This window comes from Phodopus roborovskii, unplaced genomic scaffold, assembly GCF_943737965.1.
Source record: "Phodopus roborovskii unplaced genomic scaffold, PHOROB, whole genome shotgun sequence".
Lineage (NCBI taxonomy): Eukaryota > Metazoa > Chordata > Mammalia > Rodentia > Cricetidae > Phodopus > Phodopus roborovskii.
In genome coordinates this window covers 79,132,135-79,203,762 of record NW_026126418.1, presented here as the reverse complement: position 1 = coordinate 79,203,762, position 71,628 = coordinate 79,132,135, and the positions used below count along the sequence as shown (strand labels likewise).

Sequence of the window (71,628 nt, the reverse complement as noted above, 5' to 3'; positions counted from 1 at the left end):
ATACCCACTGAAGGTAAACTTAGGACCAAAAGCCCTCTTTAACAGTTGCAAGACGTTTGTTAGTATAGAGGCAAAGCAAGGCTTTAGAGTCAGTCACACAGTAATTCATTCCTGAGACCAGGGCTGTGGTCTCCAGAAGGGAATTGTTCTGAAGGGAGCCTCATCATTTTAAGATAGTCTCCCTTAATTGGAGCCCTCTGGTGGAGCCAGTTAATTGCCTCTGCAAATTTCACCAATTAGTTTTGAGTTTAGACACATTGGAAAGCTCTCATGGTGTGGGGATTTTGGTGTGGACAGGTCTGAAGTGTTCCTCAGTTTCTGAGAGTCTAGGGACAAATGTGTGAAACTTGGTGCTTTTCCTGTGACTGCTAGCACATGTGGCTTTTGTGACTTTTTGGCATGTTAACGTATTTTGTGAGTAAAGAGGTAGGCTTTTTTTTATTTAGGTGGTGCTTGGTGATTTAAACCATGAGGTTTTTCGGTAGTGGTGCATACCTTTTTTGGTTTTTCGAGACTGGGTTTTTCTGTTGCTTTGGGAGCTGGCCAGGAAATAGCTCTTGTAGACTAGGCTGGCCTCGAACTCAGAGATCTGCCTGCCTCTGAAGTGCTGGGATTAAAGGCATGTCACCACAGCCCCAACTTTATTTACTTCAGCACTCAGGGGGCTGAGGCGAGGGGGTCTCTGAATTCGAGGCCAGCCTGCTGTACAGAGGTAGTTCCAGGATAGCAAGGGTCGTTACACAGAGAAACCCTGTCTAGAAAAACAAGTACAAACAAAAAAACACAAGGTTTCGAATGTCAGGCTAGTAAGTAAAACAGCACTGAGCTACTTGTAGGCCACAGAAAGTAAGTTTGGGAGTTCTGTTTTCTGTTTTTGTTTTGTCACGATTTGTAGATCAGGGTAGTCTAGAGTTCACAGAGGCCCTCTGCCACAACTGAGATTACAGGCATCATGCTGTGTGGGCATTGGCATCTAGCCTCCCTATTTTTAGAAAGAATAGACAGGTGTGTTTCCTGGGTGCTCTGGGGGCACAGCTCTAAGTGGTTAAGTGAACTTAACGTGGATGAGGGCCTACCTGAAATAGCTTTGGGCCCCCACGCTGTCCTTCACAGCTTTCTGGGGTCCTCCACCCACCTGCAGACACTTGGTGCAAGAAAATGTGGCCTCTTAATGTCTGTCCCTTTGATGGTAGAGTTGCCATTCATAGAGAGCCTGATTAAACATTCTTTTTGGGACAGGGTTTCTCTGTAGATCATTACCACTAGATCACATTTTTTTAAGGCTTAATTTTATATGTATGAGTGGTCTATTTACATGATAGAAGAAGGCATCAGATCCCACTATAAATGGTCCATGAGGTTGCTAGGAATTGAGCTCCAGTCCTCTGGAAAAGCAGGCAATGCTCTTAATTGCATGATTAATGCTTTGCTGAGTGCATGGTCCAAGACAATTTCTCTGTCACCCTGGCTGTCCTGGAACTCACTTTGTAGATCAGGCTGGCCTCAAACTCACAGAGATCTGCCTGCCTCTGTCTCCCATGTGCACCATTCTTAAAGGCTTTTGTGCATGCCCTGCTTTTCAGCTGGCTGTTGGGGAGCCTGCTTTGAAGGCTAGTGTCTTGAAGTTTTTGGTGGGGCTTCTGCTCTGTTCCATGTAGGGGCCTAACCCATGGGACCTGGTTGTGGGGGTGGCACTAATGGACTTGAACACTTGAGAAAGATTAAGAGATAGATGAAGACAACCGTTTGCTTAATGGCTTGGGTCTTACCTCTTGTTTGAGGGTTACCTTGGCCAAACCTCCAAGGAGCATTAGTAAGTAGTGCATGGTGGACCCTCCAGGTAACTGTAGCCAACACAGAACCCCAGTGTGTATCTTGTGCTCTTTAGGTTGTGTTGTGGTTTTTATTTCGTTACTGTTGATTGAAGGGTGAAGTTTGGCCCCCTCTTAGCCCTTCTACTCTTGAAATTGGGGTCTCTGATCAATTTAGGCTTGCCAACCTTCTAGAACCTTATTGGCAGTCCCCAGCAGAAAGGCTCTGGGTGTCCATTGTGTTCTCCTACCCTAGAATCTTCTCAGTAACTCCTAGTACTCAGATTCACCCTGTCCTGTGATCTCTATCCCAGGGTAAGAAATACAAGCCTCTGGACCTTCGACCCAAGAAGACTAGAGCCATGCGCCGGCGGCTCACCAAGCATGAGGAGAAGCTGAAGACCAAGAAGCAGCAGAGGAAAGAGAGGCTGTACCCGCTTCGCAAATATGCGGTCAAGGCCTAATGCGAAGGCTTATAATAAAGCGCAAGGCTGGCTGACTTTCTGCTTCTTGTTTTGCACTGGCAATGGAGTGACGGGGGATAGGTGACCACTTAGTTACTTTAGGCCTGTGGTAAGTTCCGAGGAAGATGTTCTTGAGACTTTGAACAGCATACTTGTCATCTTGTCACATCAGCAGCCCCTGACACTAAGAGTTTGCCATCAGGGGTGAAAACACAAGCATGGGCCACATCCAGCAGGCCCTGTCAGTAGCACAGTATCAGAGTCAGGGTTGGCAGGTCCTGCCAGTCCAGGGTCTCTACAGGGTTCTTTGCAATGATCCTGATCAGCACTGTAATACAACCTTACCTTTAATGTCTCTAGGCATTGTCCTGTGTTGCAGTCCCAGACTTTGACCTGGATATAAAAGCAGGCAGTAGAGTTGGGAGTTGTCCTATGCTGTGGCCCCAGGCTCTATGCATTTGGGCCCATGAGCATATCTAGTGTGGTAAGGCTGAGGTTTGGCTGGAGGAGGGCTGCCTTGGATCTGGGTAGACTTACTGTTGGGGAGTAACCAGCACTGGCCAGTCTCAGTTCATCAGGAGAAAATGCTAGGCTTTTAACCCAGGTGGCATGACCCTTGAGCTGAAAAAGTAGGCTGTTTGTTGTGGGTTTCCAGATACGGATGGTCTTGTCCCAGGAGCCAGATGCCTAAACAGACATCCCTGAGAGCTCAGTGGACCCAACAATGGCCTGCACCCTTGAGGGTCTCAGGACAAATAGGTACTGGCCTGGAGCCCTGGTCAGCTTGTCTTACCAAGAGGCCAGATGCTGAGTAGCACAAGCAGCTGATGTTGCCAGTATGGCCCTCCAATTCCTGGTAGGAGACAGCTGGGGTTGCCACCCGCAGGTCCCAAATATGCACAGTTGAATCCCAGGAACCAGTGGCCTATGAGCAGTGGTCATGAGTGTAAAATGGCCCTCAACACTCCTGTGGCAACTGACAGGGAGGGGGGTGGGCTCAGGCTCACCAGACAGTCCGAAGTGGGAGAGAAGTCACTGCTCTGGACAGAATCACGATGCCCGATCAATAGCCGTACATTGTGGCCAGACTGTAGAGATAGAGTCTGAGCTACAGAGGTGGAGCTGGGCAGGCCAAAAGCCTGCCTGACTGTTAGCCTAAGGGCATTTTCTGGGCCTTGTCACAACCAAATGGAAAGTCTTGGTACCTGGTTAGTGCTGGGAGTGGGGGGGGAGCCACTGAGGGTTGTTGAAGAGAGCAAGTGTCACCTCTGACCCAGGCTCCTTCCTCATACCTGCACCTCCCAGAGAATGACCCTTCTGTCCCAGCCACCTGATGCCAGCTGCTTTGAGTCAGGGCTGAAGCTGACTGTCTCCACGCTCCGCTGATGACCTGCAGACACCAGCCCAAAGGTGGAAAAGTACAGGGCAGTCTGGAAAGGAGCCAGTACAAACTGACTGCTTACCTTTCAGCACATGAAGACACTTGAATCTTGCCACATCCCACAGACGAATGGTGCAGTCACAGGAAGAGCTGGCAATGAGGCGGCCATCAGGGGAGAAGCGACAGAACTTCACTGGTCCTAAGGCAGGGAACCCATGGCATTGCCCTCTGTCCACATTTGTCAGTTTTAGCTGCAAAGCTTGAGCTGAGCCCCACTCACCTGGAACACATCCTGCTTTGCCCATCTGGGAAAACATCAAATCAAGATCCCTTCTGGTGACATACTTTCACTGTCCACCTGGCTCTGGTCTGGTCTAAATTGACTTGTATTAGTCACCCTGTTCCATTATTCCCTTGTTTGTTTCAACAGGTTAGATACCTTGCTTGCACAGGTTTATCCTGGGGATAAGTCTATGACTAAGAACACAGTCTGAACTTAGAAAGACGAGACTAAGTGAAATAGGCCAGTTAAAGAAGGAAGAAAAGGGCTCTGGAGAATCAGTGTGGTGTATGTACTGCTGGACTACAAATCTAGGGTTGAAGCTGGGTGGTACACGCCTTTAATCCCAGCAGTATCAGGTGGGGGCTGGCCTGGTCTACAGAGCTATTTCCGGGACAGGTAGGGCTACACAGAAACCTTTTCTTGAAAAACTAAAAATGGATTTGAGGCACACGCCTTTAATCCCAGTATGGGTAGGTAGATCTCTTGAGTTTGAGGTCAACCTGATCTACAGAGTTGCAGGACAATTAGACTATACAAAGAAGTCCTGTCTCTGAAAAAGCAAAACAAAGAGACCAGATCTCTTAGGTGAGAAGCCCGGTCACCCTAACCAACAGGCCCTGCCAGACTTGCTCCAACCCTCTCCCCCACACTGCCCCAAAGTCATAAGTCACTAAGATAGGCTCCAGGTGCCCAACTCCTACCTCTGTGGCCTGCCATTCTCCACAGCAGTCTCCTACTCTTGGTGTCCCATACATAGACATAACCGTCATCTGAGGCTGTGAGCAGGGTCTGGCCATCAGGGGAGAAGGCAGAGCAGTTGACCTGAAAGTACAGACCAAAAGTTCCTGTCAGAAGTCATTTGTCCCTCACCTCTAACCTGCCTAGGAACCCAGGGTAAGCAAGTTCTACTCCACAGCCAGGACCCAGAGAACCTAAAAGCAAGTTCTGAATCGATTGACAAGTTCAGCCTGCAGTGCTGGTGCAGGCCTTGAGAGGAAAAGACAGGTGAATCTCTGAGTTCCAAGCCAAACTGGTCTACAAAGCAAGTTCTAGGGCTGTTACACCCAGTCTTGAAAAAGTAAATAAGAAAGTTGACAAGTCCATAAAATTGACTATAGTAAGCATTGAGTTCAAGTTGGCCATCATGGTGCACAACTTTGATCCCAACACCAGAGAAGGCAGAGGGCAGGAAGACTGCCTGAATTTTGAGCATCCTGAAGCTGCCTCAAAAGACAAAACAGATCCGTGTGACTTTGAGGCCTGAGTAACATGAGTTCTTGGCTAAACAACTACATAGTGAGACCCTATCTACAAATAGGAAGAAGAGATGGCACTAACGCCTGAATCTCAGCACTCAGGAGGCAGAGACGGATCTATCTAGTGATTTCCAGAACAGATAGAGCCACATAATGAAACCCTGTCTCAAAAACCAAAAAGATAAACCTATTCTTGAGCTAGGACCTGGAAAGACCCGGCCTAGCCAGGGAGAGCCACGGGAGCTAACCTCCCCGCGGTGTTGGCCGAAGAACCTCACTCTGCCCACAGCCAGCTTTGTTGGGGCCTTGATGTTCATGGGCGCCCGCTGAAGGGCAGGGCAGGGCAGGGCAGGACGAACTCCTAAACGGGCACCAGTCCCGTCGGAAGGGCCTCAGGACAGGGGGACAGGGTCGAAGGGAAAAGGAAGCTGTGTACAAGCAGTCTCCATGGTAATGGGGCGTGGCGCGCAGCCGCAGTCAGGGAGGTTTCTGAGCGGCCTACTTGGAAGGCTCAATTGAGACATTTTAGGTAACAAGAGTGGAACTGTTACATGCAGGTAGCGTGAGTGTATCAGGACTTTGAGACCGTCGTGCCTGCAGCAGAGCAAGAATCTGAACAGAGTAGCCTGTAGAGAGTGCGTCAGCTATGCAGCAGAAAACCAAAGCTCCACCCCCACACTCCCCCCAGACTCCTTCCACATACAGAACCAGTTTACCACTGTGCAATGCATAGTTGAGTCAAACAAGGGCGGGGAGGGGGAAGAGAGGATCTAGCACATGGCAGAAGTGGCTGGCTAGCCCTGGGCCTGGTGATTACAGCCACCTCCACCCTCCAGGGTGCAAGGAGCAGGAAGCAGAGTGTGTCAGGTGAAGGACTTGAAAAAGTGGGTTGTTCTGGACTAAGTTATCTACTTTGCCAGTTGAGGGCCTAGGGTTGGAGGTGCAGGCAGGAGGTCCCAGGAACTCTCAGGATCGCACATGGATTGCTTGACCTGAAAAATGCAAAGAACAGACCTTTACAGATAAGGAAACTGAAGTCTAAAGAAACAGAGATGGATAGTGTTGCTGGTCCTGGGGTTGATCCATTCTCTCATCACCAGGGCTCTCACAGCAGGTGTCCGAGGTCCCTTATTTTTGGTACCTTCGAGAAACAGTTCCCCAGGGATGAGGAATGGGCAAGTCACTCAGTTCCTCCATGACAGTGCTGAGACCAGAGTCAAGCCTTCGAGCTCCCCAACTAGACCAAAGTGGGCAGGGATGAATGGGTGTGGGGCGCCTTCCTAATGGATTTCAGACTCCTAGCATTGGGCAGAAGCTTTGGGAGTGTCAAATTCAAGGGTTCCCAGCAATGACTCACTGCCTTTCCCCCCATAGCCCTTTGCCAGAATCTTCTCACGGGACCACTCTATTCCAGCTCTATTTTAGGCTTCAGACAGGCATATAAAGAAGCAATAATGGTGGCTTTGAAGCCAGTCATCCTCATCCACACTCCCAAAGGTCCCAAGTCACACAGTTGGCTCATCAGAGACCTGGCTGTGCTGACTAGAAAGCAACTTCCCATCGCCAGACATTACTCACACACAAAGGGCTCAGAAGCAAAAGTCTCAAGTCTTCTTTTTTCCTATGCTCAAGCACCAACACCCTGCACACATGTTCCCTAGCCACCCAACTGCTCCTTCATACTTGGTCCTGTTCACTGGAGTGCCTGCCCCCAGCAAACCCCATCAACTGTCCTGTTTAGGGTTAGTGTTGCTGGAACCAAAACCAAACTAGGAAGGAAAGGGTTTGGTTGCTTGGGTATTTCTTTGTTTTTTGTTTTTATTTTTGGTTTTTTGTTTTGTTTTGTTTTTGTTTTTTGTTTGTTAGTTTGTTATTATGCTGGTATTCATTATTTTAATATTTTATTTTAAAGTGTGTGTGTGTGTGCATATGTGGGCAGGTGTATACACATGTATGTGGGTGGGTATGTGCACATGGGTATGGGTGTACACATGGTGGTGTGTGCCCTTGGAGGCCAGAAGAGGACATAAATTTTCTGGAGCTGGAGTTACAGGTGATTGTGGGCTGTGTTATGTGCATGCTAATAATTGAACTCTGGTCGTCTCAGAGAGCCACAAGTGCTCTTAACCACTGACCTTTCTATCCACCCACTCACCCATTCCCACATCCCCCTTTGACTCTCAGTTGGCAGAAGACTTCTCCAAGACTCCAAGGAAATAGGCTTCTTTTTTCTTACCACCTTAATCTTTCTTGTCTTGCTATCCTGGCCCACCACCAAGCCTTTACAAGCTATGCATGAGCCTCAATGGGTGCCTCCCAAGTAGTGTGTGTTCAGGAGGGGCTTCTCTTTTTTTTCCTTTATCTTCCCTCCCCTTTCCCACAATCACTTGCATACAGTCTTGGTTTCTCAGGGAGCTGCAATGAATGCTTGCAGGTGCTGTGGTTTTCCCTTATCATAGGGCATCTTACATGCACTAATTTTTCATTGTCCCTCTTGATTCTGTGTTGATTGACAGGGCCAAGTCCAAGGCACTCTCCCCTTTAATCTTCCAAAAATTCTATCTCTAGTAATTTAACCTTCATTCAGGAGTCATTTGAGGTTGCAACAGCATTATTCTCTTGAAAATGTCATGTGCACTTTTTCCTTGAACACCTGTCCAGCCAGGGATCCCTCCCACAGCTGCTACTTGCATAATGATTCTTCAAACTCATTTTAGACTTTGCATTATGCTGGCTAAATGTCATTCACTTGGCTCCCTTCCAGCCAGCTAGCCTTGGAAACGGGGTAGGAGTCCCACAAAGCATTCATTCTGATGCCTAGCAGCTCCAAATTATATGTAAATCATGATAGGAAGCAATGATCTAGAAAACAGCTCTGAAACCATCTCCAGTGGGTCCAGTGTCACTCTGTCTTTGTGCCAGTTGGAGTCTGGACCAGCTGCTGGGGTGGGATAGAAGAAGGACACACTCCCTGACAAGAGATGGGGTGCCTAGGTCTCTGAGTGCACTGAGCTGAGCCTTGTATGTGTGTGTTTGTGTGTGGGTGGGTGGGGGGGGGTGATGCATCGCAAATGAGAAGCATCAGGGACTCAGGGCTGCAGCTTTGAAGAGTTTGTGATTGGTCCAATCTGAGTCATGTGGCAACTTGGCTTGGGGCAGGCACACCTTGAAGGGCTTACCTAGAATCTCAGACTTGGGCTGGCCCCCACCTGTCCTTCAGGACCTACATTCAAACCTGATCTACACAGTTAGTTCTCTGTGAAGCCAGGGCTTCACATAGAAACCCTTTCTCAAAAAACAAAAACCCAGAGAGAGAGAGAGAGAGAGAGAGAGAGAGAGAGAGAGAGAGAGAGAGAGAGAGATGCTAGGTGTGATTGAGATGGCACACACCTTTAATACTAACACTCAAGAGACAGAGGCAGGTGGATCTCTGTGTGTTCATGACAAAATTGGTCTATATAGTGAGTGAATTCCATGACAGTCAAGGCTATAGAATGAGACCCAATCTCCAAAAAAAAAAAAAAAAAAAAAAAAGAGGTGTTACCTGAAGTCCCTGGCCTATACTAAAACAGTTGCTACCTGTCCCTCAGTGGTAACAGTGACATGCTTAGCTTAGTCAAGCCATCCATCTCCCCAGTTTGCAGCCTGGAGCTTCATCCACAGCCCTCCACTACAACCAGAATAAATGAGTCAGATACCCAAACACTGAAATCTGGTGTTTGTTTTTTTTTTTTTTTTTTTTGCTTGTTTGTTTGTTTTTTGGTCTTGTTTGTTTTTGGTTTTTCCAGACAGGGTTTCTTTGTAGCTGTGGAGCCTGTCCTGGAACTTGCTCTGTAGGCAAGGCTGCCCTTAGACTCAGAGATCTACCTGCCTCTGCCTCCCAAATGCTGGAATTAAAGGCTCGCACCGCCACCACCACCTGACTCTGAAATCTGGCTTTAAAGGGCATATCTGCTCTCATATCTCACTCATTCACTCTTTCCTCTTCTCTACAACCAGGGAACCTCTCCGTTTCATTCATTATGGCAGTTGTCACTCTTCCCATGGCTAGCCCAGATCATAGGGCTGATGATAACAATCTATTTTCTCTCCTAGCAACCTGCCTTTTTTGCCTTCTCAAGGAACAGATGCCTGAGATCTCCAGGATGGCAGTTAACTGAATGCTTCTTCACCCATACCTCCTGCTGAATGTAAGCCCAGTGACTCCCAACATTCCCCTCCTCACATTGTCCACTTGAGCCCACAGAGTTGGTACCAATGGTGAAGTTCCAGGAGCTGGTGTAGGTGCTAGTATTATCTAGAGGGACCACTGTGGGTTGACCCAGGCAGGAGGAGTGAACCTGCAAGATATGCTAAAAACTGGGTGGTGTCAAAATAGGCTCTGAACTGTTAGTTTTTACCACCCCAGATTTGTTGATACAGTAGCAGAGCTCTTTTCCCAGGTACCCACAGTGTCTGTAAAACAAATGGAACAGATTTACATCTTGGTGTCATAGCAAAAGGCTATGGCGTTAGGGTAAGGCATGAATATTTTAAAAGACAACCAGAGGAAATTTAAAACGATGAACCTCTGAAGTTACATCTACAACCTTTTAATCCCTCACTATGAAGCCTGTGAAAGGCATACCTCAAGACCGCTATCTGAACCTTAGCAGGCCATGCCCCGGGGTGGTACTTTCTGCCGCTACCACAGTGGTCCCCTGTCTGAAGAACGAGGCTGTCGTGGGACCAGGGGTATTACAGGCAACAAGGGTCTTTCACACAAGACAACCACATCTTGACCCTCTGCCACCTCTTCCTGAATATGGAGGAAAAGTATGTCTTGGACTGATCCCTGAAGAATTTTTCCAGTTCCTTTACCCTAGAACTGGTGTAACTGGACCCTATGTGCTTGGAACTGGGCTTAGCTTATATTGTTTTATCCAAAGAAACATATGTGATTACCCCAGAGACCTTCTCTACCATATCAGTAGTAGGGTTGATGGTCTATGTGATTAAGAAATATGGTGCTTCTATTGGAGAATTTCTTGATAAACTTAATGAAGTAAAGCAATCACCCATCAAACAAATCCAGGATGCAATTATGGAGAAGGCACAGTAGGTATTGGTTCAGAAGTGCCACTATCTCTTTGATGTTCAGAGGAATAATGTTGCCTTGGCCTTGGAAGTTACCTACCAGGATCAGCTACATAGAGCATATAAGGAGGTAAATAATCACCTGAACTACCATATTTCTGTACAGGACATGATGTGTCGAAAGGAGGAAGAGCACATGACAGACTGGGTGGAGAAGCATGTGGTGCAGAGCATTTTTGCACAGCAGGAAAAGGAGACCATTGCCAAGTGCATTGCCCATCTAAAGCTGCTGGCAAAGAAGACTCAAGCTCAGCCAGTTATGGGAATGTATCTATCTCAGTTGAGATGGCCAAAGAAAGTTAACTTAAATGGGAACTAGTCCATGTGAAGAACTGTTCCTGTATTGCTGTCTATTGAAATTATAGTGCACCTTTCCTGAGAAATGATCAAGATTCATTTAGTGACTTAACCCTATTGGCCAGTCAGGTATTTCTGATCCTTGCTATATATCTGGAATTGACTAGGGATCACTTTTGAATAAGTAATTTGCAGCAACTTGCTGCCCAACTAAAATTACCCAGTTATCATTTAAACTTATAATTAGTTATACCATCTTGCAATAAAATGACATTTGACAGATCTTCAAATGGTTGTGCAGTAGTTGTTTCCTTTCCCATTATCAAATGCTCTGTACTTAAAAGTGAAGTCTGCACAATTTGCGGAATTAGCTGCAGTACAATTAGCCCTTCAACATTTTTCTGATGAGCCCTTTTAACTTATACACTGACAGTAAATATATGTATCATATATTGGCCCCCTTAGAAACTGCAGCTTATATAGCTCCAGTCTCTTGTGTACAAGTACATTTACTAACCATACAAAGCCTACTATGGAGGCATTCTCATCCAATTTTTGTAGGACATCTCCAAGAGCATTCTGATTTGCCTAGCCCTTTAAGTGAAGGAAATGCCGTTGCTGATTTTAATACTAAAACAGATAGTTCCGTCATGATGATGAGGGAGTCTGGGTATGAAGCAGCATGCAAAGCTCATACAATCTTAATGCAGGGTCACTTAAATTCCATTTTAAAATTACTACAGACAAAGCTATTAATATAGTTAAGAATTGTCCCCTATGTACAGAATTCTTACCTGTTCCATACCTTGGAGTTAACCCCCGTGGTGTCATGCCTAATGATATCTGGCAGATGGATGTTACTCATGTTCCTTCCTTTGGCCAACTACAATTCCTTCATGCATCTGTGGATACCCATTCTCATCTCATATTTGCCTCTGCCCATACTGGAGAAAGGCGTAAGGATATTAAGAGCCATTGTTTACAAGCCTTTGCTTATATGGGAATGCCCAGACAATTAAAAACTGATAATGGCTCTGCTTATACTTGTCAGGGTCTCAACTCTTTCTGCAAAAGTTTTTTTTTAATCTCACATAAGACGGGCTTTCCTTATAATCCTCAAGGTCAGGCCATGGTGGAGCATGCACATCGCACAATTAAAGCCTATCTTCATAAAACAAAAAAGGGGAGTTTACAGGGTCTCCTCATAATCACCTTTCTCTTGTCCTTTGTCCCGTGCTACCGTCTCGCCAGCAAGAACGACACGGCACACTCAGGATCCTTCTGCAGTAAAGCTTTAATGCATCTTGAGAGGGAGAGCATAAGCTTACAGAGCGGAGACCCCAAACATCCAAAACCCAACCCTTATATAGGTTTACAACCTTCACCTCGGACGTGTCACCTCCTGAATGGCTGCAGTCCATTGGCCCATATGATGCCACGGGAGAGGCAGAGGCCAAGGGAGGGAAAATCACCCTGCACCTGCGCACTGACTTGTTTACTCTCAACGCCAGCCGGATGCAGGCGCCATCTTGTAATGGAGAATGCCGGGACGGCTCCCTACAGTCCTTTATATTTTAAATTTTTAAACTATTGATGGTGCTGCTCGATCTGCAGCCGACAGGCATTGGTACCCTTGGTCATCTGACTATGGCTCAGTTATGTGGAAGAATGTCACTACTGGACAATGGTGTGGCCCCAACCCAGTTCTCGTATGGGCCAGAGGTCAGTTTGTGTCTTTCCACAAATAACCATGTTTGGGTGCCTGATTGGCTGATTTGCCATATGGGTAGGGACCATGATTGTAACAGCCAGAAAGATGGTCCGATGGGTCTTCAAGAATCTACCCATTCTAATGCCTGTGGGTCTGAGTAGCCATATGTGGCCCTTTTTCCTGACCACTAATTATAGTTTGGATCAGCAGCTATAAATTTACACTTTGATCCAAAGGACAAGAATTTCACCTTCATCTCATGTACTTGTATTCTGTTTCCTTTCTTTTTGTTGTAACCAATGCTACTAATTTTGGAGAAAGTTTCAATGGTTCTAAGCAGGTCTGCGGACTGGTTAGCTTCTGGACATATGAAGTAACAGCTGTCATGGGCCACGTACCCCGGGGGTGCAGCAGAGAGGAAAGGAGATTCCAGGATCATGGCTGCCAGTGCTGCCTCTGCCACTGAAGCAACAGTTTCTAGGATAGTCCTCTCCCAATCTGTAAATACTGCAAGCACAGTGGATCAACTAGCAGGTGATTTGGCTGTAGACTTAGCCACCCAAAACACACTTGATTATCTAGTACAAATTGGCATTTTTAAATTAAATCTATAAACTAGCCTCCTATATGATGAAGCTCATATGGCTTCTTGTTCTCTGTCTTTCATACATATCTGTGTTAATGCATGATTTTTCTACAGAAATCCTGGAGTGATCAGTTTTTAAGTTATACACATGCTTTAGCTATGCAGTTCATTAACATCAGTGAAACTTGCCAATGTAGAAGGCCTTTTACAAAGTCTTCAACTTGTGGGGAGAACATTGGGGTTTGTAACCCTTGCACTTGGTGCTACTTTGCCACAGCATTAAACAGGTCCAGGCCAACTTTCAAGCAAGAGAGATTCTACTGTCTTTGGCTCAAGAGAAAATGCCTCTGTCCACATGTGGCTGACAAACTATTCACCAGAGACGGGTAAGGCAGAGGGGGCAAATATCCAACCTAAGACAGAAAGGTTACGGGCCTGGGTGACCTCTTCAAAGAAGGGTAAATGATGGGTAAGGAATTATGCTGACGTCCTCTGCCACTTAAGGCAGGTGTTAGTTTATATTAAAAGAGAGGGGGACTTGTAGGCCCCTGCATGGACCCCTGAGACATCTTGAGCAAGCCTGAAGCTGTTGTTGGCTGGATCTCCTTGCCCCAAGCTGTTGCTGCCTGCTTGGAGATGTGGTCACTGCCATTGTCAGCTCTCATACACACCATTCAGTTGTTAGCTGAGCTCTTTAAAAGCCTTGCCTTTTTTTTTTTTTTTTTTTGCCGCTTATGCTGAGTCAGGAAATCTCCCTTAAAGGAACAGCACAAGTCTCTCTGCTTGTCTCTAGCAAAACAAAGTCCAACTGAGAAAAATGCTGTTACCAAGAAGCTTTGCTTGTCTCTGTTCTTTTGTTTCTAAAACCCTTTCTTAAGCTTTTCTTAAGTTTTAAGTGTAAGTTCTTATTAGCCACATTGCAGATGCCATTATGTTATGAGTAGTTTTTTCTGCCTGCCGGTCTGGTCCCACCGCCGCGCCAGCTCCGATTAACATACAGAGATGCTGTATTAGATATAAAGCTGTTGGCCAGTTACTTATTTCTTATCGGCTAGCTCTGTCTTAAATATTAACCCATTTCTATTAATCTAAGTATTTCCACATGGTCTCATCTTACCGGAGAGAGGGGCTGGTGTTCTGTTCTCTCCGTCTTCCATCTTGGACTCTTCCCTACTACTTCCTCTCTCCTCCTAGTCTCCTAGTCCTGCCTTTCTTGCTTTCCTATTGGCCAAAAGTGCTTTATTCATTAAACAATGAATGAAACATATTTACATCTCTCATTAGCTGCCAGCAAGATTCATCCCTGCACATGAATGTAGAGGTGCATCTTTAATATCTCAGTGAATCAGCATTGTTTTAAACCTTATTATAACGTGGTTTTATTATATAAAAATATATATAATAAGAATATATAATAAGAATCTGGGAAACAATAAGCTGATGGATGTTTATTTGGACAGAAATCACTTACACCAGAAACAAATGACCCGGGCCGCAACTTCCTCTCCCAAGGATGCCTCTGGATGCTCTCCCTGACCAGGAAGCAAGAGAGCAAGCTGGGGACGGGACCCCAGACATAGTCCCCCTTGGTCACTCCTGCACCTGTCTCCACACCACAATGGGCGTGGTCAGTGCAATAGGTGCAGGTGGGGTGGATATCTCACTACACTTTATCTTATATAAGCCTTGTTTTTAGGACAGAATAGATATTATCGTATAGAAATATGTCCTAACCAAAAGTATATTGGAGATAGATGTTCTTGGTGGAGCCAGTGTCCTGGTAGAGCCAGGTTTCTGTTTTGACCTCAACCAAAATGGCACTATCCACAAGTTTGTACTTTTCCAGAGCAGTTATAATCTGGAGTCACAAGTTTTACAGATTTTAAAACAAGCATACTGTGGCTACATTGTTCATCCACGTGTTTCAACCATAAGAATGAAAGACATTTCCTGGTATTAACACAGCTCCCACCACTGCGGCCCAGAGCATAGAGCAGGCCCTGTGGAGGGAAACGGAGCAGGCAGGAACAAACAAGGAGAACGGATTTGGTATAGGTGGAGCGGATCTGTCTCGGCAAGAATCCCTGCTTGTCCAGATCAAATTCCAGGGAAGCTTATTGGGCAAAGTAAAAGTGCACAGGCCATGCCAAAGATATGCCAATAAGAGAGCTAATGAGGACCGAGAGGAAGCATGGTACAGGAGCAGGGAAAGAGCGTGGGAGCCGGGAACCAACGGGGCAGTTGTCAGGACCAAATGAATGGTATGAGGTCTTAGAACTCCTGCCATCCCCAGCTACCCTGCCCTGCCTCTATAGGGCTCAGTGGCCCAAGGATGCTTCTGAATAAAGCTGGACACCCTTCATGGTTAACCTGCCTGGGGAGAAGTATGGGGACTAGGAGGTCCAAGGAGCCACTATGGGCTCATGCTTCTGCTGGAGACTGGAGAGATGACTCAGTGATTAAGAGCACTCACTGATTGTCTTTCCAGAGGACACAGGTTCAATTCCTAGCAGTCACATGGTGGCCCACAACTGCCTACAACTCCAGCTTCAGGAAATCTGACACCCCCAGCTTCCACAGGCCCCTGCACTCATGTGCATATATACCCGAATGCAGATATTACACGCCCACACACAATTAAAAATAATAAAAACAAATCTTTATTGAGTGTGATGGTGCACATGTTTAAGCCTCCAACTCAGGAGGCAGAGTCAGGCAGACCTCTGAGTTTGGAGTTCCAGGACAGCCAGGGCTACACAAAGAAACCCTGTCTTCAAACCAAACCAAACTAAAAAGATGATTGAAAAATGCTTGTATCCTGGTGGCCTCTCTATGTCCTGAGACTTGAGAGAATATGACCTCCCACCTTGGTGAGGTAGCCTGGGAGTGTAGTCATCCATCTCAGAGCAGAACCCTAAGACTGAATGAGCCTTCAGGCTGCTTGATCAACAGTGATACCCCGTCAGCTCACAACCACAGGACTGATCATCCTACCCATTCCTCCCACTGCAAGCTCTATCCTGCAACAGCCTCAACCCTTAAAGAGGACAGCAACCTTCCAGCAGTCAAGGAGGCACAGTGGGCTCCAGCGGCCTCTCCAGTTAAGGAATTATTACCAAAACCAGGAAAAAGAGGTTCTAGGAAATAGCAAGATGACACATAGGCCTAACAACCAGAGCTCATTTTGCAGAACCCACATAAAGATGAAGGGAGAGAAATGACTCCACAAAGTTGTCCTCTGCCCACACTTGTGCTTTGTATAACACACACACACCTTCATGCTTACCCTATGCATTATGCATACTGTATGTACCTCATCCACCATACAACAGTATTGAATAAACAATGTGTTTAAAGGTTCTAGGATCACTATAGCTCCTGATTCATAATACTTTTTGCTGCCCCAAGCAAGTGATCAGTAGGCTGTGTTAGTTAGGGTCAGACCCAGGGGACAGGCATGTGGGCACAGCACTGATAAGAGTCAATAGAAGTTTGAGGCCAAGGTCTATATGGTGAGTTTCAGGCTAATGTGAGAGACAAAGTTACCTTTTAATTACTTTGTCTAAGAGATCCATGAAACAAAAATGCCTCTGATCTGTAAGCCCCTTGCCCAAGAATAGATAGTTCCTAGAATGCTAGAGGCTACTGTTTATGGGAGAGAACAAGCCACATGTTTTCACTCCCCAAAACAAGTTTATTTGACCATCTGCAGAGGATGTGCTTGATCATATTGTAGGCAGGAAATATGTCAGGATGTACACTTGCCCCAGATTGGACTTGATTGGAAATGCGGCCTTGTTAAGACCCGCAAAATGAGACTCATCATCATTTTCTGGGAGTCCAGGAATGGACCTGGCAGAAGTTCATCATACTGGCCAGTATTTAATTAAAGCTTGCTTTATTCTTCCCCAGTGGAATTAACACAAACTAGGGATGTATAGTAAGATTCTGTAAGCCATGTGGTGGTGGCACATGCCTTTAATCCCAGCATTCAGGAGGCAGAGACATTTCAGTCTCTGTGAGTTCAAGGCCAGCCTGATCTACACAGTGAGTTCCAGGAAGGCTCCAAAGCAATATAGAGAAACCCTATCTCAAAAACAAACAAACAAAAGATTCTGTGATGACATGTTATTTATGATTTAATAAAGCTTGCCTGAGGATTCAGAATGCAAAGCTAGCCATGGGCCACAGCCCAGCAGCCATAGAGCTAGGCTGTGGTGGCACACACTTTTAATCCCAGGACTCAGAAGACAGGCAGATGGATCTCTGTTAGTTCAAGGCAACACTGATGAAATTGATCCAGTCCTAAAGAGAAACAGCTCACACAAAGGTGATCTCAACACTTGGGATCACATGCTTTAATCCCAACACTAGGGAGGTATAAAAGTAAGAACCCCTTCCCTCAATGCTCAACACAGTCAGCTGTGCATTTTAGAGCTTCACCCAGTAAGTGCCAACTAGTGAGACTATAAATCAATGTCAGCTTGATGAATTCCCCCAGGGGTCAAGTTGACCCTGTGTCAGGACCTCTGTGGCTGAAAGCTGAACTCTGACACTAGGAAGAGAGCCAGGCTCCTGGGGAAAGTCTCAGAACCTGATCTGGGGACCTAAAAGAGCAGCAATATAACATCCAGAGGCTATCTGGGTGGAGGTAGGGCCAGTGAGTCTCTGCAAAATTCAGTAGGACACAGAAGGTAGTGGGTCCCTCTGCAAACCCAGAGCATTCAGGACCATGCTCACCTCTCAACTGAGAAGCCCATTTTCCCTCTGACTTCACTGGGGACACTGAGATTGCTGTGTATACCAAGGTACCTAGAAAGGTTCAGCTCCAGCAGGGTTCTTTCCATCCTCTGTCTGAGCTGTCTCAGGCCAGGCAGGAGGGTTTCATGCTTGCACAGGCTTCCAGGTTGTCTTAACAAAACAGTGGGATTTTTGTTGTTGGTTTTTTTTTTTTATGGGGTTTTGTTTGTTGGTTTGTTTGTTTGGTTGGTTGGTAGGTTGGTTTTGTTTTTTTGAGATAGGATTCTTTGTGTAACAGCCCTAGCTGTCCTGGAAGTAGCTCTATAGACCAGATTGACCTCAAACTCACAGAGATCCTCTTGCCTCTGCCTCCCAAATGCTGGGATTAAAGGCATTTGTCACTACTACCCAGCTGGATTTTGTTTGTTTGTCTTTTGTTTTGTTTTTCAAGACAGGGTTTCTCTGTAGTTTTGTCCTGGAACTAGCTCTTGTAGAATAGGCTGGTATCGAACCCACAGAGATCTGCCTGCCTCTGCCTCCCAAGTGCTGGGACTAAAGGCACATGCCACCACCGCCCAGCTTCCCAGCTGGATTTTTTAAAAGCCTTTTTTTTGTGATTTATTTTTATTTTATGTGCATTGGAGTTTTGCCTGTATATGGTTGTTGGGTCCCCTCGAACTAGAGTGACAGACAACTGTGAGCTGACATGTGGATACTAGACTTGGACCTCTGGAAGAACAGAGAACAGCTCTCAACCACTGAGCCATCTCTCCAACTCCCCTGTTATGTGTTCTTGGAGTTATCCATATATCATGGCCCCATGAGAAGATGAGAATAGAATAATGGAATTCAGAAGGGAGGGTCTGATTTGAGCTCATGGCCATATAATCACCCTGCCCCTGTCCCACCCACAAGTTCAGATACCAGGTGGTACCACCTGGCCACACCCCAACATTGTCCATTTGCACTCCACAGTCCAATCCCCAACCTCCCTACCAACACCTTCCTTCCTTTCCCAGGACTCCCTGTGGCTACCATGTGCCATGCATAGAGCCTCTTCCAGAACTGGAACTGCTGCTGAGACTATCCCAGGATGTGGCTTGGTTTTCTGTGTGAAGTTAATTCCTTTTCTTTCTCAGATAGCTTTTCTGAGTGAGTTCCCAGAAGGCTTTCGATTAATGCTTGCTAATTCTTTGTCACATAACCACCCATGCCAGGTCTTTTTCATGTATAAAGTTACTAACAGGCTCCTCACTATCCAGAGACAGCACCAGCACATCCCCATCCTACAGATGGAAAAACTGAGGTGGAGGGAAAGAGGTACTGCTTAGAGGCATAGTGGCAGAAGTGGCCCATGTTCACTGGGTATCATGTCCATGACAGAGCCTTTGTGTATATTGTGTATATTGAGCCATTCAGTGTTGCTCCCATATTTATCTGACATCAGTGTCTTTCAGTCCTCACTACAGAGGTGAGGAAACAGAATCTTACAGGGCAGGGAGGTGCTTAGGGCCACCAACCTGGAAGGTAGTTGATTCTGTTTTTTATCCAGGGTCTGATTCCACAGCTCACACTCAGATCTGGTGGGCCTTTTGGAGGTAGGGTGGGATTTGAAATCAGGCCTTGTGTTTTCTGGGGAGGCTGCACAGAAGGCAGGCTCACACCTTTGTCACACTAGGGCAAACATCTCAGCTGAGAAGTGAGCCAACTCTAGGAAGACTCAGCTGAGTCTGAGGAAAGTGGCTTTACCCAGGAACCTAACTGGGTGAAGTGCTCCTCATGGACCAGGAAGAAGCATGGCTCTCCAGAAGGCCTGGAATTGGCAGGCAGCAGTGACACCGTAGTGGCTTGCAGTGAGCCAGTTTCCCCACCTCTACCAGCTCTGAAATTCTCAGTGTTTATGGCAGATGCATGTTTTGTTTGTTTGTTTGTTTTTGAGTCAGGGTTTCTCTATAGCTTTGGAGACTATCCTGGAACTTTCGCTATAGACTAGACTGGCCTAGAACTCACAGAGATCTGCCTATCTCTGCCTCCAGAGTTCTGGGATTAAAAGCATAGGCCACCACCTCCAGCTGCAGATGAATCTTGAACTCCCCATTAACAAGAATCTGTTTCCACTCGTCCTCCTCCTTTTGAGACAGATTCACTTGGAAAGCCAGGCTAGTCTAGAACGTACATAGCCATGACTGGTCCCAAACTTGCAGCTATCCTACTGTCTCAGGACCCAAATGCCAGTATTAGAGGCATAGGCCACCACACCCAACAAAAATTTCCTTTAAAATTACATTTATTTATTTATTTATTTTAAGCTTCCTTTTTTATATATATTTATTATTTTTTCTTATTTTACATATCGATCCCAGTCCCCTCTCCCTCCCATGGCCTCCAACCCTCTTCCCCTCCCCTCCCCCACTCCACAGGGAGTGTGATGCCTTCCCAGGAGGGATCATCTAAATTTGTCAAGTCATTTGGAGTAGGGACTAGGCCCTCCCTCCTGCCTCTAGGCTAGTGGAGTATCCTTCTATAGGGAAGGTGCTCCCAAACTTCTTTTATGCACCAGGGACACATCCTGGTTCTACTGTCAGAGGTCCCTTAGACTGCCCAGGCCTTCTAACTAGGACCCATGCTCAGGGGATCTGAGTCCATCCAATGCTGGTTTCCCAGCTATCAGTCTGGGGGTTCATGAGCTACCTCTTGTTCAGGTCAGCTGTCTCTGTGGGTTTCTGCAGCCTGGTCTTGTCCTCCCTCTCTGCATCTGGATTCCAGTTTGGCTCAGTGTTTAGCTGTGGGTGTCTGCTTCAGTTTCCATCAGCTACTAGATAAGGGCTCTATGATAGCATATAAGTTAGTTATCAATCTCATTATCAGGAAAGGGCATTTATGGTAGCCCTCTGTTGCCAAGAGATCAGATTGTTAGTTTGGGTCATCCTTGTAGGTCTCTGGACATTTCTCCAGAGTCACTTTTCTCTTCAAACCTACAATGGCTTCCTCTATTATGGTATCTCTCTCTTTTTTTTTTTCCTCTCCTCTATTTGCCGCCCCCCCCCCCCGGCTCAATCTTGCTTGTCCTCCCCTCTTCTCTTTCTCCACTCACCGCCCCCCCCCCACTCCCAATATGCTCTTGTTCCTTTCCCCTTCTGTGAGGGACCTTGTATGAATCCCTTATAATCCTTCTTGTATCCTAGTTTCTGTGTCGGTGTGAATTATAGGCTGTTGAGCCTTTGCTCTATGTCTGAAATCCATATGTGAGTGAGTACATACCATGTTCCTCTTTTTGTGACTGGGTTACCTCATTCAGGATGGTTTCTTCAAGTTCCATCCATTTGCCTGCGAATTTCAACATTCCTTTGTTTGTTTGTTTGTTTTTTCCACTGAGTAGTATTCCATTGTATAGATGTGCCATATCTTCTTTATCCATTCTTCAGTTGAGGGGCACCTAGGTTGCTTCCAGGTTCTTGCTATTACAAATAATGCTGCTATGAACATAGTTGAACAGATGTCTTTGTTGCATGAATGTGGATCATTTGGGTATATGCCTAAGAATGGGATTGCCATTTTCCTGAGGAACCGCCATAGTGATCTCCAAAATGGCTGTACAAGTTTGCACTCCCACCGGCAGTGGAGAAGTGTTCCCCTTTCTCCACATCCTCTCCAGCATAAGTTGTCATTGGTGTTTCTAATTTTAGCCATTCTGGCAGAAGTAAGATAGTATCTCAGAGTTGTTTTGATTTGCATTTCCCTGATAGCTAAGGATGTTGAGCACTTTCTTAAGTGTCTTTCAGCCATTTTAGATTCCTATATTGAGAATTCTCTATTCAGTTCTGTTGTTCTTTAGTTACAGTTATAAGACTAAAAACTGGAGAAGGGGGGGAGGTGGTGGTTTCGAGTGAGGGTCCCAAATGAGTGGGGTCCCAAGGTAAGGGACTACGTGGGAGAGCATAGCAGATTCCATACCAGGTGAGGGTGACCAAGGCAGGAGGGAATAACACACCAGACATGTAGAGCTTAAATGAAGAGTTTATTTAGAAAGGGGAGTGAGGGAGAAGGGAAAAAAGACCCAGAGGCATCTGGAACAGAAGAGGAGAGAGGGGGAGAGGGAAGGGGGGAAAGAATAAGGGGGTAGCTGGTGGCCAACCAAAAACAGGGGAGAGAGAGAGAAGAGACAGGAAGAGAAAGAAAAAGAGAGCATAAGTGGCAGGGTTTTGACTTTTAAAGGGGTCCTTTATACCTGCCTGCAGACTAGTTAGTACTCATGGAACTCTGGGCTGACCAGAGTACTGCCTGAGTGCATTCTGCCAGGTGACAGGGGCAGGCTAGAGAATGCCTGAATCCTTACAAGTTCTGCACCCCACTATTTAATAGGGTTATCTGGTGTTTTGGTAACTAGTTTCTTGAGTTCTTTGTATATTTTGAAGATCAGCCCTCTGTCAGATGTGGGGTTGATGAAGATCTTTTCCCAGTCTGTGGGCTGCCGTTTGGTCTTTTTGTGTCCTTTGCCTTACAGAAGTTTCTCAGTTTGAGGAGGTCCCATTTATTAATTGTCCATCTCAGTGTTATGTCCAGGAAGCAGTTTTCTGTACCTCCCATTTTCTCTTCTAAGAGGTTCAGTGTGGCTGAATTTATATTTATCCATTTGGACTTAAGTTTTGTGCATGGCGATAGACATGGGTCTCTCTGCAGTCTTCTACACAACATCATCCAGTTGTGCCAGCATCATTTGTTGAAGATGCTTTTCTCCCCCCATTGTATATTTTTAGCTGTTTTTGCCAAAAATCAGATATTTGTAGGTGTGTGGACTAATATCAGGATTTTCTGTTCAATTCCATTCATCTATCTGCCTATTTTTGTGCCAATACCAGGCTGTTTTCAGGACTATAGTTCTATAACAGAGCTTTAAGTCAGGGATGGTGATGCCTCCTGAAGTTCCTTTATTGTACAGGGTTGTTTTGACTATCTTGGACCTTTGGTTTTCCATATAAAGTTGAGTATTATCCTTTCAAGGTCAGTGAAGAATTGTGCTGGGATTTTAATAGAGATTGCATTGAATCTATAGGTTGCTTTTTGGTAAGATTGCCATTTTTTTTTTTTTTTTACTATGTTTATCCTACCTATCCAAGAGCATGGGAGATCTTTCCATTTTCTGGTATCTTCTTTAATTTCTTTCTTTAAAGACACAAAGTTCTTGCTATATAGGCCTTTCAGTTATTTAGTAAGCATTACCCCAAGATACTTTATGTTGTTTGTGGCTATTGTAAAGGGTGATGTTTCTCTTATTTCTTTCTCAGCCCTTTTATTAGCTGTATATAGTAGGGCTACTGATTTTTTTTTTTTTTTTGAGTTTATCTTGTATCCTGCTAATTTGCTGAAGGTGTTTATCAGCTGTAGGAGTTCCCTGGTAGAGTTTTTTTGGGTCACTTGTGTAAATTATCATATCAACTGCAAATAGTGACAATTTGACTTCTTCCTTTCCAATTTGTATCCCCTTGATCTACTTTTGTTGTCTTTTTGCTTTAGCTAGAATTTCAAGTACAATATTGAGGAGATATGGAGAGAGTGGGCCTTGTCTTGTTCCTGATTTTAGAGGAATCACCTTAAATTTCTCTCCATTCAGTTTGATGTTGGCTGTTGGTTTACTGGATATTGTTTTTATTATGTTTAGGTATGTTCCTGTTATCCCTGATTTCTCCAAGACCTTTATCATGAAAGGGTGTTGGATTTTGTCAAAGGCTTTCTCAGCATCTAGTGAGATGATCATATGGGTTTTCTTTTTCAGTTTGTTTATATGTTGGATCACTGAAAGATTTTTGTATGTTGAACCATCATCCCTGTATCCTTGGGATGAAGCCTACTTGGTCATGATGGATGATTTCTTGGATGTTTACTTGGATACAATTTGCCAGTATTTTATTGAATATTTTTGCATCAATGTTCATGAGGGATATTGGTCTGAAGTTCTCTTTCTTAGTTATGTCTTTGTGTGGCTTGGGTACCAAGGTAATTGTGGCCTCTTAAAAAGAGTTCGGTAATAAACCTTCTGCTTCTATTGTGCAGAACAATTTGAGGAGTATTGGTATTAGCTCTTCTTTGAATTTCTGGTAGAATTCTGCACTTGGCTTTTTTAGGTTGGGAGGCTTTTGATGACTGCTTCTATTTCATTAGGGGTTGTAGGTCTATTTAAGTTGCTTATCTGTTCTTGATTTAGTTTTTGGTAAGTGATAGTTATCCAGACATTTATCCATTTCCTTTGAATTTTGTGAAGTACAGGTTATTCTCTGTATTTTCTCATGTCTCTTGTTATATCCCCTTTTTCATTTCTGATTTTGTTGATTTTCATGTTCTCTTTCTGCCTTTTGGTTAGTTTGGATAAAGGTTTGTCTATCTTGTTGATTTTCTTAAAAAAACGAACTCTTTGTTACATTGATTCTTTGTAACTTTATTGATTTCAGCCCTCAAATTGAGTATTTCCAGGCATCTACTCCTCCTGGGTGAGTTTGCTTCTTTTTGTTCTAAGGCTTTCAGTTGTGCTATTAATTCTCTAATGTGACTTTTTTCCATTTTCTTCATATGGGCATTTAGTGCAATGAACTTTCCTTGTAGCACTGCTTTCAAAGTGTCCCATAAGTTCCAGTGTGTTGTGTCTTCATTCTTGTTGAATTCTAGGAAATCTTTAATTTATTTATTTCTTCCTTGACCTAGGTATGGTGCAATTGCGCATTGTTCAGTTTCCATGAGTTTGTAGGGTTTCTGCAATTTGTGTTGTTGTTGAATTCCAACTTTAAAGCATGGTGGCCTGATAAGATATCAGGGGACTATTCCAATTTTTTTGTATCTGTTGAGGATTGTTATATTGCCTCGTATGTGGTGGATTTTAGAGAAGGTTTCATGTGGATCTGAGAAGAAGGTATATTCTTTTGAGTTTGGATAGAATATTCTATAGATGTTTGTTAAACCCAATTTGGACATAATTTCTGTTATTTCTTTTGTTTCTTTGCTAAGTTTCTGTCTGGTGGTCCTGTCTAGTGGTGACAGTAGGGTGTTGAAGTCTCCCACTATGAGTGTGTGGGAGTTTTATGTGAGCTTTGAGTTTTAGTAACGTTTCTTTTACGATTGTGGGTGCCTTTGTATTTGGGGCATAGATGCTCAGAATTGAGACTTTGTGCTGATGGATTTCTCCTGTGATGAATACAAAATGACTGTCTTTATCTATTTTGATTGATTTTGGTTTGAAGTCTAACTTATTAGATATTAGGATAGCTACACCTGCTTGCTTCTTGGGTCCATTTGATTGGAAGATCTTTTTCCAATCCTTTACCCTGAGGTAATGTCTGTCTCTGAAGCTTAGATGTGTTTCTTGTATGCAACAGATGGGTGGATTCTGTCTTCGTATCCATTTTGTTAGCCTGTGTCTTTTTATAGGCAAGTTAAGATCATTAATGTTGAGGGAAAGTAAGGACCATTGGTTGTTAATTCTTGTTTGTTTTAGATTTGTTGTTGGTGGTGGTATTGTAAATATATTTGCCCTGCATTACTCTTGGGTAAAGTGAGATTATCTATTGCCTATGTTTTCGTGAGTGTAGTTAACTTCCTTGGGTTAGAGTTTTCCTTCCAGAACTTTCTATAGGGCTGGCTTTGTGGATATGTATTGTGAAAATCTGGCTTTGTCATTGAATATCTTGTTTTCTCCATCTATAGTGATTGAGAGTTTTGCTGGGTATAGTAGCCTGGGCTGGGATCCATGGTCTCTTAGTATTTGTAGAACATCTATACAGGACTTTCTGGCCTTGAGAGTTTCCATGGACAGGTCTGCCTTTATATGTTACCTGGCCTTTTTCCTTTGCTGCCCTTAATATTATTTCTTTATTCTGTATGTTAGGTGTTTTGATCATTATCAGGGAATTTTTTTTTTTTTTTTTTGTTCAGTCTATTTGATGTATGCTTCTTGTACTTTCGAAGGCATGCCTTTCTTTAGATTGGGAAAGTTTTCTTCAATGATTTTGTTGAATATGTTTTCTGTACCTTTGAGTAGGGCTTCTTCGCCTTCCTCTATGCCTTTATCCTTAGGTTTAGCCTTTTCACAGTGTTCCATATTTCCTGGATGTTTTGTGTTAAGGATTTGTTTGGATTTAAAATTTTCTTTGGTTCATGAATCTATTTCCTCTAGTTTATCTTCAGCACTTGAGATTCTCTCTTTGATCTCTTGTATTCTTTTGGTTATGCTTGCATCTGTAGTTCATGATTGTTTACTCAGTTTTTCTATTTCCAGCATTCCCTCAGTTTGTGGGGTGGTTGTTGGACCCGCACTCTGACCCAATGCTCACCTAGAGCAGTGGGCCAGCAGTACCTAAAATACATTTATTTTTGTGTGTGTATGCCATGGCTCACATGTGGATGTCAGAGGAGGAAAATTGCAGGAATTGGTTCCATGGGGTCCAGAGCTGTAACTAAGATCATCAAGCTTGTTTGCAAGAGTCTTTACCTGGAGCCAGGCATTGGTGGCCCACACCTTTAATCCCAGCACTTAGAGGAGTCAGAGGCAGGTAGATCTCTGTGAATTTGAGGCCAGTCTGGTCTACAGAGTGAGTTTTAGGACTGGTTCCAAAGTAATACAGAAAAACCCTGTCTTAAAAAAATAAAAAACAAAACAAAACAAAAAGAATCTTTATCTGGATGATTCTTCTTGCCACCCACTAAGTTTCTTTCTTTCTTTCTTTCTTTTTTCTCTGTTCATTTTATTCATTTTGTGTGTATGGGTGTTTTGCCTGCATGGCTGTACTCTCTTCCAGGAATGCCTTTCCATTTCATCTCAGCTTGGAAATCATTCAAAACTACCTCTGTCCCATCTCTCCTATTACAGCCAGTCTCTGATCCACACTCAACCCATCCTCTTCTCAGCTGGGCTCTATCATGGTTTGAAGTGATTGTTATGACTACCTGTGTCTGTTTCCCTGGTGACAGGGACAAATGGAAGCTATCACTTTGCTCCCCATGTTCCTAATATACTAGATGTGGAGGACATGGACAGTCAGTGGACAAATGAAAAAGTAGATGAATTTGGGCAGGCCCATGGTGGTGCACACCTTTAATCCCAACACTTGGGGAGGCAGAGGCAGATATATCTCTGTGAGTTCAAGGCCAGCCTGGTCTACAAAGAAACTTCCAGGAAAGCCAGGGCTACATAGTGAGACCCTGTCTCAAAAAAGCAAAGCAAAACAAAACAACCAACCAAACAAACAAAACAAATGATGATCTCTTCCCATATTTGTCTTTAATATAGCTTGTAAAAAGAAGCTGATTGGGGATGGAAAGATGACTCAGTGGTTAAGAGCACCAGCTGGCCAGGCATACCTTTAATCTCAGCACTCTGGAGGCAGAGGCAGGTGGATCTCTGAGTTCAAGGCCAGCCTGGTCTACAGAGTGAGTTCCAGGACAGGCACCAAAACTACAGAGAAACTCTGTCTCAAAAAAAAAAAAAAAAAAAAAAAAAAAGAAAGAAAGAAAGAAAGAAAAAAGAAAGAAAGAAAGCAGCTGAGTGAGAGCCATGGGAGATAAGCTAGTAGGCAGTCTCAACTTTTCTTCACCATTTCTGCTTCTGTTCCTACCTTGAACTCCTGCCTCAGCTTCCCTCAGTGATGGGCTATGACCTGTATGCTAAAATACCTCCCCATTTTCAACACTTGTATGTTAGTTTTGGTCATGGTTTTATCAAGGCAACAAAATGCACATCTCCATCATTTTGCATAAAAAATCATCCCTACCTTGATTTTAATTCTGAGCCCTACACAACCTTTTGGGTCTTTCAATAAACTTGAAGCCATTGGGGAAGCAGGAGGAGGGAGCCCTGGACTCCACTGGGCTCCTGATGTGTTCAGGGGAGTCCCAGACAAAGGAAGGAAAGAATTCATACAACTTCACAAATTCTACATTCCCTATAGTAAAAAATGGTTTTCCTTTATTTTTTTAAATAAAATCTTTGTTTTAGTAAAAATTACATAACTTCTCACAAGTGATGCTCATCAATGAAAAAGATTTAATTCAGCTGGGAGGACCAAGAGAAAAAATTACACTCCATGGCACTTTCCAAGAAATAACAAAAGTTATTCTTGAGCTCAGTTATTGAGCTTGGCCTAAGATGGCTCAACAATTCCTATGACCCAGATAATGTGTGTGAGGGCCCCTTTCCTGTAACCGATACATCCATTTATCTAGTTAACTGTCTATTGGGGCCAGGTTGTAGCTCAGTTATACAGCATGTATGAAGACTGAGGTTCCATCCCCAGCATTGAAGAAGAGGAGGAGAAGGAAGAAAAAAAAAAAAAAACATCATAAATGCAACCTTGTACCAGGTTCTGCACTCTGGGGATTCAGGGTGGAGCTGTTCTGAACTCAAATAATGACACATGGAAGTATATGCTTGCAACTGTGGCCAGAGCCATAGATGGAGTTTGGTTTTCTTGGAAGCCAGAGACAGCAGGGAGGACTTTGTGAAGGAGGCAGTGGCTGATCCTAAGGAGTATGGCAATAACTAGAGAGACTGAAAAAGTGTGTGTGTCCACACTGGTAGCTGCCAGCTTGCCTTCCTCCATGATTGCAGACAGACCTGGCATTTTGTTTTTGTTTTGTTTTGTTTTTGAGACAGGGTTTCCTTCTGTAGCTTTGGAACCTGTCCTGGTCACTCTGTAGACCAAGCTGGCCTTGAAATCAGGGAAATCTTCCTGCCTGTGCCTCCCGAGTGCTGGGATTAAAGGCTCCCACCATCACTGCCTGCTCGGCTACTCTATTTCTTTTTTAACCACTTTCTCCTTTTTCTTGTCTCTTCCAAGCCTACGTATATTTTTAAACACATTGTAAACCTTTCAGAGGTTTTTTTTTTTTTTTTTTTTTTTTTTTCATCTGAATGACTCTTTATTGTATATCTCTTTTTCTGACCACATAAGTCTCATCAGCTAAACAACATGGCGAAAATGAAAGTGGATAGTTTAGCTGCTGGCTTTCCAACCTGGCGGGGGTACATTTACCACCAGCATTGGGAGTTGTGCTCACAGCCACGACTCTTGTCTATGTCACCATCAAGCAGCTTATACACACCATTTAATCGTTTGGTACCAGGGTCTCTTAAAGAGCCCTGTGCTTTTTTCATTAATGCTGAGTCTGGAAGCCTTGCTTAAAGGAGCTTATCTCTATAGCAAACAAAGCCAAGAAAATACTGCTACCAAGAAGCCATGCTTGTTTCTGTTCTATTTTATTTAGAATCCCTTTTTAAGTCCTTGTCAGATTTTACATGGAAAATCTCACCTCACATTGGGCTCCATTTTGTAGCTAGAGTTTCTTTCCAACCTGGTCCTGCAGGCAATGAGCCAAAAAAATAAACACACGAAAACATATTAATTATAAACTTTTGGCTGATGGATAGGGCTTCTTAGTTATTAACCCATAACTACTTGTCTATGTACTTTTTAAAAATATTTTATTTATTTATTTATTTATTTATTTATTTACTATGTATACAATGTTCTGCCTGCATGCCAGAAGATGGCACAAGATTTCACTATAGATGGTTGTGAACCAACATGTGGTTGCTGGGAATTGAACTCATGACCTCAGGAAAAGCAGCCAGTGCTCTTAACCTCTGAGCCATCTTTTCAGCCCATCATGGCCTTATCTTACCAGAGAACACCTGGCACAGCCTATCTTTCTGGTCTCTACATGGTATCTCTCAGCAGCCTCTCTCCAACTTTCTCTCCCCAGGCTTGTTTGGTAGCCCGGCAAAGCCAGAGCAAAGCCAGGTCTGACCAGGGGTAAGGGTGTGGGGGTGGGTCGGTGTATATGGGTGTGTGGGGGGGAGTGGCGATGTACAACTTTAATCCCAGCACTCAGGAGTCAGAGGCAGGTGGACTGATGGGAGATGTCCTTCTGTATATATGTTTCTCTTAATGGCTGATGAATAAAAAACACTGATTGGCCAAGGCCAATAGACAGGCAGGAAGAATAGGTATGTGCATAGTTGCATGCACAAACATATAGTGACTTGTAGTGGTCAGAATGAGAAATGTCCCCCATAGATTTATATACTTGAATACATTAGAAAAGTTGTTCCGTATGAGTCAGCCAGCAAGCATCTTCCATCCTACTGTTCCCTCGTCAGAGGTGGACTTTGTGAACTAGCAAGCAGGCCCACCTTCAGGTTTCTACTTGAGTTTCTTCCCAGACTTCCCTGGTGACAGACTGCAGCTTGAAATAAACTGAAATAAACTCTTCTTCTAAGTTGCTTTTGGTCAGTGAACTAGAACACTTGGAATATGCACATGTTAGTGGCTGTGGATGAAACTGAGAAGCAAGTGGAGGATTTGAATGTCACACCTAGGAATGGATTCGACGGAGTGCCGGCAGAAGGTAATGGAGGTCAGTGGTAGCAATTCAAGTCACATAGCTGAAGCCAAGGTTAAAATCGTGAGAAGAGGGCTGGTGCACACCCTTAATCCTAGCACCCAGGAGGCAGAGGCAGGTGAATTTCTGTGAATTGGAGGCCAGCCTGGTCTACAGAGCAAGTGTGAATATGGATGTCATGTGAATCCAACACACAAACTGGAGACTGTTTAAATTTTCTTCTAGAAGAGAAAGAACACATGTGACATACATTCCACTCCTTGACATCTTACTCTCATTATACATATTGCTTTACACTGGGCCTGGTGGGTAACCCACATAGACAGCCACTACCAATCAATTGGACTAGAGAGAGTAGAGTGAAGATGTTTGCCCTCCGCTGCCTGTCACCTAAGGCAAGTGTATTTCTGGTTGGTGTTTTTGATTTTTTTTTTTTTTTTTTTTTTTTTTGGCCAGTTTAACTGTTGCTGGAGATTTTTCTCACTGCTATATTAATTATTAAACAAACCATTGGCCAATGGCTAGGGCTTCTTATTGGCTAGCTCTGTCTTAAATATTAACCCAATTTCTATAAATCTATGTATTTCCATGTTCATCCTATAAATTTGCCCACTGTTCACCTTGGCCTTGCTCTAACCTGAGAACTTTGAGGGAGCAGATGGAGGGCAACATCCTAGGTCAGCATTTCCGATTAGCTCCATCTTTCTAAGAGCCTTCCATGGGCCTATAGAGCTTTTTCACACCCAAGAACCCATTTCAATCCCATAACATTCCTGGGAGATCAGGGCCATCACCCCACTTCACAGATGGGAAGAGTAATGTCAGAACACCTGGGTGCTGCAGCCAATGGTTGGCAGACCCAGATGCAGTAGAGGGCAGAGTCTCCAAAAGTTCAGCTGTTCTCTGAGGAGCTTATCTAAGCAGTGGCAGTTGTCAGCACCTGTCAGGATCTCATGCAGAAAAGCCAGAGCAGGTGAGTGGACATCCTGGGAACCTTCCCTACCAATAAAATACCTCCCTTCAAACGGCCTGGGAAACTTGACTTTAGATTGCCTTTGTCTAATCTGGTCTGGTGCCAAGTCATAAGCAGAGAAAACTCCAGCTCCTGAGTGGGAGTGAGAGATGATTGAGGTTGGGGGTAGGGGTGTGGGGGTCTCTCATTCAGGAAGAGAATAAGGGTTCTGTCCTATCCCAGTTGGAATGAGGGCCCTGGAGCCAAATGGCTAGGGCTGGGGCAGGGCCAGCCAACCTTTGGCACATGAAGTGCCATCCTGCATTCATGCCAAGGGTCAGCAGCTTGTCCCCAGACATAGTCCCCAGATAGAGTTCATGCTAGTGCAAAACAGGGGGTGGATAGTATCTAGGCATTGCTTGAGGACAAATGGAGTCCTTTGTGCTCTGTGCCCCGGGAATACTCTCCACCCTGAAGACTGCCCAGGGGACAGAACTGCTGATACCATGGCAGGCCAGGCTACTTCTGCCTTCCTGGACACTTGTTGCCATTGGATTTCCCTCCCTCTCTGATTTCTGAAGGTGCAGACAACAGCATCCATACACGCCTGGCCATGCCCTGTCTATACCACAGCCTTTAAAATGGGGTAGGTGAATGTGGTGGTTGCAAAATAAATGGGGGCTAGAGAGATGACTCATGGGTTAAGGACACTTATTGCTCTGTCTTCTAGAAAATGACACTTGTGGAATCGGTTTTCTTTCCATGTTTACACAGATAGATTTCAGGAATTGAACTCATGTCACCAGGTGTATGCAATAAGCACGTTAACCTACTGAGCCATCTGACCAGTGTGTGATTGTTATGGCAGGGTTTCATGTAGCTCGGGCTAAGGCCACTATGTAGCTGTGGGTGATGTTGAACTCCTGATCTTTCTACCTTCACCCCCATGGCTTTACTTCCTTCAGCTCTCCCAGCCACTCCTGCAGCTCACCCAGCTTCTTGGCCAGCTCTTTTTTTATTTTTGCTCTTACTGCAGTACACTGGTAATTCTCCATGTTCTCATTGGTCTGGACAGAAAGCAGCAGTCATTAGGACCTAAAGTGCCTAGTGTGCCCAGGCCTGCATATGCACCCCTTCCACAGAGCAAGGAAGGCTCCTGAATCATTCCCATGCACCCCAGAGCTCTGGCTTGCTGGGTGCTGTTACTAGAGTTTCTTTCCTGCCTAGTTCCGCTGCACTTCTGACCCAAATAAGCACACAAAGACTTATATTAATTATAAAATTGTTGGCCAATGGCTAGCATTTCTTACTGGCAAGCTCTCTCTTAATTATTAACCTATTTCTATAAATCTAAGTATTTCCACATGGTCTTAGCTTACCAGAGAATACCCAGAACTGATTCTCCTTTGGCGTCTCTTCTGGAGTGCTCTCTGCCCTCCTTTTCCAGAATCCTGCTCGACTCCTAGCCCTGCCTTTATTGGCCAAATAGTGTTTTTATTCATCAGCCAATAAGAGAAACATATATACAAATGAACATCCCCCATCAGGGTGCCTTCCCCACCACCATTTCATTGCTCTATCACTAAGCCACAACTCTGGGCTTTCAAATTTTATTAACTTTTAGGCAAGGGTACATGTATCTAAGACTGGTCTTAAACTTACTATGTAGCTGAGGATGATCATTTTGTTTGTTTTGAAAGACCCGCAGAGTATGGACCTTCACGCTCCCACTCAGGAAAGGCAACACCCCAAATAACTCACGAGAAGCGGTCTTGATGTAAAAGCATGAGGTCTTTTATATTCCAAGTGTACTGGGGTCCACAGTCATATGCCACGCAGGGGTAGAGGACCCTGAGTACAGAATTGACACAGCTTTTATAAGGTTACAACAAAGCCCGAGCATCTTAAACCAATCATCTCATAGCATCCAGAGCCTGCACAGTGCGGACCAATCAATTTAAACCATCCAAGCCTGCGCTTTATAGACCAATCAGTTTTCTATAGCCCCGGAGGTTGGCATTTGCGCGAGCTCCTGGGTGGGGTGACAAAGCTCATTTCCTGTACTCACATACTCTCAGGTCCTGTCATAAATAGCAAAGAATGTGACCTTTTGCCTACTTACTGCCAGGGGACCAGGTTTGGAATTTAAGGTATTTAGGGCTTTTTTTGACTTTTAGTTTTCTGTGGTCATTGGAGAGTTAGGCTGTATTTCTTCATCCTTTCAGTTTGTTTTTGTTTTTCCAGACATGGTTTCTCTTTGTATAGTCCTGGATGTCCTGGAACCCACTCTGTAGAAGACCAGGCTGGCTTTGACCTCACAGAGATCCACCTGCCTCTGCCTCCTGAGTGCTGGGATTAAAGGTGTGAGTGACTTTAAACTTCTTATCCTCAATTCTCCACCTTCTAAATTCTGGAATTACAGACAGGTACCTTCTTACCCCATATCCAAGAACTTGTGTCAACTCCACCAGGGCCATTTTTAACACATTTATTAGAACATCACAAAATTAGGCAGTGGTGGCACACACCTTTAATCCTAGCACTCAGTAGGCAGAGGCAAGTGGATCTGAGTTTGAGGTCAGCCTGATCTACAGAGTGAGTTTCAGGATAAGCTCCAAAGCTATACAGAGAAACCCTGTCTCTAAAACTAAACCAAAACAACAAAACAAAAGAGCAACACACCAGTAGTTCCTAAAACAATATATCCAGAGGGGGCAGGCAGTGAGCACACAGCCCTTTAGCAATGTGGGAGCAGAAAAAGCATCATCTCAGAGACACATCTTTATAACCTTTCAAATCTATGCAAACACCATCCCAACCCTATTTTATCATGTCCCAGGAGAATCAAACAGAAAGCTGCTTCAGAAATGACTTATGTCCACTCTGTGGCCTGTGGCACTCTTGCTTGACACAATTGGGGGAAGTTTCAAGCTGTGAAGTTCAGTTTTCCAGGAACTACCCCACATTACAGATATAGTTCATCCCAGGGAGCTTCACTTGGAGCACTCTGGCTCCCAAGTAGCAGGGAGTTCCAGTGTAAAGTTTAGGGCTCAGAAAAATATCTTAGAACCTCTCTGGAGGGAGAAAACTGAGGAAAAGCCAAGCCAACCAAAATCTGTTCCCATGGCCATGTTATCAACCTTTCCTCCCTTGGGATACACTAGGATTATTAATTCTCTGGTCCTTTCCAACATCTATTTTATATTAATGTTGTCATTTATAAGAATGATTTGATAGCGGTATACTTCTGAAGAAAATCTGTCAGCAATCATTAACAGCAATCATGTGTGTGGGGTATCTTATGAGCCCCATCCCTTCATGATGGATGTTGGTGAGCCCTGGGCATCTTATGCAGATGACCACAGCTGCTGAGCGTTTAAAAGATACAATGGTGTACTCAGAAGAGAGCAAAACCCTTACCTCTTCTTTGTGCTCTTACATTATTTTTATTTTCCTTTTGTCTGCTAGTTTTGATTTTTTTGAGACTGAGTATAATATAGCCTAGGCTATATTAACTTGCTATGCTGAAGCATTCCTAGACTGCCCCTGAACTCCTGACCCTCATGTCTCTACCTCCCAAGTGATAGGATTATAGTTATACACAACTGATGAGAAAGGTGAAAGTTAAAAAGTCATGATCAGGAAGGATGGGTGAGTTAATGGCTGCTGAATATGCAGCCAGGACTTGTCTACAGCTTAATGAAGAGTGGAACTGACTGAGCTATGGCAGCCTTCTATCCTTAGCCCTGGACCCAGCTGTGCCACAGAAGACCCCAGCCCAGGAACTTTGGACTCCAGGGCCCAGGAGGTGGATGAGGAATGCAGAGTCCCTTCTCAGGACTTTCCCAACTTCTCTGGACAGAGGTCCAGTCTTCCACTCATCAGGCTCCTCATGACAGGTTCTCCACACAGTTCCCTCCCACAATGTGAACCCCAACCTCGAAGGCCCCTGCACCATCCAATCAGATCAGGGGCACTTGGATCTCAGACCAGCCTCCTTCCCTACCACCTCCACCCCCCACCCTTGGTGGCCAGATCCCCATCAGCCCTTCAGTCAGGTTCCTCCTCGGGGCAGAGTCAGAACTTGTCAGGTCTGGGGGTTTCCAATATGTTGAACATGTCTGCCCCACCCTGCCCTCCTCTACATCCATCCCAACATCCACTCACTCATGTCAGTTCCCTTTAAGAGTTTCTTGTGACAATTCATCTCTAACCCATTCATTCCCGTCCTCAAGATTGCCCTTCTACTCCTGCCTGCTCAGAAGTCAAGCTTCTACAGCCAAGCAACAGCTTTTGCTCCTCACCCAGCCCTGCCTGTTTTTTGTCCTGCATATACAAATCTCCAGTCAAGGAATCTCTCCCCTTCATGCTGGCCACTCCTTTGGCTACTAAAGAACTTCCTAAACCCAAAGTACTTTATCTCTCAGACCCAAGCACTACTTTTGATTAAATTAGGAAAAGCTTGGTAATCCTGTTTGCTGGCTCTGCACACTACCCCAGGTACCATGTAGCTGAGTCATTGCCAACTACATAAGGAAAACAATAAGTATGGGCTCCTGTTAGAATCTCAGTAGCAAGACACTATCCTTTAGAAAAGCCCTTTAGGCTCACTCGCCACCACAGAACTGGGCCAATGGTAGCCAAAAGGCAAATGGCTTCACCTTGTCCACCTGTTTCTGCTATTGTGTAGGCAGAGCCTAATCCAGCCTAATCCAATATACTCTTCTGTACATTGTCATTGAATGGCAAAATCCTCTGTCTCTCCTGGAATGAGAGAGCTGTAGTTGGAATCACAAGTGCTAAGAGAAATGCTCTCTGGGGGACATGGGGGAGGGCATCACACAGGCCACTCACCTGTAGTTGTTCCTTCAGAGCTCCCTGCTCCTTTGCCAGCTTCTGCTGATAATCCTATTCCTGTGGGCACAGGGAGTGCAGTGTGTAGCAGGGCAGCAGTGATCCCAGCAAGTGAGAAGACCCCAGAAAGACACCAGTGGCCCAGGACAGGCCCACTAATGAGGCCAGGTGGTAAGGATCCTGTGGAAGGCAAGGTCTACCTACTCCCTTCCTATCTGTAGGAGGGCTCTGCTCTCCATCCTGCTGGTCAGTAGGTGTGAATCCCTAAAAGCCTGAAGGCCTTGGAGAGGGCACATCACTAAGGCCCTGGGTAACTGCCATGAAATTGACCTGCTACTCATTGTTCACAGTCTGCTACACCAGCTTTGTTGGAGGAAAAGGGGTATACTATCCGTTCTTGGCCTCATACAGAAAGATGTCAGGGCCTTATTTTCTCCACTTCCTCTGGGTGTTATTCCTTCAGCAGTGCCCTCTGGTTTTGTAAAGGGCATAGAAACTCCACATGTGGCTCCCATTGCCTTGGTCTGGGCCTCTGGCTCATCAATGGTGTCTATTTCTCTACAAAGGGCTGGGTAGAGTCTGTTTTACTTCCTCTATCTGCTCCTTGAGCCCTACCTTCTCTATGACCACTCCCTGCCCAAAGTGACCCATAGCTAAGATGGGGTCCTAGGCCCCAGTTGAAGACCTGTTCTGGCCCCATCCTTTCTGTTCCCTGTCAGAAAAACTTATCTACAGCTTCTTGATGGCCACTTTTGTGCCTGATGGCTCCCCAAGAACATGCAGTTGCTCAGGTGCCAGGGACTTTATTGCAAACTCCCTCTGGGTTTGTGCTGCCTGGGGAGTGAGGCACCAAGAATGTACGTTCTTCTCCATCAGCTCCCCATCTCCCCATCAAGCTGGGACTAATCTTCCCTGGCACTCGTTATAGATTTGTTTGAAAATGCTACCTGTGCCCAGAAGGGATGAAAGACCTGCAGAGGGCACGAACCCTCACGCCCCGACTCAGGAAAGGCGCCCCCCCCCCCCAAATCACTCATGAGAAGCAGTCTTGATGCAAAAGCATGAGGTCTTTTATATTCCAGTGCACTGGGGTCCACAGCCATACTCCACGTGGGGTAGAGGACTGGGAACCCTTGGTACAAGGTTCAGACAGCTTTTATAGGGTTACAACAAAGCCTGCACATTACAAACCAATCATCTCATAGCATCCAGTGTGGACCAATCAATTTGAACTATCCAAGCCCACACTTTGCCCAGGAAGTCTGCTTTCGCTAGGGCTTTTGGGTAGTGTGGCACGGCTCATTTCCTGTTCTTATTCACTCACAGGTGCTGTCCATAAACTCACCCTGTCATAAACAGTCAAGAATGACCTTTTGCCTACTCACTGTTGGGGGCAGAGTCTAGGGAAAATTAGGCTAAATTTTTTCCATCCTTACAGGGACACATGCTCAGGACAAAGACAGAGAGGGGAGGTCTTTTTTTTGGCTTCATTGGTGTACCTATGTGTGTGTGTACCTAGAAAGGTGTGAAGGTTAAGAAGCTAGATGATGAGGATGCCCAAAGGGAGGTGGGAAGCTAGCACCAAAATGGCAGAAATGTGTTTAGGGTCATTTCAAATTGCTGAGTATTCAAATCCTAAACCCTAGAAAGTACTCATCTAAAGACAAAATTCATTGTTTTGGTTTTTGTTTGGCTGTTTGTTTCTGATAGGATTTCTTTTTAAAAGTTGTTTTATTATTATTATTATTATCATTGCTATTAGTGTGTGTGTACAAATATGTGTGTGCACACTTAAAGGTCACAGGACAATATGGTGATATTTTGTTTATGATCTAATAAGGCCATTGGAGATCAGTTTGCAAAGCCAACCACACTAGCTATAGAAATTAAGCACTGGTGGCACACACTTTTAATCCCAGGACTCAGGAGACAGGCAGATGGTTGTCTCTTAGTTCAAGGCCACCTAACCTAAACAAGAGGGAGGAATAACAGCTCACACCTTAGATCCCAGCACTTGGGATCTTGGGATCACACGCCTTTAATCCCAGCACTGAGGAGGTGGAGACAGGAGGAGATGGCTGGGTGGAGAAAGGGATATAAGGAGGAGGAGACAAGAATTCAGAACTTTTGCATCTGAGGGTTCAAGGAGTCAGGATTCTCATTCCATCTGGGTAGAGGTAAAAACTAATGGCTTGGCTGATTTGCTTCTCTGACCTTCAACTTGAAGCTTGAATCCTGTCTGGACCCATACATGGAAATCCATTCCATCTTGCCTTCTTGAGTTCAGAGAGCTCAAATCACTCCCATTGTCTCTAAGACATTAGTTTAATGGTTGCAGGTTGCCTGGCCTCAGTGGTAAATGGCTTCTATCTAAATAACAATAGACTTAGGCCAAGAAAGAGTTTTACACTCATCCTGAAGGCTAGGTGATACCGAGTGTCTTTAAGATTATGAGAAGTACTTGCTATTTGCCCTTTATACATGATAATAGAAGTCTTCTGCCATTATTCCCACCTACCTTTAGTTGATTACTTAAATTGGTGTATGAATAAACTGGGGCGCATTCAGTATGGACTGACACTATCCTACGTCTCTGTCTATAGCTAACCTTTCCCTCATCCACATGCTCCCACTCAGGAACCAACCCAGGGCTGATCCGCTGGTTCCGATTACAGCCCCACAAACACCAGTTCAAGACAGATTCCCAATATCTGTCTCTGGGTCTTTTATTTTTTGTGCTACAGGACAACTTTATGGAATAGGCACTATCTTCCCACATTGAACTCAGGTCTCCTTTACCCAATAAGTCAAGAGACATGAGACAGGATCTTCTAAAAGCAAAGGGTGGTTTCAAGTCTTCCTGCCTTAGCTTCCTAAGTACTAGGTGTAAGGATTCAGGCATTATGCTGGCCTGCCCCTGTCACCTGGCAGAATGCACTCAGGTAGTACTCTGGTCAGCCCAGGCTTCCATGAATTCTAGTCTGCAGGCAGGTGTAAAGATCCCTGTCTACTTATGCTCTCTTTTGCTCTTTGCTTTCTCTCTCTCCTCTTCTGTTCACAGTTCCTCTATGTCTCTTTACCTTCCCCCTAAATAAACTTATCACTCAAGCTTTCTCTGCCTGGTGTGTTTGTCCCTCCACCTCGGTCACCCTCACCTGCTATGGAACCTGCTATGGTCTCCCACGTGGTCCCTTACCTTGGGACACTCCCCCCTTCTCCAGCTTTCTCCTAAAACTGTTAACAAAGGAACAACAATGTGGTGTCATGAAATTTGGTCAGGCTCTCTTCGAAACTTCCCCTGCTACCTGCTAGTGGTCAGCCGGAGACGCTTGGGGATCCTTATTCTGAACCAACAGTCCATTTCCATCCACCCGTTCACTGGAAATAATATCCCATACCTGCTACAATTTGGTAAGGCACTATTTCCTACTCATCGTAAGTTTCATTTCTCTTATTCTTAGAAACAGGGAGCCTCCAGCCACAGTCTTTAAGGGTTAGTTGATCCCTCTCACTGACCATAACCTCTGGTTATTGGGGAAAGTACTGCCCTTACTGAGTGGTACACCTCATCTGACCTTCAGTTTTAAGCCCTCATCTCACTTTCAACTTCACACCTTGGCAGTTATCTCCTTTGGACTGCTGGGTCCTTCCTATAAGGCATATTTGCCCCTGGCAACATTTTCCTGCTGATGATTTGCCATTTCTGCTTATCAGGCATCCTGCCCTTGGCAAACACTCAGGCTGAGCTTCCAAGATACACCAACCAAGGAGATAAGCCCATCCACTCCACTATGATTTTACAGGACCTTTTTCCAGTGTAAGATCCTCAGAATGAGGAATCTCCCCGTTTCAGTCGGTTTCCCCAAGAACTCACTGTCCAGTCCAGTTGATGCAACACACAAGAGGCTTTAATGAATGGGAAATGTTTACGCAAACAGGCCCCCTCAGCACACAGGCTAGAGAGAAACATCATTCTCTAGGCGCAGGCGTTTTTTAAAGGCAAACCCCACAAGCTTAGGGAGGGGCCATGACCCTCTGACCATTGAGTACATAACCAGAGTCATGGGCTCTAGCATGCTTTTTATTGTTTTAGATGGTCTCACTATTTAGGTCAGTAGGCCTCAGGGTATGCTAATCAATCTTGCCTAAGCAAATGAGAGTTGCAGCTATCTCTTTGTTTCTCAAGGTCCCCTCTGGAAATTCTTGGTATCTGGCTACTTAGGGTCTTGTAAGGCAGAGGTTGCAGGTGGTTAGTAAATTCCAGGAACTAAGTCACAGTGGCCTTGGTCAGCTTTCTGGGTCAGACTGTCCTGTCTTCCAATTATTTGGGCTCCATTTCATTTCTTTGTTAGTTTAAATCTTTCACCAGTTGTCAGGGGACAGGTAAATGGAAGGAGTTACCATATATCCAATCTTTTTTCTACCTCTATACTAAACTTTTCTTTTTCCCTTTTCTTCCCAGCATGCTAACACTCTCCTGCCTGCAGCAGCTGCAACCTGTCTCTGGGCAGAAACCTCCCCCCACCTAAAAATGTCCTGTTCTGCTAGGCATATTATGCTCCTGTTTTTCCTATCTCTGCTGTCCTTCTACCATGCTTCTTCTCTGTACAGATACCAGCGGCTATATCTCAAAACATTCTAACTTTTGCCAGCAGTCGGGAATGTGTTTATGGCAGCTGCCATCTTGACCACATGGCCTAGCCTCACCCCACATGGTTCTTCCCTCTGCTGCACCAGCCCCTTAGGCAGAGAGACAGTCTATCCAGCTTTTGCCAGACAAAATTCATTTACCTTTTGCCTTTTACTCTTTGTCTCTAGTTTCTTCTTTCACTGACTCTGTTGTGTATGGCTTGTTTGCAAAATGGTATGCCTCTCCAGGGACCGGTAGGGTACACATTTCAAGAAAAAACCTTGCCTGGTCCATTTACAGCAGAGCTACTTTCTTGTCTCTGGCAGTTTTAAGTCTACTCTATATCTTTAAATGTCCTGTCTGTTTGCTACAATGTACAAATCAGAGACCACACCCTGCTTCTTTCTTCTTACTTTTACCCAGTTCTGTTTGATATATCTGTGTATATCCATCTATACATGTGATTTAAATTTAACTTTATGTGAATGTAAGCTAACTCTATATACAATTTAAATTCAACTGTAATGTCTCAAATATTTCTAAATTGTTACGTATCTTTAAATGATAGTAAACATTTAAGGTTATAAAGGTCTATTTCAAATTAACAAAATATTTATGCCACCCAGTCCTTCCTGTAAACTGTTTATAAAGGTTAAGCTTCTATTACAAAAGGGGATTTTTCTCTACTTCTTTATCCTTTACAGACATAAATCTAACCTGCTAAGTTAAAGCCAGTTATAGTAAAAATACATCCCTCTACAGCCTCTCAGCTTCAATCCATTTTTCCAGACAGATCCATCACTAAGGTCATTGTAGCCATACTAAATACAGATTAATTGATTTCAGGGATAAAGCCTTACCTAGCCACCTATGTGCTTAAGGCAAGTAACTAAAGACAAATGCCCTCAAATGCTCAGAGATTTAGAGAATATGGCATTTAAAATGCTTTATTTATGAAGGTCTGAGAATGGGAAAGACTAACAAGGTAGATAAATGAAAGTTATGAAGATCTGAGTAAGATATATGAAGGTCTGGGTAGAAAAAGGCTTAAGTGATGACAAAAAAGTGATTTGAGACATTCAAATGAATGAAACATGTTCCAGATCTCTCTCTCTCTCTCTTTCTCTCTTCCTCTCTCTCTCTCTCTCTCTCATTATGCTACTGTTTATAGTCTTAACATTAATCAATAAAGTTTTAATGAGCTACTAATCCAATTCTGACAAAGTACTAAACACCATACTATGCCACTATACGATCATAACTAACTACAAGCTTTCTATCCTAAAGTTTTGTGTAGCCTGAGCAGCTTCTTGGATAATCTTAATAAATACTATTGCATAAATAAGTTAAGGAGCCAGGTGCTGGTGGTGTACACCTCTAATCCCACGAGGCAGAAGCAGGTGGATCTCTGAAGTTCAAGGCCAGCCTGGTTTTCAGAGTGAGTTCCAGGACAGCCAGGGCTACACAGAGAAACAAACAAACTAACAAACCCCATACATAAATTAAGGAAATATATCTTACTTGGTGGTCATGACCTTGGAGTCAAGCACCAAGGGGCTATATGAACCTGTATAAGGATCTGACCCAGATACTTAGTGGATGGCAGACCTTTCTCATGCTGGTAGAGAGAATTGACTCTGGTGGATCCTCTAGCCAGTAAATTGATAGATACTGGTTTTTGAACAGAGACAGAACATGGGAACTGGGCCAAATTTAGATCCTCCCTTAAGGGACTAAGGTGACATTTTAGTAGGACCCAAATGCCAAGAGGGATGCAGGATAGATAAGTATCTTAGTCACTGTTCTATAGCTGTGAAGAGATGCCTTGACCAAGACAACTCTTATGAAAGAAAGCATTACAGTTTTGAAAATTTAGTCCATGTTCATCATGGTGGGGAGCATGGTGGCATGCAGGCAAGTACTGAGACAGTAGCTAAGAGCTACATCCTGAACTGGGCCTGGCATAGGCTTTTGAAATCTTAAAGCCCATCCCAGTGGTGCAGTTACTCCAACTAGGCCACACCTACTAATCCAAGCATTCAAATATATGAGCCTAATAAACAAACATTCTTTTGTTCAAATAAATGATTTATTATTCACTTTTTAAAGAAATTTTATTTATTTATGTATTTATTTTTGCAGTGCTGGGTATTGAACTCAAAGCCAGGACTCTACCACTGAATTAAATCCTCTGCCCTTTTTGTTTGTTTGTTTGCTTTTTAAGATTTATTATGCATACAGTGTTTTGCCTTCATGTATGCCTACTTGCCAGAAGAGGACACCATATCTCATTATAGATGGCTGTGAGACACCATGTAGTTGCTGGGAATTGAACTCAGGACCTTTGGAAGACCAACCAGTGCTCTTAACCTCTGAGATAACTCTCCAGCCTCTTTATTATTCATTTTTATTCTATGTGCATTGGTGATGGTCAGCCCTGTGTAGGGTGAGGGTATAGCTCCAGAGGCCCTGGACTCCAGGGACAGGGTCTAGCTTCCTGATATGAAAAGGTCTCTGCAGTTATGGAAAGCATAGCCCAGCCGAACATATCCAAGAATGTCTATATAGGAGCTGGAGCAATGGCTCAGGGATTCAGAGCACTGACTGCTCTTCCAGAGGACCCAAATTCAATTCCAAGCCCCCATATGTCAGCTCACAACTATCTGTAACTCCAGTTACAGGGGAATCTGTTGCCCCCTTCTGGTCTTCAAGGGCACTGAGCATGCACATGGCACACCTACATACATGCAGGGAACATACCCATACACATAAAATAAAACTGTGTCAATATTTTTTAAAGGTGGGGGGGCACTACAATCAGTTAAGTGCTCCATGGTGGTATGTACCCAAGCCACCATGTAAAGGACCCTTAAGTCTGGAATCCCAGGAATTGGTTTTAGACCATCAGGCTACCTATTGAACCATCTCACTAGTCAATATATTTTGTTTTTCTAAGAGTCCCACACTTTCCCTTCTTTTTAAACACAGGGCAGGTGTGGTCTGGGGATTAAAAGGTGGTCTTGGGATTCCACCAGCAAGCCACACACTAGAATGCCCTCAGCACTGCCTGAATTCAAGTGGTGTGCAGCCACTGTCTATTTGTATGTAATCAGTGATACCATCTCTCTTTTTACTATTGTAAAATGAAGTTTTTGCCTTAAAATTAAAAAAAGGATTGTTTTTGCTTGGCTAACAGCTGCAATATCTTTCTTTCTTTCTTTTTCTTTCTTTCTTTCTTTTTTTTGTTAACAGCTTCTAAAAGCTTATTTGGGAAAAAGAACTATTTCTATAAAAGGAATGGGTGCATTTATGACAAACAGGGAAGCATGAGTTTTGGAAGAAGGCTTGTTTGGAAAAAATCACTGTCCATAAAAATCTGCAGACAGGTGTTTGGATCTATCTCAGAACCTACATAAAACCTGGCATAGTAATGCAATTGTTTGTGAAGACTCCAGTGGAGACAGTAAAAACCTCCAGAAGTCTGTGGGCCAGCCACCAGCAAGGAGATCCTATTTCAAGCAAGGCAGAAGCCAGGAGTGGTGACCACTGTAATCCCAGCACTCAGGAGTCAAGGGGAGGGCTGGATGGTGGTGGCACACACCTTTAATCCCAGCAGAGGCAGTCAGATATCTATAGTTTGAGGCCAGCCTGACCTACAGAGCTAGTTTCAAGACAGCCAGAGTTACACAAAGAAACCCTGTCCCTATTCCCCCCAAAAAGAGTCAGAGGCAGGTGAATTGCCTGGTTTATATAGTAAGTTCCAGGACAGCTAGAGCTAAATAGTGAGTCCCTGTTTCAAAAGGCCAAAAACAGAAACAAAAAGGTTAGGACTGACACCTAAATGGCTGTCTTCCGACCTCCACATGCATCCACACACCAAGCCCACACACATAGGTAGGTAGGTAGATAGATCAATCGATCTAAGGAATAGAGAGGTGTCCTGGGATGAGAGGCAAAGATGAGTGGTTGGCATCTGAGGCATGTGTGCTCAAGGACTGTCCGAGGCCATTTCCCAGTTCATGACAGTATTTCTCCAGAAACATTTCTTCTTGTTCTCACTTCTGTTTCTGTCCCATTCCTCATCTCTGATCCCAGAGAAAGTGTGTCCTTTCTCTGGCTGTGGTGGTGCATATTTTTAATTCCAGTGCACTGGAGGCAGAGTCAGGAAGATGTCTGCAAATGTGAAACCAGCCTGGTTTACATGTGAGTTCAAGGCCAGTCATGGTGGCACAGTGAGGAAAAACAAAAAATAAAAACCAAAAAAACAAATTATTCTTTCAGTAGCACATGAAGTGGGAGATGGCCACAGAGTATACCATATAAACCCTTTCCTCCCAACTTGCTTTTGGTCTTGGTGTTTCACAGAAGCAATAGAAACCCAAACTAAGACAAAAACACATAGACAATTGCACAGAACATTAGGCAAGTAGAAGCTTCATGAAGTCACAAGGCAGAACCATATATCTCTCTCTATCTCCTCTGCCCTATATTCAGTTCCCAGCAGTGGGTAACAGACACCCTTCCTTAGGGCAGGTAGCTACCTAGAGCTAGGATAGGCTGGACCCTGGAAATCAAGGCATAGGAAGGGCCAACCACACTCTTCCCCCCTCTTTCCTGTCCTACCCAGCTTCCCTGACCTTTTTTGAAGTTTTCCAGGCTTCAAAATTCCACCGGGCTATTTCCATAGTAGTAATTGGTGATGTAGAGCCTGTCATCTAGAGCTGCAGGGTCCTTCATCCATGCCCCTTCATGGTGCCCATAACTGTGGTGCTTTACAGAGGGGTCCAAGGCTCTGAGGGTACCCTTACAGCTGTCCTCCCTACCTTTGAGGAACAAAGGACACAGGTTTGACATACAGAACCACTAGTTCCAACCCAGAACAGTGGATCTAGGAAAGTGATCCAAGTATCTTTTTTTTTTTTTCCCCCCAAGACAGGGTTATACTGTGTAGCTCTGGCTGTCCTGAAACTGGCTATGTGGACCAGGCTGGCCTTGAACTAAGAGATCCACCTGCCTCAGCGTCCCAAGCCATGTGCTACCATGCCTGGCTTCTCCGAGTCCACTTTAAGTCTATCAAAGGTTTTGTTGATGACCTTTGGCCTATGAGCAAAGCAATGCCTAGAAAAAGTAGGAACAGTAAGGAGAACAGATGGGATGTATACCATTCAAAGACTAGCATCCACTATATGGAAAAATAAAACAAAAACAAAAAAACAAACAAACAAACAAACAAAAAAAGGAGTCCATCTCAGAGAAGCAGAGAATAGAATGGTGGGTAATAGTGGGGTTGGGAGATGCTGGCCAAAACTTCAGAAGTACAATTTGACAGAAGAATGAGCTCAGAATGTCTCCTAATACTTGAAAACCAAAGCTGGGTGTTGCAAATGCCTGTAACCCTAGGATTGTGGAAGCTGAGCTAGGAAGATAGCCATTGCTGTGAATTTGAGGCCATCCTAGGCTATATAGTTCCAGGCCAGTCAACCTACATAGCAAGACCCTGTCTCAAAAAGGAAAGAAGCAGAGTGGTGGTGGTACACATCTTTAATCCCAGGACTTGGGAGGCAAAGGTAGGCAGATCTCTGTGAGTTCAAGGCCAGCCAGGACATCCAAGTCCACAAAGAGAAACCCTGTCTCAAAACAAAGGGGGGGTGCTAAAATGAATTCCAGTGTACAAAGAAACTTTTGAATATACAGTGCTTCCTCCCCTTCTTTTCTTGAATGCAGTCACACAGACTTAAAAAGAAAACAAAAACAAACAAAACTGTGATCCTTCAGAATACATGGCTTTATGTAAAATGTTTTCTCCTTCCACTGACCCATTTCTTACATCATTAAATAGCCTTTTAACGATGTGATTTCTGGGTCCTACTGCCAGGCCACCAGACAGTTGTGTCTTTTAATTTATTCATTCCCCATCCCCCAGTGTCAGCTCTGTAGGTTATTTCCAGTTTTCTGGCACCAGGAGCTGTGTTGGGAGGAAATCATATCAGCCACAGCTGTTGCTTGAGGACCCCTCTGGTAAAACAAGGGTGAAGGAGCTGGCATTGGACCAGAGCAAGAAGGGTATGAAGACTTGCAATCACAGACAATCACGAACCCTTCAGAAGGACAGATCCATGATTTACTGAGGACAATGTGTGACACAAATTACAGCTATAAATGTGGACATAAAAACAGACAAAGATCCAGGCATGGTAGCACCGCACCTTTAGTGCCTTTAGTCCCAGCACTCAGGAGGCAGAAACAGGTGGGTCTCTGTGAGTTGGAGGCCAGCCTGGTCTACAGAGCAAGTTGCAGGAGAAAAAATAAATAAATAAATAAACAAACAAACAAATAAACAAATAAAATCAAACCGAAACAAAAAACTATGTTAGGCTATAAGGGGACAAACTTGTATCCCGTAGTTTTTCTTCCTTTCTTCCTTCCTTCCTTCCTTCCTTTCTTCTTTTCTTTTTCTTTTCAAGACAGGGTTTCTCTGTATTGTTTTTTTTTTTTTTTTTTTTTTTTTGGAGACTATCCTGGGACTTGCTCTGTAGACCAGGCTGTCCTCAAACTCAGATATCTGCCTGCCTCTGCCTCCCCAGTGCTGGGAGTAAAGGTGTATGCCATGAACGCTCAGCTCCATAGTCTTTCTTTTTCCATGTAGCTCTTTTTTGGGGGAGTTGGTATTAAAAATGGTTCAAGTATTTTAATAGACATTGCATTATGAGTATGACATTTATTATTTATTAATTCCATGGCAGATTTTAATTATTATCTAGGCATTTAGAAATGAGGGTCTTAGATAACTAAGCTTAAACTAAGCTTAACTTTCCTATTAGTCACCCTAAGATAAAATTATGATGATGAAAATGATGGTTGACATTCCAAAAAAATATTAAGGTCTTTGAAGATTCAAGTAAACAAAACCTTTTCCCCTTTATTAATACAAACATCAATATGTCAAAACTGATTCTGATTATAGTTCTATACTGAAAGATATGAAATTGTGAGAAGATATTTTCCTGAAACTTCCTTTCAGAAGGGGAGTGCATATTCTGCCTTTTCATTCTGTAAGCATGCTCACAAATAATTCATAAATCCTTAATTTTTAATTGCTAGACCTGTACAAGGTGTGCCCTGAAGATTGTGGTTCCACTTTAATTGCCTCAAAGGTCTAAATTTACACAGAAGTCCAGAATCTTTCTAGTGATGCTCTCTCACCAGCAAAGAATGCCTCTAGTTGACATGTAACCACATATGCATGTTTCAGCTCACTTTAAGTGCATGACACTTCTGGCTGGCTGCACAATATTCCCATTTGCACAATGGTATAGTTCTGTAAAGACTGATAGCTTTTATTTCAACCACTAAATCTTCATGGACATTCAAGTAACTCTTTAAAAATGCAAAGCCTTTAATCCCAGCACTTGGGAGGCAGAGGCAGGCGGATCTCTGTGAATTCAAGACCAGCCTGATCTACCAAGCTAGTTCCAGAACAGCCTCCAAAGCCACAGAGAAACCCTGTCTTGAAAAACAAAACAAAACTGTAGTGAGATTTTCACCTTGTCTGCACCTGTGGCATAGATCATGCCCATTGTGGGTGGAGACAGGGCCAGACGTTAGCTGGGGGAACAAAGTCTGAGGAGGGGGCTCGGAGAGCTCAGGGACAGGAGTACATCTGGAGGCATCCTTGGGACCAGGAACCTGCTGGTGTTCATCTGTCTATGTTGTGAGTTATTTCTCCCTGAATAAACATCTATTCGGCCTATCTGTTTCTCCTGATCCTTATTAAACATCAATACAAAACAAAAATAATAATAATAAAAAATTGCAAAGCAGAGCCAGGAACTGGTGGCAAATGCCTTTAATCCCAACACTTTGTGAATTCGATATCAGGCTGGTCTACAAAGTGAGTTCCAGGACAGCCAGGATTGTTACACAGAGAAACCCTGTCTTGAAAATAAATAAATAAAAGCTAAACAAACAAATAAATAAAATGCAGGGTTGGAGGGGTGACTTAGCAGCCAAGAGTTCTTGCTGTGCAATTTCAAGGGTTTGGGTTTGGATCCCAGCATACTTCTAGCAAGTAGGTTACCCCAGTCCTGAGGGGCACAGAAATAGGAAGCTTACTGGAATTTTCTGGCTTTTAGCAGAGCCAAGAAAACACAAGCTACAGGTTTACAGGCAGACCTTGACTCAAAAAAAGAAAAAAAAAAAGAATAACTATTGATAGAAGGAAAGAATCACTTTCTCTGTGTGCGTCTCTTCTCTCTCTTCACACACACATACATATCACACAAACACATACACCTCTTTTTAAAAAATTAAAAATTTCAAAGTAAGCCGTGCATGGTGGCACATGTCTATAATCCCAACACTAAGAAGGCTAAGGCAAGAGGATATGATCTCCAGGATAGAATGAGGTACAGTGAGAACCCACCTCAAAATAACTAAAGCCAAAAACAACAACAAACCAAACAAAAAAACAGAAACAATTTTATAAAGCTGAACATTCTTGGATCAAGAGCCAAACAAGAAATGAGTTGTATTTTTCTGACTCTTAGGAGACTCTCTTACCTTGGCTAGGGATTTCTGGATGCAAAGTTGGCTCAGTAGGCCAGGGAGTCGTGATAGGAGTTGGGGTAGAAGTGGAGATGTCAGGGACCAAGCTGGCTCCTTCTGAGGCCTGCAGTATAACTCCACCACATTTGGCAGAGTTTGACTCTGGAAGCTTGGTCTCCATCTTAGGTGGTATTTTCTCCAGCCAGGAAGTGCCCTTGAGGGTATTGTCTGTGGAGAAAAGAGGACTCAGTGCCCATGCCCAAGTATTGCACAGGTCTGCCACAGAACTCCTCAGGGGCTTCTCTGATCATGGAGAAGTTGAAAGGACTCAAGTAGGATGCTTAGACTTTCTGTTGATCACCCTGGCCTGGGGCCCAGCTCTGCCACTCCTTTACTGGGAGAGATTTTAATGAGCAAGCCCTCACCCCCTCATGTCCCACCTCTGTAAAATGAGTGTCATAACAATAGTGCCGAGTAGAGGGAAATGCATTTAAAACATTGGTATTGATTCTGTAAACATATGGTGGCAAATACGAGGTTCTTTTTTCTCCTTAGTGTTAAGTACATTGCTCCAACTCTGTTATGCCTTAAACTTAGTTCCAAGGACAAAACTCCTTGTTCAGAATTGAAGACTTTCTCTCAGTCAATGTCCTGAGGACGTTGGTAGCCTTAAGCCTCCTTCACCTTGTGTTACCCCAAGGAGGAAGGGCTGGATGCAGCTAGTGTCTTGTCAAGTCTACACCACAGATTTCTGTCCCTGCCTCTGCCCCTTGCTCACCTCCCACACATACCTCTCTAGCTGTGCTTGTACCTTTTGGGTTCCCACTGCTGACAAAGGCTTAGTTGAGTGGGCTCCTCTTTGTCTACAATTGAGCAGGCCACTCTGTCCCCATACCTGGGACCCAGGCCTTGGCAGCTTGTCAGGACAGGAGGTTTGTTCCCATGATCCTCTTGGCACAGTCAGATGCCCAAAGCTGTGCCTGGGCAGTGGCCCAGTCAGCAGTCTGAGGCCCTGTGCTGTGCCAGGCTAAGTTTGCAGGATTCAAGGACAGCGGCTAGCATCTGGGACTGGGGAGAAGGTGATACACCCTGAAGGGCTCAGAATAAAGGGACCTTTTCTTTTCCAGTGTTTCTCTCTCTGTCTGTCTGTCTCTCTCTCTCTCTCTCTCTCTCTCTCTCTCTCTCTCTCTCACATGTGTGAATGTGTGTGTTCATATATGGGGTGAACATGTGTGCATGTGTGTGGAAGCCAGAGGAAAACTTTAGATATCCTTAGAAATACTATCCATCTTCTTTGAGACAACTAGTTAGGCTAGACTGGCTAGCCAGTGAGCCTGAAGGACCTTCTTGTCTCGGCCTTCCCAGTGCTGGAATTACAAAAGTGTGCTACGAGCCTGGAGAGATGGCTCAGTGGTTAAACGCAGTGATTGATCTTCCAGAGGACCCAGGTTCATTTCCCAGCACCCACATGGAGTTCATAACTGTCTATAACTTCAGTTCCAGGGCTCCTGGCATCCTCACACAGACATGCATACAGGCAAAACATCAAAGCACATAAAATAAATAAATCTCTAGAATCAAATAAAAAATTATTTTAAAAGGGGCTGGAGAGATGTCACAGCAGTTAAGAGCACTAGTTGCTCTTCAGAGGATCTGTGTTCAGTCACCACTCACATGGCATCTCACAACTGTAACTTCAGTTCCAGGGGATCTGACACCCTCATATATGCATGCAAAGCCCAATGTACATTAAATAAATATGTGTTTGGTTTTTTTAGACAGTTTCTTTGTGAAACAGTCCTGGCTGTCCTGGAACTCATTCTGGCCTTGAACTCACAGAGATCTGCCTGCCTCTGCCTCCCAAGTACTGGGATTAAAAGTGAGTACCACCCAACGTGTGGCAAGTTTCCACATAAAATGGATCTTCAGTGGGCATCCTAGTCTCACAGTCTCATGCAGGCCATGGTACAGAGACACTGTGGCAATCGGGCTTGAATACAGCATGGTGGATTCCCGCCATGGTAGACAGAGGCCATTTCTCCAAGCCCCAGAGCATGCTGCATGGCAGATTTAGCTTTTACTCATACAAAAAAAGAAAAAAAAAAGGTTTATGGTCAGAGTACTACAAGCTGCTTGATGGCAGCATAGACAGGAGTCCAGGCAGCACTGCTCCCAGTGTTGGCAGTAAATGTACCCTGCCATGTTGAAAAGCCAGCAGCTAAAACATCTACTTTCATTTTAACTATGTTTTTCAGCTGATAAGACTCATATAGTCAGAAAAAGATAGAGATATACAATAAAGACTCATTCAGATGAAAAACCTCTAAAGGGTTTACAATGTCTTTAAAAATATACATAGGCATGGGAGAGAAAAGAAAAGGGAGAAAATGGTTAAAAAAGAAATAGAGTAGCTGAGCAATGATGGCGTGTGCCTTTAATCCCAGCACTTGGAAGGCCAGCCTGGTCTACAGAGTGAATTCCAGGACAGGCAAAAGTACACAGAGAAACCCTGCTTCAAAAATTGAAAAAAAAATAAATAAAAGTAAAAGAAATAGAGTAATAGGCTGGGTGTTGGTGGCACACCTTTGATCACAGAGCTCAGGAGGCAGAAACAGGTGGATATCTGTGAGTTCGAGGCCAGCCTGGAGTTCCAGGACAGGCTCCAAAGCTACACAGGGAAACCCTGTCTTGAAGAAAAACAAAACAAAACAAAACAAAAAAAAAAAAAAAAAAAAAAAAAAGGAAGAAAGAAATAGAGTAATTTTAAAATGTCACATAAGGCTATAAGAATAGAAAGTACAGAGAGTCTGGATACCATATGTTCTTTGAATTGTTTGATTGCTGAGGAAGGAGCAACTGATTATAAATGCTGCTGGATTAATCCAATTTATATATTTTAACAATGCCTTAAATTCTAATTTTAAGTCTAAGGACATGTTACTTTGGAAAAGAGATTTTGTTTTTGTTTCCACAGAAAACGAAAAGCTGTAGATTCCTTCCAGACTAATATGGTTTGACCAAGCAAGACCTACTGAAGTAGTGGCCCAGGTGATCCAACATCCAAAATGATACCACCTCGCAGACTAGGACAGCCAGCATTTGTCCAGGTTTCTGGGTTTTCTAAGGATCCCAACAGCAGGAAGTATTTTGTAGAGAACTATGCCCAAATTCCCAAATATTTGATTATAAATGTTTGTTTTCATTTAAGTGGGGTTGATTATAAATGGTTAATGATCACAGCCAATCTCCTTCTAATGAAAAAAAGGGGAATATGATAGAAAAATGAATACTTTGTATTGGTATGGATTGATTGATTGATTCAAATTTAAAATCAATTATGTTATATGTATATTTCTCCTCTTGTTTAGGTATTGTGTTTATACAGGTCTTTAAAAAATGTAATGTAAAATTAAATTCAGATTGTAGTCACTTATAATAATGAAAACTTATAGTTAGGCTAATTAGACTTTCTAGACATACAGAGATATATTTCAAATATATAGATATGCTTCAAACCTTTCAAAGACCTACAGAATATGGCATTTAAAATGGTTTAGGGTTTTCATGACAGTGAGACACAACTGCTCCTGGCAACACCAATTACTTCAGAGAGGAAGATGGGCATCGAAGAAACTTGATATGGAGTTGCTTTCAATATGGCAAGACTAGCCATTTGGGTAAGAAACTGCTCTTGCCTGGCTGTTTGGCTGTATGCTGTATAAACTGGACATGCAGGACCCACAGGAAAGTGACTGCTGAACTTGCAAAACAAGATGTGACAGTCATGTAGGGTTCCTGCTTCATGAAAGAGTCTGCCAGACATTCTGCAGGACACAGAGACATAACTGACAAACTACCAATACGGGGGTACAGTTTAAAATTTCCTGCTTCACTAAGAAGTCTGCCAGACACACTGTGACCTTTAGGCTGAAGATGGATACTCCAACATTACAGAAGAACTTTGGGTGAGTGTCCAGTCATCAAGATGTCTCTGTCAATTCTAGAGTTTATATACTGCTGAGATCTTTGATGGAGTTGAAGACAGATAGTTATGGTTATGGTTTTACTTAGTTCTGATAAAAGATAAGTTATATATAAAATTTTAGACTCACAAAGATAGGATAGATGATAAAATATTTTAAATTTCTTTAAATGTTAATAGACTATATATTTTTGTTGACTATAGTTCTTGCTTGATAATTGTTTTGTTATATATAATTTTACTATGTTAAAGTTAAAATCCTTCTTTTTATTTAGACAGAAAAGAGGAGATGATGGGGGATGTCCTTCTGTATATGTTTCTCTTATTGGTTGATGAATAAAACATTGATTGGCCAGTAGCCAGGCCGGAAATATCCTGGGGAGAGGAGGCAGAGAGAGGTTGCCAGAAAGATGCCATGTAGAGACTGGGAAGATAGGATGTGGCAGGTGTTCTCTGGTAAGAAAATGCCATGCAGAAATACATAGATTAGTAGTTATAGGTTAATAATTAAGAGAGTTAGCCAGTAAGAAGCCCTAGCTATCAGCCAACAATTTATAAATTAAGTCTTTCTGTGTTTATTTGGGGCTAATCAGCTGCAGGACTTGGCAGAACAGAAAGCACCATCTATACTGTCTGGATAAATAAATAAGTTTAACACAACAACAAAATAATACTCCGGCCTTGACATTGACTAGCTGCAGTTTACAGGTCAGTGCTGCCTAGTCTAAGGTGCCTTTTTTTTTTTTTGTTTTTGAGTCAGGCTTTAACTGTGTAGCTTAGGCTGACTTTGAACTCTTACCTCAACCTCTTGAGTGCCTGGGATTTCACCACTGAATCTGATTGGAGGGAATTATTGAAGAACACTGGACTCTAACTACCCCACTTCCCCACCTCCCTACCTCCCCACTTTTGGAAGAACACAGTTACTTCTTGTGTAGCCCTTGGCTGGGACCCAGGTGGGGACACCATGAACTAAGCTGGCAGAAAAAGTGCAGGGACTGTGGGCTCTTGTTCAGGAAGATAAGAGAACTGGAGAGGCCAGTCCAGAAGTAAGAGGGCTGCCCAAGGGCCCATTTCACTCTCTAATGGGAGATGTCATTCTGTAAATATGTTTCTGGTACTGGTTAATGAATAAAGCACTGTTGGCCAATAGGAAAGGAAGATAGGTGGGATTAGGAGACAAGGAAGTGGTAGGGAGGAGATTCAAGATGGTGGACTGAGAGAGCAGAACACAAGCCCCTCACTCTGGTAAGATAAGATCACGTGGAAATACTTAGATTAATAGAAATGGGTGAATATTTAAGACAGAGCTAGCCATTAAGAAACAAGTAACTGGCCAACAGAATTATATCTAATACAGCATCTGTGTGTGTTATTTGGGACTGGCACAGTGGTGGAATAAGACCGGCAGGAAAAACCTACTCATAATAACTCCCCGGAAGCCCCATGTTCTCCCACCTTCACTGTCACAGGTGTGGCTCTGCCAACAGAAATGTAAGCTCTGTGAGGGGCAGCACCCATGTCTACTTCACTCTGTCATCTGGTACATAGATGACCTGCAGGCAGCATTTCTTTGAACAAAATCCAGAAAAGGTGAAGAGACCTGTAAATACTGAGAGAGGCCTCTTGTATTGCCTCTACTATTTCCTTGTCAGCAACCCTGCCTAGGGTCTTCTACCCAGTGTATGACTGAACAAAGGACCCCCAAAAAGTAAACAACAGTGCTGAGGTCTGTGACTTTGAGGCTGCTGAAAAAGTAGGTGGGTCTCTGGGGGTAGCCATCCCTCAAATAGACTCCACTGTCTTCCCCTCACCAGCTGTGGCCTTGGGCACTTTTTTTTTTTTTGACCTCCAGCCTACCTGCCTTGTAGTAGGTGAAGCCTCGGACCACAGCCTGCTACTGGGACAGGGCATGTGGCCTGGCTGTGGGGTGGGGTATTCTGCCCTTGATGCTCTCCTTCCTCAGGTTCTCCACCTTCAGCAAGGCCCTTATCTGAGAAGCTCTTTTGAATGCTGCCATATTTGTTGAGGTCTTTGCCTTGTCTTCCAGCAGTGTCCTGGGAAGAGCAGAAGCCTCAGATTTGGATGACAGTAAACATGGCAGCTCATTGTGTGAGAGCTGGAGGTGATCACACTGTCCATGTAGTCCCATAGTGGATACATTCATAATTAGTCTGCCTCTGTTTCTCCCCTCAGCTTTCTAGTTCCTATGCAGGCTTGAGATGCAATCTGGAGGGTTACATATTCATTCTCAACTCCTGTCCACTTGTTCTCTTGGCTTGACTGACAGGTTGGCTCCTGAGGAGGCTTCCTAGCTTTTTCTCTTACTTATTGGTCTTAGTGTATGGGAAAGGGAGGAGGTTCTTGGGTCCCTTTACAGAGTACCCAGAATGTTAGCCTTGAAATTCCAGCATCCTGAGAAGTCTTCCAGTCCCATTTTGGTCTGGCTAGTCCTAGGGATATCATGTCTAACATTTTGTGAGCCTTGCTATTTTCACTTCTAACTCAAATGCTCTGAGGCTGTCTTGACACAAGAACACAGGACCTTGAACACCACCCATTGTGAGACAGGCAGATAAGGCTTGTACAGTATCTGCTGCCTTCTGAGCAGTGGCCAAAGTGGAACTTCTCTTGCACTTGCAGAACTGGCATCTCACTGAGCAGCAGCCAACTACAGGCCAAGGCAAAGGCTTCTGCATGCTTTATTATGTCTAAGCAGTCCCACTTGTAGTCACCAGAGGTGCCACTATCACACTGTCAGTACAGGAAGTTGCAAACTGAGGAGGAAGGGCTGGGGCTTGGTAGTCACGAAGGCTGGCTGCAGCTATGGCTCAGTCACCCCTTCTCCCTGTGACCTCTTCATGTTTCTTCATGTGCCAAGTAGGCAGGAGGTCAATTCTACTTGCAAGTTGTGGAATGAACTAATACAGTATGTGAGGAAGTAAGGTTCAGAGGAGGACTCATAAAAATATCACCAGAAAATGAGGCTACTGGATTGTGTTCTGCCAATGGATGACTGATCTGAGGGGTATCAAACAGTGGCTAGTTTTTACACTCCTGGCCAAGTGACACACCCTGAGTGCCACCCGAGGAAAGGATAGTTATTCCTGACTTATCTGGAAAGTAGGAGGTCAACTTTTCTGTCTGAAGGAGTGTGCTAGCTAGCTTTTTTTTTTTTTTTTTTTTTTTTTTTTTTTTTTGTGCCAGCTTGACACAAGTTAGACTGACCTGGGAAGACAGAACCTCAATTGGGAAAATGACCCACCAAATCAGCTTGTAGGCAAGTCTATGGGCATTTTTCTGATTAACGGTAGAATTCATGGTCCCAGAGCACTATGGGTGGTGCTACTCCTATGCAAGTGGTCCTGGGCAGGCTGCAGGAGATCTGTAAGCAGTGTTCCTTCATGGCCTTCAGGTCCTGCCTTGAGTTCCTGCCCTGACTTTCCTCAGTGATGGAGTGTGACCTAACAGCTATAAGATGAAATAAACCCTTTCCTTCCAACATTGCTTCTGGTCTTTATCACAGCAATACTTCTGAAAGCAAATTAGAACAAGACAATCTGCTACGACAAGGGGATTTTAAATCTATGTAAAGACATGATATCTGCCATGGGTGAAATGATATTTCAGGAGTCTTCAGGGTTCCTGAAGTACTGTCCCCAGTTTCTCTATACCCACCCAGGGGTCTAGCCCCAGCAGGACAGGCGAGAAGCAGTACCACAGGAAAGCAGCCTTGGTCTTCTAGGGCCAGAGGAAGGTTCTCATGACCTCATTTCCAGGACTTTGGCAACTAAGGATAAGAATGAAAACCGAATTTAGGTTTGTTGTCCCCCTAGACTGTGCTTACCTGTGCTAGCCACAAAGTGGAAACAGACACTCCCCAGTTCTTGCTGTGCTTTCTGTTAGCTCTCTCCCAAGGCTCCAAACACATACAAGCCTTTGTCCTCAAGCCCAGCCACCTTCTGTTCCTGTGATCAGAGTGGAGGTCTCACCTGAGCCTTGCTGTCAGGGCCTGAGGCTGGGGCAATAGCAGGAACAGCAGCCACATCCCTCTGCAGCAGCTGGAGATCCAGACTGGACAGTTCCTTCTTAATGCTCATCATGATGGTTGACTGGTTCTCATAGCTCTTCAGCTGCTCACTGAGGTAACATATGCTGTCTTTCACCACCTTGTTCTGGCCCAGGTTGACCTTGATGCTCTGTGGGGTAGGGTTCCTGGCCATTCCTGGCCTTGCTTCTTCTGAGCTGCCACCCTAAAGGATCACAACAACTTGGCCATCAAGACTTGAGCGATAAAACTGGCACTAGTGAATAGGATGGAAGAAAAGTATGTCCAATAAGACCTGGTAATTAATGATTATTATTTTCATGAATAAATGAATGAAAATAGGTAATATATATTTATATTAATAAATGAAAAAGATGAGAGAGAGTAAGCCAGGTATGGTGGCATAGGCCTTGAATCCCAGTACAAAGAAGACAAAGGCAGGTGGATCTCTGTGAGTTTGAAACCAGCCTGATATAAATAAGTAGCTGCAGAACATCCAAGGACACACAATGAGACCCTCTCAAATAAATAAATAGAGATAAATAAATAAGTTCCTGTCACTTTTGTTTATTTTTCAGTGATGACAATGTTATGTCATACATGTTTTATAATAGGGACAAATATATGTATTTGCAAATTTTTTCAACACTTGGATTTTTCATTTAACAGCTTATTTGGGAATAGCTACATATCTGTCTACAAAGCATCCCTCATTCCTTTTCATGGATGCATAGTATGCCACTGTATGCTTAGGCCATAATTTAGTTACCTAGTGTCTAAGGGTATTCCCTGAAAGTCTTCAATAGTCTGTTAATTTAAAATTACTTTTTTAGACCTGGGTTTGATAGTGCTTGCCTGTGATCCCAGCACTCAAATCAAAAGAGACAGTCAGCAGACTCAGAGCTATGGGGATCCAGTTTGTATTTCCAGAGGGAATAAGAGGAAAGGTCAGTGGAGGATGACCTCAGAGTCTGCAGTATGAGAGCATGTATAGGTAATACTGTGCCCAGGAAAAATTCTCATGTCAGCTTCCCAAACTGGCCTGGGATCAGCCAGGAGGAGATGATCCAACAGGTTTTAGATATTCTAAGTCACTGTGACCTCCCAGTTTGGGATTTAGTCAGGGGTTAGTCTTTCCTTCCGTGACATGGGTTGTTCAGTTACCGCCTCCCTCTTGAAAGGAAGCAGGGAGAGGAAGTCCCCATGCCTGCTCCTGGCAGGCATGTCCCTAGACCCTTGTTGTTCAGCAGAGGCCAGATGCAGGAAATGGGTGGAGGCCAGGCAATGCCAGGGAGAGGCAAGCCTTGAAGTAGCCTGGACTTCTTCAGAGGTACCCAGAGGGTAGTCCTATAGAATACACACAGCCTGTCCAGTCTGCACTGTAATGCCTTTGCTTCCATACAGATAGAAGGGGATTATCAAACCCAGGAAGGTTTGGTCAGTACTGCGATGCTGTACCAATCCAGAGGCACCACTGACATGGTATTTCTCTGTGAAAGGCACTCCAGAGTTGTGCAGTGTGAACCTTGATGAACATACTTTCATACTCCCAAAAAGTACCTCAGTTTCATCATCCAGGCTTTCGGCTTCCTTGGGTCCTTGAAACCCCCAGACATCTACACCAAAGGCAAGACCCTGCAGCCTACACTTCCCTTCCCAACTTCCTGCTAGAGTTCTCCTTTCTGTGGCCACCAAGGTGAAACAGAATGTCCCAGGGTCCTTGGGATGCAACCCTGGGCCCCTGGCTCTGGCCTGCCCTTACCTCCTCCAGTGTGTTCATATGGGAGGCCATCTTGTGGATGTAGGCATGTACTTTCATCAGATCCATGCTGTACAGGACACCTTCAAGGAGATCCACCATGGACTGCAGCTGGAGGTGAGGGGTGGAGTAGGGAGATAGATGGTAAGCATATAGGTTAGAGGGTACAAAAGGAGCTCCACTGCAGCAAAGAAGCCCAGAAGCCCAGAGTTTCACACTGGCTTGGGCTCTAGCCTGCTCATAATCACAGGACCAGGAACAGGTAAGATTTTATGAATGCATTTTAGAAATATGCATATTTGTGTTTTTATTTTTGAAGTGCTGGGGATATATTTGAAGGCCTTTCATACACTAGTCAAATACTCTACCACTGGGTCACATCCCAGCAAATGGGGGAATATATGGGTGAAATATATCTCCAGTTTCTTTGTGATGGGACCATTCAAGTTCCTCTCTGATAAACTATTTTGAAATAGACAATTAACTGTTATCACCCACAGTCACCCATCTGTATGATGGAAAAAGGGAGTTCTTCCCCTGACCAGCACTTTGTACCCAGCAATGATCCTGTCTGTGTAAGACTCTTTTTTGAGTGACAAAATGGCCAAACTCCAAAGACACAGTCTGGATGTTCCCCAGAGGCAGCCCTGAGGTATGACCAAGAGTTGTGGACTTCTGAGGAGCCAAGCTGCAGCTGGCCATATCCTTACTTAAGAGGTCTCCCCTGATGGCCCTGTTTTATGTACTTTGCTATAGTGTCTCTGGGGAGTGCTTTTATAACAGGCCTGCTTGTTTCAATTGATCAACCTAAACCAAAGTATGGACCTTTTTACTTTTTAAATTTTTTTATCTTGTGCATGTGGATGTTTTGCCTGCATCAATGTCTGTGCACCATGTGAGTGTTGTGGAGACTAGAAGAGGCCATTGGATTCCCTGAAATTGGAGTTACAGATGTTTGTGAGCTGCCATGTAGGTTCTGGGAATCAAACCCCAGTCCTTTGCAAAAGTGTCCAGTGCTCTTAAGTGAGGCGCCATCTCTCCTCCAACCCCAGTAGATTAGTATTGTTTGAACTGAGTTCTAGAGGAGCATACCTGGCAGAGCTGTTGGGGGAGGACGTGTTGAACAGAGATGTGGCTGGTACTCAGGGTTGATCGGAATGGAAGTAAACTGCTTGTGGTACCTGTGCTAAAAGTCAGTACAGAGCAGGAGAACAGGTTTTGGTTTTCCATGATGTTTTATAGGTGCTTGATAGAACAATTTTATTTGTGTTGACTCTCATAAGACATTAAACTTAAACTTTGGCATGCCTGCTTTCTCTTCCTTCTTTCTTTCCCGTAGTGATATATTATTTATGATTTAATAAAGCTTGCCTGAGGATTCAGAAAAATGAAAAAGAAAAAAATTAGGATTGGGAAAGGATTTTATTTTTGTCTTTTCAGGAGACTAAAGGTATTCAGCTAAGAAATACAGATTCCACTGGACAATAAAGGAACAAATAATCCAGAAAAACTGTTCCAAGGAAAGGAGTAAATTAGTCTATTTGTATGTTGTATTTCCAACAGGATAAAATTTTGTAAATCTTTCCAAATGTTTGTTTCTGTTTTTCTCTACAGACATATAATACAAATGGTCTTTTTGTAGTTCAGTTAAAGATTGAAGCTGGCTTTGGAGTTGGGAGTGTGGCTCTCTCCTTCTCTAAACACAAGCATGCTTGTTAAAGAAAAATAAAAAAATCTCTGTCTCATATCAGAAGAACCACCTGATATGAAACAGAAGAAAAACACATATTTAAAGATTATTGTATTGCCACCTGTCAAAAGCCCCTGTTCCAACACCAGTTCATTTGTTTTCTGCTACTGTGGATGAAATTCCTTCCCAAAATAATTAAATACCCTAATGCCTATTGAAAGGAAACATATTGTTCTGCATGAAAGAAGACCTACCTTTAGAAGCTCAAATAAAAAATGTAGAAGTCCTAGATCAAAAATGATAAGGATTAGATTAGGAACCTCCCCAAAGTTAGTGTTGGGAAAGGGTTTTGTTTTTGTCTTTTCAGAAAAATAAAAACAAATTTCTTGAGGAATTTAAAACCCTTAGATAAATAAACATCCAAATAAGAAGGGAGAATTATCTGGAAAAAAATTACCAAGAAAAGAAATGATCTGACCTAATGAAGTCTCCAGAGAGAAGACTGAATCCAAGCTGGGTGGAGATCACACACATACTCTAATACCAGCACTTGGGAGGTAGATGCATGAAGATCTGAGTTTGAGGCTACCCTGATCTAAAGTGAGTTTTAGGACAGCCAGGACTGTTAACTTAGAGAAAACCTCTCCCTCCCTCCCTCCCTCCCTCCCTCCCTCCCTCCCTCCCTTCCTCCCTCCCTCCCTCCCTCCCTCTCCCTTCTTCCCTTCCTCTCTCTCTCTCCAACAATGACAATGAAGAAGGAACACCACAACAATTTAACAATTTCACCAGGACAATGATAACACCATGAAACTGAACAATCTGAACAGCACCAACGAAAAGATCAGCTTTGGTCTACACACTGCTCAGAACAATTTCCAGGAGACCAGCTGAGATGACCCATCTAGACTACTCTAGCCAGGACTTGAGACAAGCTGTGCCCTTTCACATTATGCAGAGGCTGAACAAAAATAAGGCAGTTTGACAGTTAACCCCCAAATTTTCTTTTAAGGTTCCCCTAAAGATGCCATCGTCCCCAGACAGCAAGAAGTACCTTTAAGAACATAATACTTGGCTGGGTGTGGTGGAACACGCCTTTAATCCCAGCACTTGGGAGGCAGAGGCAGGGGTATCTCTGTGAATCTATAGAGGGAGTTCCAGGACAGACTGCAAAGCTACAGAGAAATCCTGTCTTGAAAAACCAAAACCAAACCCAAACCCAAAAAGCCAATAACAACAACAGCAACAAAAACCCCAACCACAATGATATATGGACCTACAGAATATGGCATTTAAAATGGTTTAGGGTTTTTTCATGACAATGAGACACAACTGTTCCTGGCAACACCAATTACTTCAGGGAGGAAGATAGGCAATGAAGAAACTCATTATGGAGTTTGCCTTCAATATGACAAAAATAGCCATTTGGGCAAGAAACTGCTCTTGTCTGGACTGTTTGATTGTTTACTGTATAGACTGGACATGCAGGACCCATAGGAAAGTGACTGCTGAATTTGTAAAACAGGAAAGTCTTGAAGGGTTCCTGCTTTGTGGATGCAGAACACAAAGAAAAAATGACTGACAAATTGCCAATACAGGTGAATAGTTTAAAATTTCCTGCTTTGCTGAGAAGTCTGCCAGACACACTATGCCCTATGGGCTGAAGATGGTGAAAGGATGGAAAAATACAGCCTAACTCTCCAATGACCCCAGCAGGCTAAAAGTTTAGAAATACTATCCAAGAAGCCCTGAAAACCACAAATTCCAGACCCTGTCCAATGCCAGTAAATAGTCAAGGTCATACTCCTTGCTGCTTATGACAGTCAGGCCCTGAGTATGTAATCCTGGCCTAGTAAGGTAACGGGAAATGAGCTGAATAACGCTTATCTGACTTTGTAAACTGCTTGTGAAACCCCCACCCCAGTGACCTATCCTAACTATTTGTTACCCCACCCAGGAGCCCGTGAAAATGTAGACCTTTGGGGCTATAGAAAATTGATTGGTCTATAAAGCACGGGCTTAAATGATTTAAAATGATTAGTCTAAAAACTATAAAATGGTTTAAATTTATTGGTCTGCTCCACACAGGCTCTTGATGCTATGTAATAATTGGTTTGCGATGCACAGGCTTTGTTGTAAACCCTATAAAAGCTGTCTCAATTCTGCATTGGGGTCCTCAGTCCTCTACCCCTGCGTGGCATATGACTGTGGACCCCAGTGCACTAGGAATAAAAAGTCCTCATGCTTCTCGTGAATGATTTGGGGTGTTGCCTTTCCTGAGTCAGAGCGTGAAGGTCCACACTCTCGGGTCTTTCAATGGATGTGCAAATTTACAGAAGAACTTTAGGTGACTGTCCAGGTAGCCCAGGTATCGAATGTCTCTTTCAATTCTAGACTTTATATACTATCCTTCTGTAGTCTTTGATGGAGTTGAAGACAGTTATGGTTATAGTTTTCCTTAGTTAGGATTAAAGGTAAGTTACATAAAAGACTTTAGACTCACAAACTAAGATAGATGATGGAATATTTTCTTCAAAACTTGCTAAATGTTAATGGACTAAATATTATAGTTATAGTTCTTGCTTAATAATTTTTTGTCATATATAATTTGACTGTTAGAGTTAAAAACTTTCTTTTATTTTAGACAGGAAAGAGGAGATGAAGCTGGGTGGTAGTGGCACACGCCCTTAATCCCAGTACTTAGGAGGCAGAGGCAGGTGGATTTCTGTGAGTTTGAGGCCAGCCTGGTCTTCAAAGAGAATTCCAGGACAGTCTCCAAACCTGCAGAAAAAAACTTGTCTTGAAAAACAAAAACAACAACAAAAAAAAAAAAAAAAAAAAAAAAAAAAAAAAGAAAAGAAAAAGAAAGAAAGAAAAAGAAAAGAGGAAATGATGGGGATGTCTTCTGTATATATGCTTGTATTATTGGCTGATGAATAAAGTCAATAGGGAAGCAAGATAGGCAGGACTAGGAGAAGAGAAGGATCCTGGGAAAAGTAGGCAGAATGAGTCACAATGTAGGACTCAGAGGTACCTATTCATTCACCGGTAAGAGAAGACCATGTAGATATACATAGATTAGTAGTTATAGGTTAATAATTAAGACAGATATAGCCAATAAGAAGCCCTAGTCACCGGCCAACAATTTCATAACAAATATGACGTCTGCGTGTTTATTTGGGGTTGATCCAGCTCTGGGACCAGGCTGGCAGGAAGAATGCCCACAACACCAGAACACCCACATTCTCAAGAGGTGGAGTAGGTAGATTTTTGTCATTCAATGGGTTATGGATATTTGTCATTGTTTAAGAAGACTGGTTATAACATGCTGTTGGTTACCATCAGGAAGAAAGTTGAACAAAGGGGATTAGATTCAAGGTTTTTGTTTCAAAAAAAGATACAGATATGATAAGACAAAAAGATACATTACTGAATCTACTTCTAAAAAGTATAAACATGAGATAAAAAGAAAGATTATTAAATCTACTTTTAAAAAGAAACTACTAGTTATAATATTTTACATTGGATTGGACTTTTGCATATTGAATGCAAATATTGTATATTGATACAAATTTGAGATTAATTTGTTAAGACATACTGTACATGTGTTTCTAATCTGGTTCAAGGTATTGCATCTATACAGCTCATTCATCAATGCAATGTAACTTTCTCATTCTTGAAAGTTATTATTACTAACTATATAAGCTACTGAGGAAATATAGATGAGTAATTAATAACCTATTACAATCAAACTTGAAGTCACATTAGGTACGTCTACAAGGTCAAACAGATATATTTTATAAAGACAGGTCATCTTCAAACACTTCAGAGATCTACAGAATATGGCTTTTAACATGTTTTAATAGTATAGGTTCTTTTTTTTATGACAATGAGACATGGCTGCTCCTGGAAGCACCATTTTACTTAAGAGAAGATGATGGATATCAAAAACAAAACAAAACAAAACAAAACATAAAAAAAAACCACAACAACAAAACTCATCATGGAGCTTTCTTACTTTGTGGCAAAGATAAGCCACTGGGCAAGAAAGTGACCTTGCCTCTACTGCTGACAGTATGCTGCCCAAATTGGACAAACAGGACACAAAACAGACTGACTACAAACCTTGCCAAGACAAGGAGGGACAGTCCTTCAGAAAACTCCTGCTTAACAGAAGTCTGTCAGAGACTGAAGATGGATGTCCCTATGTTGCAGAGGAACCTTGGGTGACTGTCTAGGCAGCCAACTGTTTGTCATTTCTCACATTCTTTGGAAGTTGCTTGCTCATACTTCCTGTTTACTCAGTTGAAGACTAGATAGTTATAGTTTTCCTTGTTTACCAGACTCAGAAAAAAAATTTACAGCTGGGTATAGGTGGTGCATGTCTTTAACCCCAGTACTCGGGAGGCAGAGGCCTAGGCCTGCCTGGTCTACCTGGTTCCAGGACAGGTTCCAAAGCAACAAAGAAAAACCAAAGGGGGGGGAAAAAAAAGAAATATTTACTAAAGATGTGTTAAGTATAAAAGGCTTGAAAGACATTAAAAGATTTTTTTTTTTTTTGGTTTTTCAAGACAGGGTTTTTCTCTGTATTGCTTTGGAGACTGTCCTGGAACTCGCTCTGTAGGCCAGGCTGACCTTAAACTCACAGAGATCTGCCTGCCTCTGCCTCCCGAGTGCTGGGATTAAAGGTGTGCTCCACCAACACCGGTTTATTAAAAGATATTTTGATAATGCAAATTAGAATAGAAAGTAAATTAGGTACAAGACCTTGGACTTATCAAGATAGGATAGATAATGAAGTATTTTCTCTGAATTTGTCAAATGCAAATAGACAAATGTAAATGGAGTTCTTAATTGGTCTAAATTTATAGAAACCTGGAGTCAGATATAGAGAAAAATGCTGAGAGATCAGAGAGAAGAAGGAGCAAGCCAAAGTCACCTTTACCTTATCAACTTCCAAGCAGAAAAGAGGTCTCTCTGTACAGACCTCCAGACCTCAATGATTAGCTAGTGGCAAGCTCTGTACTCTGATCTTCAGACAGGCTTTATTTGTACAAGCAAGATATCACCACATGAGACAATTGGCAGGTAATATTGTAGAAGAAGGGTGTAATTTTAAAACTCAGTGGACACTGGGCTTTTAAAGGGACAAAGACTTTTTTTCTTTTTTTTTCTGAGACAGGGTTTCTCTGTATTGCTTTGGAGCCTGTCCTGGAACTCTTGATCTGTAGACAGGCTGGGCTTGAATTCACAGAGATCTGCCAGCCTCTGCCTTCTGAGTTCTGGAATTAAAGGCATGTACCACCAATGCACCACAGTTTTACCTCAAAACTGTGGAATCTGTGAGCTTGTGACTTTACCTCTTTGAACCTGTATCCTTAGATAAGCCTTAATAGGGAATCTTAATAATGGCTAACACATAAGTCACATTTTGTATGTGCCAGTTTGCAATCATGGAGGAAGGCAAGCTGGCAGCTACCAGTGTGGACACACACACTTTTTCAGTCTCTCTAGTTATTGCCATACTCCTTAGGATCAGCCACTGCCTCCTTCACAAAGTCCTCCCTGCTGTCTCTGGCTTCCAAGAAAACCAAACTCCATCTATGGCTCTGGCCACAGTTGCAAGCATATACTTCCATGTGTCATTATTTGAGTTCAGAACAGCTCCACCCTGAATCCTCAGAGTGCAGAACCTGGTACAAGGTTGCATTTATGATGGTTTTTTTTTTTTCTTCCTTCTCCTCCTCTTCTTCAAAGCTGGGGATGGAACCTCAGTCTTCATACATGCTGTATAACTGAGCTACAACCTGGCCCCAATAGACAGTTAACTAGATAAATGGATGTATCGGTTACAGGAAAGGGGCCCTCACACACATTATCTGGGTCATAGGAATTGTTGAGCCATCTTAGGCCAAGCTCAATAACTGAGCTCAAGAATAACTTTTGTTATTTCTTGGAAAGTGCCATGGAGTGTAATTTTTTCTCTTGGTCCTCCCAGCTGAATTAAATCTTTTTCATTGATGAGCATCACTTGTGAGAAGTTATGTAATTTTTACTAAAACAAAGATTTTATTTAAAAAAATAAAGGAAAACCATTTTTTACTATAGGGAATGTAGAATTTGTGAAGTTGTATGAATTCTTTCCTTCCTTTGTCTGGGACTCCCCTGAACACATCAGGAGCCCAGTGGAGTCCAGGGCTCCCTCCTCCTGCTTCCCCAATGGCTTCAAGTTTATTGAAAGACCCAAAAGGTTGTGTAGGGCTCAGAATTAAAATCAAGGTAGGGATGATTTTTTATGCAAAATGATGGAGATGTGCATTTTGTTGCCTTGATAAAACCATGACCAAAACTAACATACAAGTGTTGAAAATGGGGAGGTATTTTAGCATACAGGTCATAGCCCATCACTGAGGGAAGCTGAGGCAGGAGTTCAAGGTAGGAACAGAAGCAGAAATGGTGAAGAAAAGTTGAGACTGCCTACTAGCTTATCTCCCATGGCTCTCACTCAGCTGCTTTCTTTCTTTCTTTTTTCTTTCTTTCTTTCTTTCTTTTTTTTTTTTTTTTTTTTTTTTTTTGAGACAGAGTTTCTCTGTAGTTTTGGTGCCTGTCCTGGAACTCACTCTGTAGACCAGGCTGGCCTTGAACTCAGAGATCCACCTGCCTCTGCCTCCAGAGTGCTGAGATTAAAGGTATGCCTGGCCATGTCTATCAGCCGCTGAATGACCATTAAAATCCAAATTTAAAAATTTAAAGTAAGGAGTGAAAAAGATATGGCAGCTTTTGGTGGGAGAGAGGGCATTTCCTCTATTCTCCCTTTTTGTTTTATTAGATAAGATTTGAGCGTCCGATTGACTCGTTCCACAATGCCTTGCCCTTGTGGATTATAAGGTAGACCAGTGAGGTGTTTGACACCCATCTGTTGACAAAAATGCTTAAATTTTTCAGAAGTATATGCAGGTCTTCAATTTTTGAGGCATGCCCCAAGCACTCCAGGCTTCGAGGCAGTGCTGGATGACATGAGAGGCCCTTTCCCCTGTTAGTGGGGAGGCATGGATAATACCCGAGCAGGTATCCACAGAAACATGTAAATATTTAATTTTTCCAAAAGACGACACATGAGTGACATCCATTTGCCATATCTGTAGAGGCCGAAGGCCTCGTGGGTTAATGCCCACATGAGGTACTGGAAGAAATTCAGAACAATTTTTGCATTGCAAGACTATTTCCTGTGCTGATGCTCTGGAAATAGAAAAACGCTTGCGCAGGGTTTCTGATGTTACATGAAATAATGAATGAAATTTAGTGGCTGCTTCTATAGGATCTAAAATAGCAAAAGCTGCTGCTCGAGTGGCCAAATCTGCCAGATTATTCCCTTGTGCCATTGGCCCGGGCAGACCTGAATGGGCACGGATGTGGGTAATGAAAACAGGATATTGTCTTGCTAATAAACATTTTTAGATCTCCTTAACATCTCAGCCACTGTACTAGAAGGCTTAATTAATCCAGCTAATTCTAAGGTTTTAACAGCATTGACTACATAAACAGAGTCAGAGACCACATTCAAAGGTCCAGGAAACACCTTTAATACCTCCAAAACTATGTTACATTCCACCATTTGTGGGGAGTCTGGTGCATATCTGTGAGTGGTAACAACTCCTTCATGTACATAAGCCCCTATTCCTGTTTTTGATCCATCTGTATACACTATCTCCCCATCAGGTAGAGGCGTGGCACTTACCATTTTTGGAAAAATCAAAGGATGTGTTCTAGCAAATGTTAATAAGGGATGTTTGAGATAATGGTTATCAAAAGTTCCCAAGAAGGTAGAGGCAAGAATTGCCCAATCATCACATAGGGTCTGAATTTGTTCCATATTATAAGGTGTAATAATTTGCTTAGGAAACTCCCCAAAATGGGTAAGAGCTGTTTTTAAGCCCTTCAGGGAAATTTTTGCAACAGCAGTTGGATAATATTCTATAGTTTTTGCTGGGGAAACTTGAGGGTGTATCCAAATTAATGGACCATTTTGCCATAAGACTGCAGTTGGCAGTAAAGCGGTCTGTAACACACAAAGATCAAAAGGCTCCTGCGCTGAGATTCTAACTAATTGTGCTGCAGTGATCGCCTTCTCCACCTTATGAAGAGCTTCTGCAGCTGCAGGAGATAGGGTTCTTAATGAAGTCAATTGTGGATCCCCTTCAAGCACATCAAACAATGGTTTTAACTCTGCTGTGGGTATTTTTAAATAAGGCCGTAGCCAATTAATATCTCCTAGTAATTTTTGAAAATCATTCAAAGTTTTAAGTTGATCTCTTCTAATCTCCATCTTTTGAGGTTGTATAATCTCTGGTCGCACAACAGCCCCTAAGAACTGTCCTACTTCTGACCTTTGTACTTTCTCTGTAGCTATGCTCAGACCATATTTCTCCAACCATTTTACCAAATCTGCATAAGCCTTTTCAAGCTCTTTCTCATTATTCCCACAAAGAAGAATATCATCCATATAATGAATAATTCTTAGAGAAATATATTTTTCCTTAACTGGTGCTAATGCCTGTTGTACATAAAGTTGACACATAGTGGGGCTATTGGCCATGCCTTGGGGCAACACCTTCCATTGAAACCTCTCATCTGGTCCCTCATGATTAATGGCCAGTAAAGTGAAGGCAAATCTAGCTCTATCTTGCTCAAACAATGGAATAGAGAAAAAACAATCCTTAATATCTATTATAATAACTTGCCAATGCTTAGGTAAAGCTGATAAAAGTGGAAGGCCCCGTTGGACTGGGCCAAACAGTTGCATTTGTGCATTAATGGCTCTGAGGTCATGAAGCAATCTCCATTTTCCAGATTTCTTCTTGATAACAAAAATAGGAGTATTCCAAGGAGAGTTGGATCCTTCCAAATGTCCCAAATCTAATTGCTCTTTTACTAATTGATAAGCGGCCTCTAATTTCTCCTGTGAAAGTGGTCATTGAGGTACCCATATTGCCGCTTCAGTTATCCATGGTATGGGCATCCCTTCCCCAATGGCCCCTAGGAAAAACCCAATCCTGCACGATCATTTTTTGAAATGACTTGAACAGGTTCTTTAATGCCTTGGTACTGCTTTCCTATCCCTAGCCCTGGTATATATCCTAACATCATATTTTGTGTAGAGATGGAATATTCATTCATTAATTTTAATCCTAAAGCTTTTAAAATATCTCTTCCCCATAGATTTACCGGCAAGGGAAGAACATAGGGAGTAAACAACCCTGACTGACCTTCTGGTGCCTTCCATCTTAGGGATTCAGAGCTGATAGCAGGAGTGGCTTCATACCCTAGTTCCTGCAATGAATATTCTGATTGGGTTATTGGCCATTTTGAAGGCCACCAGGAGGTGGCAATGATGCTTTTATCAGCTCCTGTGTCCAAAATTCCCTGAAAATTCTTTCCTTCTATATTTAATGTTAATGTTGGTCTGGTATGAAGATCAACTGCAAGATAAGCAGAATCAAATTTATCTGAGTGGCCAAATCCTTCTGCCCCTCTGTTTTGTTTAATGGCCCCAAAATCCTCATGACAACTAGGAAGAATAAGTAACTGTGCTATGCGATCACCCGCAGAGATGGGAAAGATCCCACGTGGCGATGAGCACATGATCTTGAGTTGTCCCTCATAATCTTGATCTATAACTCCAGGATGGACAATTAAACCTTTTAGGGTGGTAGATGACCTTCCTAGTAATAGTCCTACTGTATTTTTTTTTTTTTTTTTTTTTTTTGGCAGAGGGCCTGAAAAATCAGAAGGAACAGGTTGTACACCCATTTGGGGGGTCAAGACAATTCTAGTGGTGGCACAGAGGTCCAATCCTGCAGAACCTGCAGTGGCTCTCCGTGGGGCTTCCTCCTTTCTAGGCTCAGGGGGGAGCTCATTGCCCCATATATTTGAGGGCCCTGAGGGCGGGGGCCCCGCAGGGCGTTTTTTGGCTCAGGCAATGGTTTACCATTAATGTCTTTGGCTGACTTACATTCATTTGCCCAGTGTTTGCCTTTTTTACATCAGGGACAGATTCCTGGCATCCTCTTAGGTCCTGATATGCATTCCCTACAATTCTTTTGTATATGTCCCATTTTGCCACATTGAAAACAAGTCTTGTTCTTGTCTGCCATATTGCCCTTTCATTGTCCTTGTAAAATGGCGGCCGCCAGCCCTGCATTGGTCAAAGGACCTCCTATTTCTCTACAAGCCTTAAGCCAAGCTTGTAAGCCTTTTCCTTTCCAAGGAGTTATGGCTTGTCTACATTCCTTGGTGCATTGTTCATAAACTAGTTGTTCTATTAAGGGCATAGCCTGTTCTTGATCTCCAAAAATCCTTCCTGCGGCCTCCATCATACGTGCTACAAAGTCTGAAAATGGTTCATTTGGTCCCTGAATGACTTTTGTAAGGTTCCCTGATACTTCCCCTCTATTAGGTATTAGGTAGTGCCTTCCAGGCCTTAACAGCACATGTGTTAATCTGAACATAGACCTCTAAAGGATGCACTGTCTGATTATTTGTCCATTGTCCTTGTCCAGTGAGCATTTCAAATGTCCAAGCGGGCTGCCCCGCTGCCGCGTTAGTGCGGGCTTGTGATTGACTCAAATCATGCCATATGGCCTTCCACTCTAAGTATTGTCCCATAGTGAGACAAGCCTTCACAACGAACATCCAGTCCGAGAGAGTCATGGCCACTGCGGACAGTCTTTCTATTTGCGACAGAGTGTAGTTCGCGCTGATACCATAAGTGCGAACAGACTCTACCAATTCTTTAACCTGTTTATGCTCAAGAGGGTGATGGGTACGATTCCCATCTTCCTCGAACACAGGAAACATCTGGGTTATCTCATGTCTGGTTTCAGGTGAGCAAAAGGAGTATTTACATTCCTTCTCTGCATAAGGAGGAGGCACAGTAGGGACTCGTGCAGCCTCCTCCTCCAAATCTTCCTCCTCAGAGGGCGATAGTTCCTCTTCTGAGGGGTGACTGGAAAGCTCTAAAGCCTCCAATTCCTCTAAAGGATAAAGATGTTTTTTCTTTCCTCTGCGAGATGGATCCGTCTCGCAGGGCCCTTTCACTTTCTCTTTATTATGTTTTTTCTTTT

At 43.5% G+C, this 71,628-nt stretch overlaps 2 protein-coding genes and 1 pseudogene across 2 annotated transcripts; 1 reads left to right on the top strand and 2 right to left on the bottom strand.

Annotated features, from left to right (window-relative positions):
* Positions 1-2,363: 2,363 nt before the first annotated feature.
* Wdr38 (WD repeat domain 38) lies at positions 2,364-5,535 on the bottom strand. Its single transcript, XM_051185389.1, has 8 exons — positions 5,444-5,535; positions 4,641-4,761; positions 3,739-3,855; positions 3,568-3,665; positions 3,069-3,200; positions 2,813-2,962; positions 2,621-2,668; positions 2,364-2,514 (listed from the first exon to the last, which is right to left on the bottom strand). Exons 1-8 carry the CDS (start codon positions 5,510-5,512, stop codon positions 2,431-2,433), a joined length of 819 nt encoding a protein of 272 aa, XP_051041346.1. The 5' UTR covers positions 5,513-5,535; the 3' UTR covers positions 2,364-2,430.
* Positions 5,536-9,800: 4,265 nt separating this feature from the next.
* Positions 9,801-10,650, top strand: LOC127221947 (ATP synthase F(0) complex subunit B1, mitochondrial-like; annotated as a pseudogene).
* Positions 10,651-31,939: 21,289 nt separating this feature from the next.
* On the bottom strand, positions 31,940-71,362 carry Olfml2a (olfactomedin like 2A). Its single transcript, XM_051183885.1, is given in 8 exon segments — positions 31,940-32,068; positions 45,109-45,308; positions 49,045-49,257; positions 54,836-54,996; positions 54,998-55,068; positions 57,004-57,210; positions 58,822-58,999; positions 71,196-71,362. Coding segments are annotated over 8 exon segments (1,326 nt in total).
* Between the last annotated feature and the right edge of the window lie 266 nt (positions 71,363-71,628).

Bases quoted from the DNA above. Each gene is read 5' to 3' on its own strand.
- Wdr38 (XM_051185389.1), bottom strand. From the start codon at position 5,512: ATGAACATCAAGGCCCCAACAAAGCTGGCTGTGGGCAGAGTGAGGTTC. The intron at 4,762-5,443 runs GTTAGCTCCCGT...CTGTACTTTCAG, and splicing joins TCGGCCAACACCGCGGGGAG to GTCAACTGCTCTGCCTTCTC. The intron at 3,856-4,640 runs GTAGGAGTTGGG...TCCCTGCCTTAG, and splicing joins GAGAATGGCAGGCCACAGAG to GACCAGTGAAGTTCTGTCGC.